This window comes from Triturus cristatus, chromosome 7, assembly GCF_964204655.1.
Source record: "Triturus cristatus chromosome 7, aTriCri1.1, whole genome shotgun sequence".
Lineage (NCBI taxonomy): Eukaryota > Metazoa > Chordata > Amphibia > Caudata > Salamandridae > Triturus > Triturus cristatus.
In genome coordinates, this window is record NC_140590.1 from 1,112,452,612 (window position 1) to 1,112,524,700 (window position 72,089).

Consider the following 72,089-nt stretch of genomic DNA (forward strand, 5'->3'; position numbering starts at 1 on the left):
TTTGATACCCTAAACATCAATCACTCTGTTTAAAACACATTTCAAATGAGGTTTGTTGATACCCTGTCCCTTGAAGATGCTGGAATCACATTTATAGACTTCTAAGTGAATGTGGGGGGATGCATCTGTCATAATCCACTACCAATCCAATAGGATATGTCCACACAGCAAAAATGAATGGGGGCACAAAGAATCAACCATCGGCAATTTTATTTAAAAAAACTGAACTAAATATACTTGCTAATCCGAAACTACACTAACCTAACTTGTACTAATATTAAACTACACTTAACTAACTAGCTTACCTACGACTATACACATAACAACATATATATCAACCCATCACCCCCCTTACGGCACATCTGGGATGGCACGAAGACACTTTAACCAATACATACTAAACAAATATATAGTATTTTGTTTTTTATAAAAAGAACTATTAACAAGTCCAAAAACACATGTAAAGCAAGGTATTACCATGGTTAACTATAACGTCACTTCAACACTAGTTTTTTTAAAGAATTTCTATGGTTTCTTTTACATTCCTAAGTTTCCCAATTTCCACAGCACTGTATTGGGTGCAGGGCATGGCCAGTTGCCAGACCCTGCCTCCAATGCACCACAGGCACCTAACCCCTACACACATGTCATTCAGCTTTAGGCTGGGGTGGCACAAAGCTGGGTGCCCAACCCTGTGCGGGTGATCAACCCCTACTTCACTAGGCCTTCAGGCATGTGAGTAGTGTGGAGTTGGGTATAGGGCTTGGCCTGTATTAAGAACCTGCTTCCAACCCCTGCATGCTGCCAACACACCCAGTGTGGGCCAACCCTCCACTGTTTGTTTCTCTTTGGTCCCACATAACCTCTCAGTATTCTCACATCATTTTGCTGTACGGTTGTGAATGTTTGTGAGGGGGTAATGCAGAGTACCACAAGAGTAAAAGGAACAAATGATGGACGGAATGCTGAACAATGCAAACATTCACCCCCAGTCACAAAGATCTGGATTTAATTCATTGTTCTTTTGCTCATAACGTCTTCCCAGTTTGGACCCAGCCATATACAAATCAATCTTGACCCTGTTCCTCACGAGCTGCCAAACCAGGCCGACCCTGGACTTATACCAGGCATCCAGGGACTGGTTTCAGAGCATCACCCTCATCAGCCAGGCTAGCTTGAATCCATTGGCACAGTGAGCACGGAACCCACGTCTGGGCATACCCTTCCTACTTAGGGCAACACAGCTGTAATACCTACAAATTATCACGTTAATTAAAATTAATTTTAAAAATACACAGTTCTCCCCACACTGATGTAAAAATAGGTAGAAAATTATAAATATATTTCCCTACGTATTACCACTTTTATAAAGTGATAATAGGTAGGAAACAACATTAAACCATACAGAGCTATAATGTCCTAACCCAGAACACTTCAAAAGTGTGCTGAAAATGACATGGCTGCCTGTTATGTTTTGTAAACACAGCCATTAGCCGATCAGGTACCTTTTTATCTGCACATGTCAAAGTATACCACAAAGCTACCATGATATACCACTCACAATATATTACTAAGTATTTTAACATTTATAACTTTAACACTAACACTATTTACACTCACTGCCAAAAATTAGCATTTACACATCATAGTCTGTATTCCTGGCTCATAACACATGCATTCATCTGGCACTTTGCTACATGTGTTTCACGTACCTCACTTCACTGTACGCCACTCCAGTCTATACCACTCCACTCTAAACTGAAACACTCTACACCCCTCCACTGTATGTCACTCCTCTAAATGCCACTCCAACCTTTGCTAATCCACACAAGCAGGACTTGCATTTAAGAGCAGTAGGGCACTGAGGACTGGTTGGGGGGGTATCTGACAGACGACCTTGAGGGAAAATTAAAAAACGAATTAAGTTTCTGTTGTTATCTGTCAAAATTCTCTCCCTATGCTGTGAGACTATAAAAAGTAAAAAATCTACGAAAATTTGTAAACTTGCAGGGAGAACTGTGTAATAGCCAGGAATGATAATCTTTTGGCTGCATGTGAGCAGCAAAGTTTTTAGTTGGCTTGGCTACCTGGCTTTTCAAACATTGGCTGCCAGCAAAATGGCTAACATATTTTGATAAAAAAAGACTGTAGCCAAAGTGGAGTAATGTATTCTGGTTGTATTTTTCCTAACGAAATACAATAGGAGGGACGTATCTGGCATCTTAAACATGTAATATTTTTTCTTGCTGCACAGACCACCTTGTGCAGGAAGAAAAAATGCTGAGAGCACCAGCGGAGCAGATGCGGGAGCTGGAGTCGAAGGGGGGGCTCCCATCTGTAGCAGGGATGGGGTAAGTCACATTTCTTGCTTATTGATAATTAGTAATATACTCACTGCAAGAATGTTGACTATAGAACAACCCACTTTAGCAGATACAGCAGGAGTTGAGTAGTTAATGGTCTCTCCTATTTGCAACTCAGCAGACAAAGCTTCATTATGAACTTTAACAATGATGGGTTGATGGAAAAGGGAAAAACAAATGGAAGGAGAAAGGATGGGTGAAATGTATGTAATATGGGTAAAATGTTGCATAGGTGAAAGGATGCATATAGATGGGTGATTGGATGCATGGGTGCGTGAAGGATGGATGAAAGGTTATATGGGGTAAAGGATGCCTGCCTGAGAGGGGGTGAAAGGATATGGGGGAAAGGATGCCAGCCTGGGTGGATGAAAGAAATGCTTGGGTGGGTTAAAGGCAAAGCAGGATAGGTGTATGGGTAAAAGGATGCATGGGTGGGTATATGGATGTTGGTGAAAGGTTCTTTGAGAGCCATGTTTGGAAGGATGGATATATATGGATGGATTATTTTCAATGGTGAAAGGCTAGATGAGAGAATGTAAAGCTTAAATGGTGTGTGTCAAAGTCAAGGCTGAAGATTAATAATACTAGAAGAACAATGCAAAGATGAATGAGATAATTGCTTGACTTTTGCTGATAGGATACTACGAGCTAAAGCTATATCCCATTCCTTAATCATTCCATGTACTGCAGTACATCAATTTTCCATTGTCTACTTATGGCAAAGACAAGCAAAGTACAACTAACGAGTACTAATAGGGTGCTAGCTGAGCTGGTATGCCGCCATTAAGACATTTAGCACAACAAGAGAGAGAATACTTGTACTCCACAGTCCATAATGCATTCCTCATTAATGAGTGGTCATTTCTTTTTATTTTTCTACACAGAGTATCTGTTTAGTTGTTACTAGGAAACCCTTCAAAAGAAAAGTAAACAGTTTTTTTTTAAATGGCGTGCTGTGATTATTCTGCATTAATTCCTTTCAGACAGTTAGTGCCATTGCCATTAGCCTCTAGTCTTATCTGCGGCATGTGTGAGTAGTGGCTTTGACTCCAATCACATCAAATCAAATGGCCTTAAGGGACCATCAATGTACTGCTACTGTACCACCTGTCCCAGTTCCTACTCTGCTGCCCCCTCCGACCACATATTCCAACACCACATCCTGTTGAAGCTGGCAAAGATCGAAACCAGTGAGACCCAGATGGAGTTGCACCTCAGAAAGCTCATGCCCGCCATCTGTAGTCCACAATTCTGCCCCATTTTTGTATTTGTTTTGGTGAGTGGGAGATTTTGGGGGTGGAGAGGGTGGGAATGTGAGATTTTGGACTGGGATAGTTTGGAGTGGCATTTCTCTGTTGCTAAATTTACAGTTTGGTCAGAGAATTGTTGGGGACAAGGGATTTGTTTGGGGAGAGTGGTGGGCCAGTTGTGGGTGGTGGAAGGTGTGGGTTTTATTACATTGTTAGGGTAATCATTATTTATTGTACATTATTTATGCCTCAAATATGTTTTGTGGTGTATTACTTTGGACTGCTGCCTTTTAGCACAGCTTGTTTTTAAAATTTGCTGGTAGTGTATTACAATTAGCTATGCAGTACCCTTGTCCTACTACTCTCCTAGTCTCTACAGTCTGCAACTATATTGGCCACTAAGATGGTGGGGGTGCCATGACCTATATTGCCTACAACTTAGTAGTAGAACAACACACTATATTTGTCTTACTGAATAATTGAAGCAAGGGCCTCGCTGTTTTCCAAGGTGCCATTATGGTGGTGGTAGGAGCACACTAGCCCAATAACAGTGAAGGAATCAGAAGCACGGCCCCCTTCCCACCTACTGTAGTATTAATTGGAAAGATTATTCATTGCAGGCAACTAAATTGAAATAAAAACTGAGTTAAAGGTTTTTTTACGTTACTATTATATCAAAGCTTTACAAACAATTGAGACCAGATTACTACACAACCAATTATACATGATAGTGAAAATATAAGTCTAGAGCGGACAAAGGTTAAGTAGTTATCCAACACAATGGCTGAATAATGATGTTGACAAATGCTGTTCTTCAATTTCTAAAATATCAATCACATTTTATGTGTGGGTGGGTAAATGGGGGCCGTGTGGGATATTGTTTCAGTAATTTAATTGAAGATCCTGCAGTTACTGTTGCTCTCACTACATCCACACCACCAAGTATGTGATCAAATAATGGAGTAAATTATGAAGTCACACCTCAACAAACCACACAGCCCAGGGGAAGAGGGTTATGGTTTGATGAATGGATGAGAAAGGGGATTTGGGGAAATATGTGACAAAGACAAATACTACACAAAGACAATATTCACCAGGGCAATGAGCAACCAACCATGATCAAATTGTTGCGGGAGAAAACAGAGGAACGACTATGGCACAGGTAAATTAAATGCATTGCAAACAGTCCATTAGCCCCAGAGAGACTCAATTTATAGTATATTATTATATATCTAATGTTCTTTCAGCTACGTTTAAAAAAAAGTCAATACAAATGATGTAGGAGAGAAAGAAAACAACACCCACAGTTCTAAAAAATGACTATTAAAAGAAAAAATACTATATTGCCAAATTGGGCTGTGCAGATACATTCTTCTTGGAGTGTCTGTCAATCTTAGGTGCCTGGATGAAGTTGTACGGTAAGGTAAGCATGAGTGTTATGGCGCTTTTACCTTTTCTTCAGGAGAAGAAAAGGCCTGTGGATTGTAAAACAGAAATTATATTGTAGAATCAAGGAGAAAGACAGAAAGTTTTTGTCATGAGGAGTGTACCAAGAAGGTTTAGAGGCAGAGCAAGAGTCCTTTGCAATCATTCATTTTGTGACTAATGAGCGATAAATTAAGTGAGAGAAATTTCAATAACCAACAATCACAGACAAATGGCTGCATGTATCGGGCTGAACAAATTCATCCCTGTCATGGTCATCATCATAGCATTTAGCCTGGCGTATGCATAATGTGATTATGTGACATCCACACATGTCTGTCTCATGTTGCGTACAACAATAGCCCCCCACTCAACAAAATAGTTTCACATTTGAGCCAGCCAACACACACACTCATCAGCATTAATTTCCCAAATCAAGCAATCAACACACCTCTTACAAGTTTACAGAATTGCGTAGGCCTCTGAGAGTCATCACCATGCTGGTTTCCATGAAGTTGATGATAGTCGAGCCCTGAGCTCTTCCATCATCCACCTGACTCTGAGTAACAAATATGTCCTACTCCATACCGATTTCTGACCCAAATGAAGGATATCGACCTGTTGTGCCATGCTGTTGATGAACAACATGAGAAACATTGAGTTATTTTTTTGTGTTGACTAAATTTGAGTTTCTTAGCTAAACGGCTTGGTCAGGTTTTTGAGGAGTGTGAACTACAAAACTAAGCAGTGTGGACCTGGCAAACAAATCTTTACTAAGTGGCAAAAGGGAATGAAAAAAAATCACCTTCAAGAAAAAAATGATCCCCTATGAGGCTACCAACATTGTAAATCATCACAAACACAATCAAGCTTACAAATTATAGGTAAACACCTAAACTCACTATGTCACCATATGAATCATCTCAATGACGTTCACGGTAGCCAGATGCTTTACCGGGCTCCGTGATCACGCATAGATTCTAAAAACGATTTTAATACTGAATTGTGTATTTTAGCTGTACTCTGCCTGTTAACCCCCTTTTTTGTTGTGCAGGTCGATTTTATGTGTATATACTTACTGGTCTCTCAGTTGCGCATTTGCTCTGATCTGTCTCGTGGCTGGCGATCATAGCGCTGCCCGGGACCTGACTTTGGCCGCCATCTTGGGTGAGGAGCCTGTAGTGGAACCGAGGCGAGCGGACTAGCGCTCGGCCCCTCCCGCCCTCAGCCCTACAAAAGCTTTCCTTGCACCTTAGTTCATTGATAGACGTTCACGGTAGCCAGATGCTTTACCGGGCTCCGTGATCACGCATAGATTCTAAAAACGATTTTAATACTGAATTGTGTATTTTAGCTGTACTCTGCCTGTCAACCCCCTTTTTTGTTGTGCAGGTCGATTTTATGTGTATATACTTACTGGGCTCTCAGTTGCACATTTGCTCTGATCTGTCTCGTGGCTGGTGATCATAGCGCTGCCCGGGACCTGACTTTGGCCGCCATCTTGGGTGAGGAGCCTGTAGTGGAACCGAGGCGAGCGGACTAGCGCTCGGCCCCTCCCGCCCTCAGCCCTACAAAAGCTTTCCTTGCACCTTAGTTCATTGATAGACGTTCACGGTAGCCAGATGCTTTACCGGGCTCCGTGATCACGCATAGATTCTAAAAACGATTTTAATACTGAATTGTGTATTTTAGCTGTACTCTGCCTGTTAACCCCCTTTTTTGTTGTGCAGGTCGATTTTATGTGTATATACTTACTGGGCTCTCAGTTGCGCATTTGCTCTGATCTGTCTCGTGGCTGGCGATCATAGCGCTGCCCGGGACCTGACTTTGGCCGCCATCTTGGGTGAGGAGCCTGTAGTGGAACCGAGGCGAGCGGACTAGCGCTCGGCCCCTCCCGCCCTCAGCCCTATAAAATGGCCCCCCTTCTCCGGAAGCGCAGCGGACGAGCGCAGCGGGCGCGACGTAGGCGCGCCGGAGTTGCGCCTGAGTTAAGCCCGTCTGCGCCCGTCCGCGGCCTGCCGGGCCCAGGGCCCTGGAATGCTGCTCCCGGATCCACTTTCTCAGCTGTCTCACTTAGAGCGCTGCAGCATCCTCCTTGCGCCCTCTCTTCTATAACCTGGGATCGCCTAGTGTCTTTTGGCATCTCGGCTGATACGCCTTCACCTCGACTCACACATCAGGCTCTGTGCGCCACGTCCCCGCCTGAGTCCTGCATCCGTATACTCTATCTCAATACACGCTCCCTCCCTCAACATCATTCCGATATATTCCTTCTCCTGACAGCTGAGAACCCTGATGTCCTGCTGCTCACCGAGACCTGGCTGTCTGATTCCTCCCTCCCTGATATTCTGGCAGCCTTGCCCCCTAGCTATTATATGTTGAATGCTAACCGGCCTACAGCCCACCGTGGCGGAGGAGTGGCAGCAATTATTCGCAAAGATCTTAAATTTATTGCGTCTTCCTCGCTTTGCCTCCCTGAGGTTGAGAATCTCGTCATCAGCCTCGCTTCTGAGGCTGGAGCCCTGACTCTCATTGTTCTGTACCGCCCCCCTACATCCATGCCTCTGTTTTCTGCAGCTCTCAGTGAACAGCTTGCTGCTCTGCTGACTGCTTCCTCTCGCATCGCCATGTTTGGCGATTTTAATTACTGGTATGACCAGGCTAAAGCCGGCCCCCATGCTTCTGAATTGTTCGAGACACTCCTCAGCTTAAATCTGACCCAGCATGTCACCACTCCCACTCATATTGGGGGTCACATCTTGGATCACATCTGGACGTTGGGGGTATCACTCTCTGGCCCGATTGTTTCTCCATGTGTCTGGTCAGATCACTCGTTGATCGAGTCCTCCATTTTGGTGAAGGGCTTGGCTAGACTCCCGCCTTTAGAGGGCGGGACTGCCAGGAAATGGAATGCGCTTGACTTCCCTGCTTTTCTTTCATTTCTTGCTGAGACTCAACCCCCTCCCAGTGACAGCTCAGACATTAATGCTCTGGATGCCAATATTACCAACTGGCTTACAATGGCTAGCGACCAATTTGCCCCCCTCTCTCGGTTTCCCCGCTCCCGACACAGTAATTCTCATAAATGGTTCAATTCAGCTCTGAAATCTCAACATCTCGAGCTACGTCAAGCGGAGCGTAGGTGGAGATGCAATTATCTGAGCGTCGACAGGGAGGTGTACGTCCTTGCACGTAAGGAATATAAAAAAGCCATTACCACCACTCAGGCTGCTTTTGTCTCTAAGAGAATACTAACTGCCCCTAATAAATCTAAAGAGATATTCAAGGTTCTGGCCGAATTGACATCTGATGCGAGGACACTCCCCAACCAGGCCCCCTCTGCTGAGTCATGCAATGCCTAGAACTCTTTCTTCATCGATAAGATCTCGGCAATCAAAAACTCTATTCCTTATTCTCCCTCTACGGCTATTGTCGCAGCCCCCTCTATTAACACTTCTACCTTGACTTGTTTTCCGACCCTTGATCCCGACTCCTTAGCCAAATTGGCCACGCGCGTGAAATCTGGCTCCCCCAAGGATTGCTGCCCCCCTACTGTGTTCCGCGAGATCTGTCGCACCTTCCCGCATAGTGTCTTATCCCTACTTAATGCTTCCCTCAGCTCCGGAATAGTTCCTAGGTCGTTCAAGGAGGCTATCCTAGTGCCTCTGTTGAAAAAGCCTGGCGCGGACCCTGGGGTCCTCGCAAACTACCGGCCTATTTCCCTCCTGCCCTACCTGTCTAAGATCTTGGAGGCACATGTCACCGTCTGCCTCTCGCAATTCATTGAGGAATCCAACTTTCTAGAATCAAATCAAGCCGGCTTTAGACCTATCCACTCCACCGAGACGGTCATCCTTGCCGTGATGGATAACCTCAGAAGCAATGCTGACAGAGGCTCCCCCCAGGCACTGGTCCTTCTGGATTTGTCGGCAGCATTCGACACGGTGGATCATGCCATCTTACTCCACCGTGTCGAGTCAGCTGGAATCCGTGGGGTCGCTCTGACCTGGGTCAGGTCTTTCCTTGAGGGAAGATCTCAAGCTGTCAAACTGGGCCCCTTTAGAGCCACCAGCGCTCCGTCACTTTGCGGCGTCCCCCAAGGTTCTTCTCTGTCTCCTCTCCTTTTTAATCTGTATCTCCAACCCCTTATCCACTCCCTGGGTAAGTGGGACGTCACCGTGTTTAACTACGCGGATGACTTACAAATTGTTTTTCCCCTTACTTCCCCTGATGCTATTATCAACTTCCAGGCAGTCATGATACACATCCAGCATTGGATGAATCAAAACCAACTAAAGCTCAATCCTGGGAAAACGGAGCTCCTCCTTCCTGGGAGGAGCGCCTCCCTCTGGGGCCCTCAATTCTGGCCCTCTGAGCTCGGCCCTTCGCCTCTCCCAGCTGACCGTGTAAAGAGTCTGGGGGTCATTATCGACTCTGAGCTCAATCTCAAGGCCCAGGTGAGCGCCGTAACTTCCACTTGTATGTTTCAGCTCTACAGAATACGGAAAGTTGCCCACCTTTTGACCCCGGAAGCCTTACTACAGGTCATAATAGCACTGGTGATGTCCCGTCTGGATTTCTCCAATTCCCTTTACCTCGGCCTCCCAAAATCCTTGCTGTCCAGGCTACAGCTTATTCAAAACCAGGCCGCTAGACTCGCCTTCAAGATTCCAAGATGGCAGTCGGCTAGACCTTTGCTCCATCAATTACACTGGCTGCCTATCAGTGAAAGAATAGCTTTCAAGGTCTGCTGCCTGGTTTTCAAAGCCCAGACTGGTTCCTCTCCGGCTTTTGTGAAGTCCTTGGTTACTTCTTACTGTCCCTCTCGTACCCTGAGGTCTACTCATCTCCAGCTTCTGGTTACCCCTCGCGTCAAATTTTCTAGGTTAGGCGGACGCAGCTTCTCCCACCTGGCACCTAAGTTGTGGAATTCTCTCCCACTTTCCCTTAAGACTGAGTCTTGTCTTCTGCCTTTCAGGAAATCTCTGAAAACTCTGCTCTTTTCACATCCCCGTTAAGTTTCTCCTGCTCTGCCTTGGGAGTCTATCAGCGCCAGGAAACCTATGGTGACAGTGCGCTCAATAAATTCCCCTTAACATTAACATTAACATTAACAACACACACAAATAACAACCATTCTCATGTCACTCATTGGTGTATTAGTTACATGTTCCAGTTCAATCATAGTGGTATATTGCGGATCCTCTTTTATTCATGAAACACACATTGGCCAGTCTTTTAATTAAAATGACCAATGGCAGACCTGATAGGGGATTAAAGAAAGGAAAGGCATGGGATGGAGGCAGGCATTTCCTCTCTAATGTCTGTGAAGAGAATGGGGGAGCCTTCGTCACTGTACACTGATCCAACTCCGATTCGGCCATACAAGTTGTAGGAGAGTAGGGTCTGCTTTCTATGTTCACCCCCACTTTTTGCTTTTGCTCTACTGGTTTTCGACTTAGATGTGGCTGTGGGCCTGCTGATCAGACCCACAGCCCTGCTGTTCTCTCTCTAAATTAATACTATGTACTTTAGGTGCATAACCCATTTGGATAGGATCACCTTATTGGGCCCTGTACAGTGTACCCTAGGTACCCAGGGCATAGGTGTACCCTAGGCCTACCAGGGGCTGCAGCATGTATTATGCCACCCCTGGCCTGGCCTTCCATTTTGACACAACTGGCTGATCACTCAGCTGGGGCAAGGTCGTGTAATCACCCCTTGCTTAGGTGTAGTATTCCTATACCTAGCCTACATATAGACACATGTGTACCTATCAGTCACTCCTATGGCAGGCCTTAACAATCCTGGAGGCAGAGTGCTTGGTAACATGTGAGATGGTGCTCTAGCATGAGCTGAGCCTGTCTGCAGCTTTCGGAACCATGTCCTTATAGCTGTTCTATGATATAGCCTACCATATACTCTTAAAGTGCCTTATAATCTTAGACGGTTATGGTAACTATGGTTTGGCTTTATCGAAACATGTCGTGTAAGGTGTCTAACACTGTGGAATAATACCCCCATACCATTTCTGGACATGAGGATATTATTCCCCCCTTCTAGAGGGAAAGACATGTTAAAATCATACTTCACTGTTAGCCTCTGACCAAAGCCTCAGCATCACAAAATGGATGCTGCTGCCACGACACAAGTCTGACCTCCTGCAGCTGGGATTGATCCCAGCCAGGGAGGCCTGGACAATAGGTTTCCTGCTTGGGGAGGTGCTAGCACCTCCCCAGACAGCCTTTAGTGTATTGGGGCAGGGTGGGCTGAAAGGAATGAGACATGCCTGGGGCACACAAGGTGTTCCTTGCATAGTCCAGTTCAAACCGGTGCTGGGGCACTCCAGCCCCAGCTCTGGCGCAAAACTGGACAAAGGGAAGTGGGTGTAACCACCTCCTCCCAGGTCCCACCCATAAGGCGTGACCTAGCAGGTATCCCAGCCCCCCAGATTAGTATAAGAGTGGGAGTTGGGCCTCAAGACTTTAGATTATCCTGAACCTGCAAACTTGAACAGAAACTCTGGACCTTCGACATTCGACGAAAGAAGAAGACTGAAGAATCTCCCTTGTAGCCAAGGAGTGGCTACCCTGTGCAAACAGGCACCATCAAGAGACTACCCTTTGCTTTGTGAACGTTCTACGAGGAACCGACTGCAGAGCCCGACCAGAGCCTTGACTCTCAGACTTTTCCGACCCTCATCCACATCTGCAGCAGAGCTGAGATCCGTGGAGGCGACGAGCGACGTGGGACCGGCTACCTGGAAAAAGTGGCTAGTAACTTAAAGCGCAGCTTCTGAGGTACCCTCGAAGTTGTGCACCGGGGATTGAGAAGCCCCAACCCCAAGCACCATCTGCACCGAAGATCAGCCCCCCACACTCCACGAGTCCTGCGTGGGGCCCTTCAGCATTTTCCTGCTTGCCGCGCCTGTCCGGTTGCTTGCCCGCTGGCTAGTGGCCTCTGTGACGACGCACCCTGAAATCTTCTGCGCTGGTTTGGCTCCTCCAGACTGGCTCCCGCTTCTCTGCAAAGAAGAAGCACCCCAGACCTTCCTGGTCTGCACCAGAAGCAAGTCCTCCGTTCTTCGTGGGTTCCGCTTGCCAAGGCTTGGTGAGTCCTAGTCCAACTTCGACGCCGCCGACAGCAAGAGCCTTCGTGGGACAGCTCGCCTCCTGGTCCTGGTCGTCCTCGACGCTTCCTGGTCCTCCTGGCTGCAGCGACAAGCTTCACCTTCACCTGCAAATCTTCACGACATCGTCTGGTTCCTTCCTGGTTCCACGTGGTCACTGGCTAGTGACCTTGACTCTGTCCCCTCTGCTTGCAGGTCTCCTCTCTTCTTGATCCCAGCCTTGGGATCCACCGGACACTCTTCACTGACTGCCTGTCAGCATCTTTCTTCAGGCATCCATAGGAGTCGACGACGAAACCCGACGCAACTTCAACCCTATGCACCCGCAGCCTGTGGGCTAGGTAACTTGGGTACTCCGGTGCTCATCAGGATAGTGCCTATCCTAGTGTCTAAGTTTCAAGTCTCAACTTCCTAGCTACTCCGGAAGTGTCCTAAATCTATCTATTTCTAAACTGTACTATTGCTAGTGACTTTTACGCATTACGCGTGGGTGTTTCCACTCTGCACACGAATCCCGTGGGCCTCCCACTTCCTAACCTTTGGTAGTATAGTGTAGCCCCAGCGATTCCCTAGGCCTAGGCCTATTCTATTTCCGTGACAGTGGTTCTTATACCACTTATTTAGTATATGGTTTGCGTGCCCCTAGGGCCTAACTGTATTACTTACCTGTGTGACTTACTGTATGCATTAATAAGACTGTGTTGTACTTACCTCTAATCTCATAAAGAGTGCTGAGGGTTTGCTTAGAATAAATACACTTTATTTTATATATATATCTGTTGTGGTGTCCTTTCATTTGGTATTCAAGGGATTATATATGGTATCACAGCTGGCTTGCCATTCAGAGTTTAGCCTAAGACTGCTCTTGTCCATGCTACCACTAGGATAGCTGGTCTATAAGGTTGACTTTACAACCAATCACCATAAGGGTATTTGGACTGATATAAGGTGTACACTATAACTAGTGACATCATACATCAGGCCAACTTCTCACATTGGTGAGCAGCGGTTGGGATCTGAGCTTGCTGTTGTAATACCATTGTAATCTTGAGATACTAAATTGAAAGATCACACAGATATTGTCTAGGTACATATAACATAGTTTATTATACTTAAGTCCTACTGGACTTAGTAGTTGTAGGTTGAAGGGAGTAACACACCCTGACTACAACTACTAGAGAGGTTTAGTAGAAACAACTAGTGTAGGTAGGTGCACACACCACACCCTCACTAGATCATGCCTCTGGGAGGAGATCAAGTAGATGCTCTCTCAGGAGGGGCAGGTCTGCAGAAGACCCCCTCTAGGTATGATACCTTAACATTCCAGGAGATGAGACATTTGTGTACCTCCAGAGGAATAAAACAGGGTGCAAACCCTACCCTCCTTCAGTTAAGACAGCTCCTAGAGGAGTATGATACTCTTAGGGCCTCTCAGGCAGATACCCTAGGTACAGAGGAGGGTCTACCCACCACAGAGGAGTCAGATGGGGCTTCAGATGGGGAGGTAGGCAGCCAGGGCCAAGTAAGGAGACTTAGCCAGGCTAACCTAAGTTTACATGGGAGTTTGCATGGGGTCCCCCCATACAAACCCCCAAGTAGGCTTTCACAGAGAAGCAGGAGGGACAGATCCCCTTCAAGGGAATCCATCCACTCCCATGTCTCTAGCATCTCTAATGCTTCCTCTCACAGGGGAATGACTTCACCTGAGAGAAAGGAGCATGAAGCCAGAATGAGGGAGGCTAATCTGAGGATTCAGAGGGAAGAATTTGCCCTTGCCAAAGAGAAGCTTGCACTGGCTAGAGAGCAAAAGTTAAGTGGGTCAGAACCCACTGGTGGCAGCAACATTCCTAGAGATAGAGACAGGCACTATGATAATAGAAACCTGAGCAAGATTGTCCCTCCCTACAAGTGTGGGGATGACATCCACAAATGGATAACTGCTTTGGAGAGAGCTTGCAAAGTACAGCAGGTACCCCAAAGTCAGTGGGCAGCTATCTTGTGGCTCTCCTTCTCTGAGAAAGGAAGAGACAAGCTCCTCACAGTTAGTGATGAGGATGCAGATAATTACACTGTCCTGAAGAGTGCTCTGATTGATGGGTTTGGCCTAACCACTGAACAATACAGGTTGTTGTTCAGGGATACCCAGAAGACACAGACTCAGGACTGGACTGACTTTGTAGATTGTGCCACTAAGGCTCTGGAAGGCTGGCTAATGGGAAGTAAGGTTAAGGACTATACAGGATTGTATAATTTGATCATGAGAGAACAAATACTTAACAACTGTCAAAACCAGCTATTGCATCAACACCTGATTGATTCTGATCTGACTTCTCCCCAAGAATTGGGAAAGAAGGCAGATAGATGGGTCAGGACTAGAGTTAAGCAGAAAAACCAGAACCAGGGCGGTGATCAGAAAAAGGCAGACCAGAAGGGTAATGATCAGAAACAAAAAGACCAGAAGTCTTCACCAGGCCCCCAAAAGGCTCAGGGGGAGGGTGGTCCCAAAAAGGATAAAAAGAAAGAAGGCCAAAAGAAACCATGGTGCAACTATTGTAAGTCCAACTCACATTGGTTTAGTGAGTGCACCAAAAAGGATAAGCCCCCAGCCACCATTGCCCCTAAGGCAACTGTACCCCCTAGTTCAGCTGTAAGTGGTGGTTCCCAGCCAAAGGGTGTAGTAGGGTTAACCCTGGGAACTGAGGAGGATTCTGGCCTAGTCAGAGTACCTACTCAGGCTGTTCTGATCTGTGATGGGGACTTAGCTTTGTCCTCTACTGTAGGCCCCAGTAACCTGGGCAAGTACAGACAGACTCCTTTTATCAACCAAAGAATGGCTCAGGCCTACAGGGACACTGGGGCTAGTGTCACAATTGTGACACCTGCTTTTGTGGACCCTGGACAGATCATACTAGGTGAGAATTACCTAGTGACCAACGCTAGCAATGCCACTACCTCCCATGGTGTGGCTATTGTTAACTTCTCCTGGGGAGGGGTAACTGGCCTCAAGAAAGTTGTTGTTAGTTCAGACCTTCCTGTAGAGTGTTTACTGGGCAATGATCTTGAAACTTCAGTTTGGTCTGAAGTGGAGTATAGGACCCATGCAGAAATGCTGGGGATAGATGCACATGTCCTTGCTGTGACCAGGTCACAGGCCAAAAAGTGCAACACTGAACAAGTGCTGGATCCTGAAACTATGGACCAGTCACAACCCAAGAGAAAGAGCAGTAGGGTTAAGGCTGTGCCTTCCCCCCTGCCTCAGGTGGTGGATCAGCCCTCCCAGGAGGATGATTCTGAGAGCCCTGAAGGAACTGTCCTAGAAGAACTTGAACCTGATCAGGTTGAGTTTCTTGGGACAGGGGGACCTTCAAGGGCAGATCTGAGGCAGGCTCAATTAGACTGCCCCTCTCTTGAACCCCTCAGACAGCTGGCTGCTGCTGAGGCTGCAGGGAATGCTCAAGGTACCCATAGAGTGTATTGGGATGAAGGGCTACTGTACTCAGAGGCTAGAAACCCCAAGCCTGGTGCATCCAGGAGGTTGGTCATACCACTGAAGTTCAGAGGCTTCCTTCTCACCTTGGCCCATGATATTCCCCTTGCAGGACATTTAGGCCAGAACAAGACTTGGGACAGGCTTGTCCCTCACTTTCACTGGCCCCATATGTCAGAAGATACCAAGGAGTTTTGTCGCTCCTGCGTCACCTGCCAAGCCAGTGGCAAATCAGGTGGCACCACAAAGGCCCCCCTTATACCACTACCTGTGGTGGGGGTTCCCTTTGAAAGAGTGGGCATAGATATTGTAGGACCAATGGACCCACAAACAGCATCTGGGCACAGATTCATACTGGTGATAGTGGACCATGCCACCAGGTACCCAAAAGCAATTCCCCTGAGGACCACAACAGCTCCTGTTGTGGCAAGGGCCCTGCTTGGAGTATTCTCCAGAGTGGGCTTTCCAAAGGAGGTCATTTCTGACAGAGGTGCCAACTTCATGTCAGGATACTTGACTGCAATGTGGAAGGAGTGTGGTGTTAACTATATGTTCACCACACCCTATCACCCACAGTGCAATGGGCTTGTTGAGAGATTCAACAAGACCCTAAAGGGAATGATAAAAGGATTACCAGATAAGCTTAGGCGAAGATGGGACATCCTTTTACCCTGCCTTCTGTTTGCTTACAGAGAGGTCCCACATAAGGGGGTTGGCTACAGCCCTTTTGAGCTTTTGTTTGGGCATCCTGTAAGAGGACCCCTGTGTTTGGTGAAGGAAGGATGGGAGAGACCTCTCAGACAACCCAAACTAGACATAGTGGATTATGTACTTGGTCTCCGCTCCAGGATGGCAGAGTATATGAAGAAGGCTTCTAAAAACCTTGAGGCAAGCCAAGAACTCCAAAAAGCTTGGCATGACCAAAAGGCTGTACTGACTGTTTACCAGCCAGGACAGAAAGTGTGGGTGTTGGAGCCAGTGGCCCCAGCAGCACTCCAAGACAAATGGTCTGGACCCCACACTATTGTTGAGAAAAAGGGAGAAGTCACCTACTTGGTGGACCTTGGGACTCCCAGAAGCCCCCACAGGGTGCTTCATGTCAACAGATTGAAGGCATATGTTGACAGGGCAGACATGGGGCTACTCATGGCTACAGATGAGGGGCAGGAGGAAGAGAGTGACCCTCTCCCAGACCTGTTGACTCAGAACCCTGATGATGGCTCAGTTGATGGTGTGGTCTTTTCTGACAGCCTCACTGTCCATCAGCAACAGGACTGCAGACAGGTTCTGCAATCCTACAGACATATGTTCTCTCTGACCCCAAGTCAGACAAACTGGTGCACCCATGAGGTGGACACTGGTGACAGTCTGCCTGTGAAGAGTAAAATCTACAGGCAACCTGACCATGTCAGGGACTGCATAAAAGTTGAGGTACAAAAGATGTTGGAGCTGGGAGTCATTGAACCTTCAGAGAGCCCTTGGGCTAGTCCTGTAGTTCTTGTGCCAAAACCTCACACCCAGGGTGGTAAGAGAGAGATGAGGTTTTGCGTAGACTACAGAGGTCTCAATGCTGTCACTAGGACAGATGCCCACCCAATACCTAGGGCAGATGAGCTCATTGACAGACTGGCAGCTGCTAAGTTTTTGAGCACATTTGACCTAACAGCAGGCTACTGGCAAATCAGACTAGCTGAGAGTGCAAAGGCCAAAACTGCTTTCTCGACCCCAGGAGGACATTATCAATTTGTGGTAATGCCCTTTGGTTTGAAGAATGCACCTGCCACTTTCCAAAGGTTGGTGAATCAAGTCCTTACTGGGTTGGATGATTATTGTGCAGCTTATCTTGATGATATTGCTGTCTTTAGCTCCACCTGGGAGGATCACCTGGTCCACCTGAGGAATGTTTTAGAGGCCCTGCAAAAGGCAGGCCTCACTATCAAGGCCACTAAGTGCCAGATAGGGCAGAGCAAGGTTGTATACCTGGGCCACCTAGTTGGTGGGGGTCAGGTTCAACCACTGGAGAGCAAGATCCAGACCATAAAGGACTGGGCTCCTCCAACTACCCAGACTCAGGTCAGAGCTTTCTTGGGCCTGACTGGGTACTACAGAAAGTTTGTTAAGAACTATGGGTCCATAGTGACACCACTTAATGACTTGACCTCCAAGAAGATGCCAAAGAAAGTTCAGTGGACAGTAAGCTGTCAAAAAGCATTTGATGACCTGAAGCAGGCCATGTGCAGTGCACCTATTCTGAAAAGTCCAGACTACTCCAAAGAGTTCATTGTCCAGACAGATGCTTCTGAGTTAGGTGTGGGAGCTGTTCTTTCACAACTGAATGTAGATGGTCAAGACCAGCCCATTGCTTTTATAAGTAGAAGGCTGACCCCTAGAGAGAAACGTTGGTCAGCTATTGAGAGGGAGGCCTTTGCTGTGGTTTGGGCCCTGAAGAAGCTGAGGCCATACTTGTTTGGCACTCACTTCAAGATTCAGACAGACCATAAGCCCCTCTTGTGGCTAAATCAGATGAAGGGTGAAAATCCCAAACTTCTTAGGTGGTCCATTTCCCTACAGGGGATGGACTTCACAGTGGAACATAGACCTGGGACTGACCATGCCAATGCAGATGGACTCTCCAGATATTTCCACTTAGAACATGAAGACTCAACTGGTCAAGGTTAGTTTAATGTCCCTAAGTTTGGGGGGGGGTTGTGTAGGAGAGTAGGGTCTGCTTTCTATGTTCACCCCCACTTTTTGCTTTTGCTCTACTGGTTTTCGACTTAGATGTGGCTGTGGGCCTGCTGATCAGACCCACAGCCCTGCTGTTCTCTCTCTAAATTAATACTATGTACTTTAGGTGCATAACCCATTTGGATAGGATCACCTTATTGGGCCCTGTACAGTGTACCCTAGGTACCCAGGGCATAGGTGTACCCTAGGCCTACCAGGGGCTGCAGCATGTATTATGCCACCCCTGGCCTGGCCTTCCATTTTGACACAACTGGCTGATCACTCAGCTGGGGCAAGGTTGTGTAATCACCCCTTGCTTAGGTGTAGTATTCCTATACCTAGCCTACATATAGACACATGTGTACCTATCAGTCACTCCTATGGCAGGCCTTAACAATCCTGGAGGCAGAGTGCTTGGTAACATGTGAGATGGTGCTCTAGCATGAGCTGAGCCTGTCTGCAGCTTTCGGAACCATGTCCTTATAGCTGTTCTATGATATAGCCTACCATATACTCTTAAAGTGCCTTATAATCTTAGACGGTTATGGTAACTATGGTTTGGCTTTATCGAAACATGTCGTGTAAGGTGTCTAGCACTGTGGAATAATACCCCCATACCATTTCTGGACATGAGGATATTATTCCCCCCTTCTAGAGGGAAAGACATGTTAAAATCATACTTCACTGTTAGCCTCTGACCAAAGCCTCAGCATCACAAAATGGATGCTCCTGCCACGACACAAGTCTGACCTCCTGCAGCTGGGAGTGATCCCAGCCAGCGAGGCCTGGACAATAGGTTTCCTGCTTGGGGAGGTGCTAGCACCTCCCCAGACAGCCTTTAGTGTATTGGGGCAGGGTGGGCTGAAAGGAATGAGACATGCCTGGGGCACACAAGGTGTTCCTTGCATAGTCCAGTTCAAACCGGTGCTGGGGCACTCCAGCCCCAGCTCTGGCGCGAAACTGGACAAAGGGAAGTGGGTGTAACCACCCCCTCCCAGGTCCCACCCATAAGGCGTGACCTAGCAGGTATCCCAGCCCCCCAGATTAGTATAAGAGTGGGAGTTGGGCCTCAAGACTTTAGATTATCCTGAACCTGCAAACTTGAACAGAAACTCTGGACCTTCGACATTCGACGAAAGAAGAAGACTGAAGAATCTCCCTTGTAGCCAAGGAGTGGCTACCCTGTGCAAACAGGCACCATCAAGAGACTACCCTTTGCTTTGTGAACGTTCTACGAGGAACCGACTGCAGAGCCCGACCAGAGCCTTGACTCTCAGACTTCTCCGACCCTCATCCACATCTGCAGCAGAGCTGAGATCCGTGGAGGCGACGAGCAACGTGGGACCGGCTACCTGGAAAAAGTGGCTAGTAACTTAAAGTGCAGCTTCTGAGGTACCCTCGAAGTTGTGCACCGGGGATTGAGAAGCCCCAACCCCAAGCACCATCTGCACCGAAGATCAGCCCCCCACACTCCACGAGTCCTGCGTGGGGCCCTTCAGCATTTTCCTGCTTGCCGCGCCTGTCCGGTTGCTTGCCCGCTGGCTAGTGGCCTCTGTGACAACGCACCCTGAAATCTTCTGTGCTGGTTTGGCTCCTCCAGACTGGCTCCCGCTTCTCTGCAAAGAAGAAGCACCCCAGACCTTCCTGGTCTGCACCAGAAGCAAGTCCTCCGTTCTTCGTGGGTTCCGCTTGCCAAGGCTTGGTGAGTCCTAGTCCAACTTCGACGCCGCCGACAGCAAGAGCCTTCGTGGGACAGCTCGCCTCCTGGTCTTGGTCGTCCTCGACACTTCCTGGTCCTCCTGGCTGCAGCGACAAGCTTCACCTTCACCTGCAAATCTTCACGACATCGTCTGGTTCCTTCCTGGTTCCACGTGGTCACTGGATAGTGACCTTGACTCTGTCCCCTCTGCTTGCAGGTCTCCTCTCTTCTTGATCCCAGCCTTGGGATCCACCGGACACTCTTCACTGACTGCCTGTCAGCATCTTTCTTCAGGCATCCATAGGAGTCGACGACGAAACCCGACGCAACTTCAACCCTATGCACCCGCAGCCTGTGGGCTAGGTAACTTGGGTACTCCGGTGCTCATCAGGATAGTGACTATCCTAGTGTCTAAGTTTCAAGTCTCAACTTCCTAGCTACTCCGGAAGTGTCCTAAATCTATCTATTTCTAAACTGTACTATTGCTAGTGACTTTTACGCATTACGCGTGAGTGTTTCCACTCTGCATACGAATCCCGTGGGCCTCCCACTTCCTAACCTTTGGTAGTATAGTGTAGCCCCAGCGATTCCCTAGGCCTAGGCCTATTCTATTTCCGTGACAGTGGTTCTTATACCACTTACTTAGTATATGGTTTGCGTGGCCCCTAGGGCCTAACTGTATTACTTACCTGTGTGACTTACTGTATGCATTAATAAGACTGTGTTGTACTTACCTCTAATCTCATAAAGAGTGCTGAGGGTTTGCTTAGAATAAATACACTTTATTTTATATATATATCTGTTGTGGTGTCCTTTCATTTGGTATTCAAGGGATTATATATGGTATCACAGCTGGCTTCACATGCCATTCAGAGTTTAGCCTAAGACTGCTCTTGTCCATGCTACCACTAGGATAGCTGGTCTATAAGGTTGACTTTACAACCAATCACCATAAGGGTATTTGGACTGATATAAGGTGTACACTATAACTAGTGACATCATACATCAGGCCAACTTCTCACACAAGTGCCTAAAATGGTCGGGCTGCATTAGTCAGTCAGACATAAACAAATAAAATAATTTAACACTACCTTAGCTATATCCTTTTTTTCATTTTTTTGTTTCAAAGCAGATCGGCGATAGAAAGTTCTTTGGTGTCCCAGGCCTACTCAGTAGTCAGGGAAGTAGATTTTGTCCTCAAATTCAGAGGGTTTGCTCCGCTAACAAACTACCATGATCTGAGTCTGACCAAAAAACCCTCATCCTCCTCCTGTCGTACTTCAGGTATGGTGTCATTCAGTAGTATAAAGTGCTGATTCATTTTGATTATGGTTATTCTCTCCATTTTTGGGGTGAGAGACCTGTTCTTCTCGCTTTAACAACTTCAGCAGCTGCATTGAACACATGTTCAGCAGACACAGTGGCTACAGCGCAAGCCAGATACTTTAGTGCCAGCCTCCTGAGCACTGGATATTGGTGCCTCTTCCTATACCAATGCACCAATGAGTTTTGAGCCATATAGACCTGTTGGGTCATCCAGTTAGGCTTGGACTATTCTATCAATAGTCATTGGTGCTCCACCTCACTCAACATCTTCTGTTTTCACCTCTGAACTAGACTTAAGCCCTTCCCTTAGAAACCAATCAATTGCAGATTTTGGGGCTCCTGTTCCTGATATTGTTAATGTTGTTCTTGTTGTTGGGATTGACTGCTGTGAGCCAACAGCACTGGCCTCAGGCTCTATGGAAGTTGAAGTTTGTACCCCAGAACTTCTGCCCAAGAGTGTACCTCTAAGTCCCAACCATTCTTTTTCTAGGTCGCTTGCTTGCTCAGCAATCCTTGTCTTCTACTTTGAAAGATCCCTATCTGAAAAAGGAATGAAAGTGGCTAGTAATTGCTTGTACCATGGATCAAGAATTGTGGCACAAATGTAATCTTTGGATGACACAATGGTGCCGATTACGATCCGGTAAAAACCGGGTACGAACCGTCGGTCGGAGCGTTTTCCCCGTCCGACTCGTACCCGGTCGTAAAACTTTACAAACATGGAATTACGATTCGCACGGAAACACCATTTCCGTACGAATCGTAAAAAACACCGACCGACGAAAATGTACATACGAATGTGATCCGGGAATGCTGCGACGTCACGTCGGGACGCTTTCAGGCAGCGTTTCACGACCCAGGAATTACGATTCGAACCGACAGCATTCCGGACGGCAATATTTTCACGGCACCCAAAAAGTGCCGCAAAAGCGAAGTACGGCGCGAATCGACCAGAGTAGGTGGCCCGGTACGCACCGTACCCCCCCCAGCCCCCGTAGGTACGCGCCGACCCCCCCCCAGCCCCCGTAGGTACGCGCCGACCCCCCCCCAGCCCCCGTAGGTATGCGCCGAACCCCCCCAGCACCCGTAGGTACGCGCCGACCCCCCCAGCCCCCGTAGGTATGCGCCGACCCCCCCCAGCTCCCGTAGGTACGCGCCGACCCCCCCCAGCCCCCATAGGTACGCGCAAAACCCCCCCCCCCAGCCCCCGTAGGTACGCGCCGACCCCCCCCAGCCCCCGTAGGTACGCGCCGAACCCCCCTGTATGTACACCCGTGTACGTGTCGAACCCCCCTGTGTACGTTCGAGTCGAACCCCCCCATGTACGTTCGAGTCGTACCCCCACCCGTGTATGTACGGTGCCTACCCCCCGTGTACGTTCGAGTCGAACCCCCCCGTGTACGTTCGAGTCGAACCCCCCCGTGTACGTTCGAGTCGTACCCCCACCTGTGTACGTTCAAGTCGAACCCCCCCGTGTATGTTCGAGTCGAACCCCCCCGTGTACGTTCGAGTCGAACCCCCCCGTGTACGTTCGAGTCGAACCCCCCGTGTACGTTCGAGTCGAACCCCCCCATGTACGTTCGAGTCGAACCCCCCCGTGTACGTTCGAGTCGAACCCCCCGTGTACGTTCGAGTCGTACCCCCACCCGTGTACGTTCGAGTCGAACCCCCCCGTGTACATTCGAGTCGAACCCCCCGTGTACGTTCGAGTCGAACCCCCCCGTGTACGTTCGAGTCGAACCCCCCCGTGTATGTTCGAGTCGTACCCCCCGTGTACGTTCGAGTCGAACCCCCCGTGTACGTTCGAGTCGAACCCCCCCGTGTACGTTCGAGTCGTACCCCCCCCGTGTACGCGCTGGGGGTACGCACCGTACATACACGGGTGGGGGTACGACTCGAACGTACACGGGGGGGTTCGACTCGAACGTACACGGGGGGTTCGACTCGAACGTACACGGGGGGGTTCGACTCGAACATACACGGGGGGGTTCGACTCGAACGTACACGGGGGGGTACGCACCGTATATACACGGGTGGGGGTACGACTCGAACGTACACGGGGGGTTCGACTCGAACGTACACGGGGGGGTTCGACTAGAACGTACACGGGGGGGTACGACTCGAACGTACACGGGGAGGTTCGACTCGAACGTACACGGGGGGGTTCGACTCGAACGTACACGGGGGGTATGCACCATACATGCACGGGTGGGGGTACGACTCGAACGTACACGGGGGGTTCGACTCGAACGTACATGGGGGGTTCGACTCGAACGTACACGGGGGGGTACGACTCGAACGTACACGGGGGGTACGCACCGTACATACACGGGTGGGGGTACGACTCGAACGTACACGGGGGGGTTCGACTCGAACGTACACGGGGGGGTTCGACTCGAACGTACACGGGGGGTACGCACCGTACATACATGGGTGGGGGTACGACTCGAACGTACATGGGGGGGTTCAACTCGAACGTACACGGGGGGTTCGACTCGAACGTACACGGGGGCGTACGACTCGAACGTACACGGGGGGGTTCGACTCGAACGTACACGGGGGGTACGACTCGAACGTACACGGGTGGTTCGACTCGAACGTACACGGGGGGGTTCGACTCGAACGTACACGGGGGGTTCGACTCGAACGTACACGGGGGTTCGACACGTACACGGGTGTACATACAGGGGGGTTCGGCACGTACCTACGGGGGCGGGGGGGGGTCGGCGCGTACCTACGGGGCTGGGGGGGGTCGGCGCGTACCTATGGGGGCTGGGGGGGGTCGACGCGTACCTACAGGGGCTGGGGGGGGGGTCGGCGCGTACCTACGGGGGCTGGGGGGGGGTCGGCGCGTACCTATGGGGGCTGGGGAGGGGGTCGGCACGTACCTACGGGGGCTGGGGGGGGTCGGCGCGTATGCGGGCACGTCTCCATGGTTGCTATGGGAGTTCGGTGCGGACGGTGATTTTTCCATCCGGTTGTAACCTCGGACGCACGGGATGGATCGTGATTCCTCGGTCGGACTTCACCTTTCACGTTTGTATGGTGAATCGTACGAGGACGTGTCGGACACATTTTCCGACCCGAGGACGTGTGGGGAATGATTCCCAATGCGGTTCGTATGGACTTTTTACCATGCGAATCGTGATTGCCAGTTCGTACGGCACTTGTACGATTCGTACGGTAAAAAGACCGGATACGAGTCGCACGGGGATATTTTTTACCGGATCGTGATCTTCACCAATGTCTCTATGTAGCCTTGTATAAACAGGCATTTGAAGGGTTTAGCTCTCCACCAACTCATGCACATCTTTTTTTCACCCATACTTGCGTAAAATTTAAGACACCACCTTTAGCTGTTCTTGTAGCATATGCAACAACGGGATAGCTTGGGCCATGGAACAATCCTCCTTGCTGACTTTCTGCATGAAAACCTCAAAAGGAAGCAGCTTCTCTGTCAGGCGTTAGACTAGGCCCCATTGATCCATCTACATGGTCATGCCTTTCATAGCTGCATCCTCTCTTTGTATTCAATATTCACTGATCTGTCTGTACTGCTCAAACAGATGTTGCAACAAGTCGAGTTCCAATGTGCTGACACCTCCTGTATGCGCGGTTTAACTGGCATTTTATTATCATGCTGAATGATCCTTAATTGCTTTCGGGCATAAAAAGAATGGCTGAAATGAGTGCAGATTCTTCTTCACTTAGTCCTTAAGTTGCTGACTTGGTCTTCGTTTTTGAGAAAGTCCTGTAATATAATGTTGATGCAGTGCAGTACATACAGGACTCTGAAATATTTACCATCTGACATGGCCTTAAACTATATTACTGCCATTGTCTATGGCAACAAATCCAATGTTATGTCCTCTGTGCCGCAGCAATATAAAGACCTTGATGTTATAGTCATCCAAGATATCTGGAGCTGTATCAGATTTCTTCATGGTGCACATGGCTGCTGTTGTATGCTTCTGATTGCCTCTAAAAATGTCAGCAGTGTCAATATCTGCAAATATAATTTTTCTATCTCCATGTGCAGTGGCTTGACAACTGGTCCACATATCTGTTGTCCAGTGGATAGTGTGAACAGCCCTCTGCTGATAACCTTGTCCAATCAATTCCAGCACATCGTAATGTAGCATTGTAACATCGACTCTGGCAAAATAGGTCTAGCTCAGAACCTTCCATTTCGGACATATGGCCACCACAAATTCTAGAAAACTCACTCTTCAACAAAAGAAAAACAGAGGAGGTCCAATGCTATCATTTTAGCCACCTTCCAGTTGCACAAAGATGCCATTGGATGGTTGTTTTCGCACTGACCCTCCTGCCAAAACTTGCCAGCAATAGTTGCCTGTATTTTCTTCTTTTCTGGTGCCACTGACACATGTGACTTCTTGAGAGAAGAAAGTGGTAGTCTCAATGTGCATCTCAGCGTGGCAGTCACTATATGCTGTTGCCGTGGTGTCCCAACCTGACTCAGAGTATTGTGCCATTGCGATGCTGCTGATGTGTGCAATACTACTTTACTGCAGGTGACAGGGCTGATTTGCATAATCAAAATATCCTTCTATTCTTCATCTTCACCTTCTGCCGGGATCGGAGCAGATTCAGATTCCCTGCTCTCACCACCTTCACTAACACCACTTACATTTTTTTGGCTATGGTACGCCTCCCAGCAGATTGTATGGTGTTTTTTCAAATGGGTTGTGAGGACTTCGGTACCATAGTTTCTACTAAGCGTACCTCGACTAGCACTTGCCTTGCAAATTGAGCATATGGCAAGGCTCACCTCCTTTTTAATAATCATATAGAAGTCCCAAACTTGGGGGCTCCACTTTCCGGCACTGGTGCCATTGCCAATGTCCAAAGAAGTGGTGGTAGGTGGATGTTTCAACATTTGTCTCCTTGCACTGCCCACTTCTACTGAGATGGTTGTGGGGTGTGTAGGTCACAGTGCCTTTACAAATATAAAAGCTGGCAGTGGTGGTATCTGTGCCCCATCCCTCAAAGCACGTTGATCTGGGGGTAACATCGGTATCCTCTGGGGATGGGAAAAATCCATGATGACTAGGCTGTTGACATCCTCCTCTTCTTCATCCATAACTATAGGACTTTTAGGAGCTTCCTTTTCCCTAGCCTCTCCTGGTTTGTCTCAGACTGAGGTGGGATCCATGTGGAGTCTTGATCATCAGAGGTGGGGCTTGGAGAATAAGATGGTGGAGTACCCTACCGTTTTCTTGCTAGAGATATGGAAGGCAATAGATATCCTGAAAGAGGGGCTTCTTCTACTTCCTAAGTATGAAGCTCAATTTTATGAAGTGCTCCTGCTTTGGGAAGACCTGCAATTGCTGGCTATTGCTGTTGTTGTCCACTTAGCTCAGTTTCTGGCAACGATCAGGTACTATTTTGCAAAAGAGATAAATCTAAGTCAACGCCACTACTCGTCGGCATTGCCATGTTTACAGTGGCTGCCTCTGTGACAGACAGGGGCTTGGGCCTAGGTTGGGGTGGGGCCGTTGAGACAGGAGGACTTCTCCCAGTGTTCTCCTTGGAGCCCTGTGCGACAGGCATACGTTTGCTGAAAAGGTTCAGGCAGGCACCCCAGTGATTGAAATCAGGCTTCTTCTCCTTCCCACTGGCTACTTTCTTGGCAACAGCTTTCTTTGGGGCCATTTTGAAGCTGTCCATTGGCAGTGGCCCTTATCTTCTCTAGCTGAAGAGATGTCTGTGTTTTGTGGTCACACGTCAATTGCACAGTGCTTCTGCCTGGCAATGCTGTGGGTGATGTCTCTTCTCATGTTCACCTAGAAGCAAACAAGCAAGTAGAACATCAGATAAACGTGGCATTGTTGCAGTTAGAATTAGCAGTGCAAAGAATATAATTTAGTGTGGTTAATTAAGTTATAAATAATTACCAACAATACAGTGTATACACACTATCCATTCAAAAGTAAAACAAACCACACCAACATTAAATTTAATTTACAATCAGGAAGGAAAAGTAAGAGCAACAACAGATAGATGTAATAGTTCTCTATATGTGCATCCAGTTGCCACTTAGAGAGGTACAAGTAACAATCGAATAATAATTAGAAAATGAATGCTTTTGTGAAGCTATGCACCTATGGCAAACGGGTGTTTAATAATGTAGGTTGAGAAATTGCGAAAAAGAACATTTTTTAAAATAACAAAAAATGTTAAACAAATTAACAAAAAAATATAAATTAGTTGAAAAAAATAATGTAAAAAGTTATCAAAAATATACAAATTAAAAAAATATAATTGGGATGTACTAGGGGACTATCATGAGAATCCCATTAGGATTTGGGAAGCAAGGAGTGGTACAGGTAAAAAATGCAAAATAACATATAGTAACAGTATAAAACCCTGTTTATACAGCACATTTAGTATGAATATTGAGAAAGTAGGCCTCAGGCATATTATTAAACTGATATCAGGGAAAAGTAAAAAAAATGAGCACAAACAAAAAGGCTAAGCCTCCAGAACCCAAGTCCATGATGGTTACACAAAATGGCCACATAATCAAATAGCAAGCAAGGAGGCATGGCCACAACAAAGAACACATTCAGACCGATGAAAAAAGCACACTGACTGGCTACACAAAAAGGTCACCAACGACATGGTCAAACAGCAAGTAAGGAGGCATGGCCACAACAAAGAACACATTCAGACCGATGAAAAAAGCACACTGACAGGCTACACAAAAAGATCACCAACGACATGGTCAAACAGCAAGTAAGGTGGCATGGCCACAACAATGAACACATGCAGGCCTATGGCACAAGCATGCTGGCTACATAAAATGGTTAGCAACCACATGGTCAAACATCAAGCAAGGAAGCATGCCCATAACAAAGAACACATGCAGGCCTATAGTGAAAGCATACTTGCTGTCTACGCATAATGGCCACCAACCACATTCTCAAACAGCAAGCAAGGAGGCATGACCACAACAAAGAACACACGCTGACCTATGGCAAAAGCACACTGTCAGCCTTAACAAAATGGCCACCAGCCACATGGTCAAACAAGCAAGAGGCATGGATAACTCAGAACACATTCAGGCATATGGGCGCTGACTATACAATATAGACCGTGGTCACATGGCATAGGGTACAAAGACAAATGGTGGCTTATGGCAAACACACACTCACACTGGCCAGACAAAGAAGGCATTGTTAACAGAGGAAAAAACTATAAATGAACTGGGCTATAACATTTTACAACACACAACCTCCAAAGGCAAAGGCACGGGCGGAAACCAAAACTGTTGCACTTACCTCGGAGACCGAGTACCCTTGGCACCTGCCCGGTGGAGCTGTCCTATGCAGCTATTGAGGAGTCTGGATCCCTTGGCCATCACCTACCCAGCTGGACATCGGTCATTGTTTTTCACGGTTCTTCTTGGTTCATCTATCTTTCACACTGACTGCTTGTTTCCCCCTGATGGACTTTCCCCCTCCTGCCTGCCTTGACTCTATCAGCATTCTCCTCCTCAGTTTTGCTTTCCCTCTCTCTGTTCCGCCACGCACAAGCAATGCATCAACTCAAAAAACATAAAATACCCTCAAAAAATAATTTTAATCCAATGCCATCTATGGCCTAAATGATGATTCGAATCAACATGTACCATAGAAAGAGTTGTCTCATGTTCCCATGACTAGTACTGGGCCTCCTAGCTGGAAGGCCCTTTGGCAGACTAGGCCACATAGTGAATTAAATGTAAGTTGACATTTTATTAAAAAACATGGAGAAAATATACCAAACTGTGCAACATTTTTCTTTTACAAAAGAAGAAAAATTACATAAATAAAATACCTAGGTACCTACTGAAACTGCAGGCCGCACACCAGAATACTTTTTGAAAATCAAATAAAAGTACAAATAAATCCTACTGCATGCCCTAAAACACCCTTAGACAACAGTTTTTGACCTTACTTATGAGATCACTAAAACAAAGTCCTCAAATCCAATGGTGTATATATGCAGTCGACAATGAGAGTAATCCTTCCAGGTCTAAATCCAAATAAGAAGTGACCAGGAGGTGGAGAGAACACTGGGAGGATCCTGCTAGATGGGAACAGGTAGTAGGAGTCTCTGGGGCACTTTGTTCCTCTTGGGAAAATAATAAAATAATAAATTGGCTCCTCACACAAAAAACCAACGTGAACGATCTACTTGAGAAGTTAAACTCTAAGTTGTCTTCTTGAGGAGATTTATCTGCTTCTCGAGGAGAGAATCATCTCCAGGGTGCAGCTGTCGTCACTAGCTCTCAATCTTGCTTGCCTATTTATTTATTTATGGTTTTTATAGAGCACAACACTCATTCCATGGGATATCACGGCGCTATATACCAAAGAAACTACCGCTGACGTGTGCTGAGATCATTGAGGGTTGGGGAAGAGATAGGTTTTTAATTTTCTTCGAAACTGGAGATAGTTAGTGGTATGTCTTAGGTCAGAAGGTAGTTCGTTCCATCTTTTTGCCGCTAGATATGAAAAGGAGCGACCACCTGTTCTGACTTTGTAGATACGTTTCGTTTTAGCCAGGGCTAATTGGCAGGAGCGTAAGTTCCTGTTGGGTACATAGAATTACATTTTTCCATGAAGAATTGAGGGGCCGATCTTGTGGAAGGTCCGATAGGCATGGTTAAGCAGCTTAAAAGCAGCTCGCTGACGCATCGGAAGCCAATGAAGTTTGATTAGGCATTCTGATGCTGAGTCGCGATAGCCTTCATTGCAGATGAGTTTAGCCGCCAGATTCTGCAGAACCTGTAGACGGGAGAATAGGAATTCGTTCATCCCTACGAACAGCGCATTGCCATAGTCCAGACGACTAACCAATAGGGCCTGTGTCACTGAACGTCTGCAACCTAGGGGTATCCAGGGAAATATCCTAGCAAGGAGTTTTAGTATGGCAAAGCCCTTGCCAAAAAGGGATCGAACGTGGTCTTTCATGGATAGTGTGTCGTCCATGATAATACCTAGGTTCCTAGCATGTTGTTTAGGAATGGGGGCCACTCCCAATGAGGGTGGCCACCAGGTATCATCCCACATACGTTTGGCGCCTCCGAACAAAACAATCTCTGTTTTGCCTGCATTCAGCTTGAAACAGTGATCGTGCATCCATCGTGCCATTTCAGAGAGACAGTCGTGTAAATTGCTTTTGCAGGTTTCTGGTCTCTCATCCATCGTCACCATCAACTGCGTATCATCCGCATAAGAGCAGATTCCAATACCCCACTTCCTTCCAATGTCCGCAAGAGATGATATATAGACATTGAAAGGGGTGGGGCTCAGTGAGGCACCCTGAGGAACCCCGCAGTCGATGGGATTGGGCCTTGAGTGGAATTGGCCCATGTGTACTGCCTGGGTGCGGTTGCTCAGGAAAGAATGTATCCATTTCAACGCTGTGGATTGGACTCCTTTATTCTGAAGTATGTTCAGCAGACACTTGTGTGATACCGTGTCAAACGCCGCTGACAGATCCAGCAGTATCAGTGCTACTGTTCCACCTTGATCGGTGGAGGATCTGATACTGTCTGATACTGCCAGCAGCGTTGTCTCGGTACTGTTATTGGCTCTAAAGCCGGTCTGGGAAATATCTAGAAGGGAATTGTCTTCCAGGTATTTAGTCAGTTGCTTATTTACCAATTTCTACAAGGCCTTGGAGAGGTAGGGGAGCTGGGAAATTGGTCTGTAGTTTTCAGGATTGAAAATATCGGACCCAGCTTTTTTCAATAGTGGGGTCACGGAGGCGTGCTTCCAGACAGCGGGAAAAGTAGCAGTGGTAAGTGATTTGTTAAAGAGTCGAGTGATCACAGGGCAAAGTGTAGACGCGATTTCTGCGAACACAAAGTGAGGACAAGGATCTGAGGGTGATCCTGATTTGACCGTGTTTAAGACTGCTAGAACCTCAGCTTCTGAGAATGGTGCAAAGCTGGTTAGCCGAGGTGTGTTTCCTGGGTCTGGTAAGACTATAGATGTTTCTGGAGACATCATGATTTTGGATGAGTTATCTGAGTTATTATGGGTGTATTGAGGGGTAAAGGAAGAGTATATTTTCTTAATTTTTTCAGAAAAGAAAGTATTGATACGCTCACAAACCTCAGCCGAGGGAGCGAGGGTTTGTGAAGTGCTAGGTGGTTTACTAAGCTCCTTCACTATCCTAAACAACTCTTTCGCTGAGTTGCTATTTTCTTGGATGCGCTTGGTAAAGTAATCCTTTTTTGTGTTTTTAATTGCAAGAATATACTGCTTTCGTCTGTGAACGTAGGTTAGTCTTGTTTCATTATCTTTAGATTGTCTCCATAAGTGTTCCGTTTTTTGGCATTCCTTTTTGAGGTTTTTTAAATAAGGGGTATACCATTTCTCTGTTGAAGGTTTTTTTCTGGATTCCCGTATTGGGGCTAATTTATTTAAGGTTTGTGATATTTCGACCTCCAGTAGGGCAGCATCATCGCAAACAGATGAATTTTCCGATGCGTTGACATTGGCCACTTGGAAGTGTTTCTCAAAGCTGGATTCATTAATTAGCTTCCCGGCTCGTTTGGAAATGTAAGAAACAGCCTTAGGTTTCAGAGGTTTAGCGAGAAGGCCCAGTGAAAAGGTAATGAGGAAATGATCTGTCCAGGGCAGAGGTTTAATCTCTCTTATGCTGGTGGATTCAAAATTAGTGTATGACCAGCTGTGTGAGTGGGGCCCACTACCCACTGTTTAAGATTGAGAATACCCATGTCGTATTCAAACTGGGAGACGACCGGGGAGTCAGTATTTTCGTAATGGATATTAAAGTCGCCAATTATTAAATAATTTTTGTGTGTCAAACAGAGTGGCGATAGTTGATTCAGTAGTTTGGCACCGAGAGTAGCTTGTTGTCCGGGAGGGTTGTAAATAACGGCACCAGCTAAGATGGTAAAACCCTCGTGAAGTACTTTAAAGGGCAAGATCTGATGTTCAATGTGGGCAGTTATTGGTTCCACTAGGCATATTAGTTGTTCCCTGAATATCACAGCAACCCCCCCACCTCTTTTCCCAAGTCTGTCTTGTGAGATGATTTTATAATTGGGGGGGAGGGCATTTGCTAAATCTGGGACATTAGCTTCGGATAACCAGGTCTCAGTAATGAAAACTAGGTCCGGGGCTTTTGCTATAAGTAGATCCCAGATATCCAGGGCATGCTTGGGTAGAGATCTAGCGTTAAAATACAAACAATTCAGAGTCGTATGGTTTTTGTCATGATTAGCGTGGTTTCTAGATGAAGTTGGACCCATGCTGGACCAACGACAGGCACGGCAAGAAAATGGTCCATACGAAAGTCCTGGCCCCATTTTAGTACATAGGTGTGATTTTATGCCCTTGCTACTGTCATGGAAGGCTAGCAAATCGCTACGAGAGTAGCGAATGGGTATGGACGCTGCTGGATCCGGACCGACAGGGGGGTAGCCCCTAGTCCCGGTCGGTCGTGGACGGGCGCAGACGGGCTTGCCTTTGGCGCGCCTTCGGCGCGCCAGCGGCGCGCCCGCTGCGCACGTCCGCTGCGCGTCCGGCCCAGGCACATATTTTATAAGGGGAGGGAGGGGGCGTGTCCTCGTGGCAGTGGGCGTTGCCTCACTGTCTGCGTGATTGGCGGCACGGGGATGGTTACACCCGCAGCAGCGTTCCAATCAGCTGTACTGTGAGAACGGCAAGTTCGATTTCAGGGGAGTGCGCAAGGTAAGGCTACACACAGATAAAATTTACACAAGTAAAACAATTTGGCACACTAACAGTTTTTAGCAGCAATACAAATCTCTCAACAACGCGCAAAGCTCCCGGCTTCCGCCTCAGGAGCTGTCTTTGGTATTTAGCGAGCTGGGATTCTAGCCTACATCACAAAAGAAGCACCAGAAGTTGCTGACATGGCCTAAAGCTCAGCTAGTGGCTGCACAATCTCGCAGAAGCTCATGGGTGGCTAGAAAATCTTGTGGTAATTCCTGAGTACCTGGCAAGTCTTGTCGCACTCACTGCACATGTGCAAAATGACATTAGGAATGCATTAACAGAAATAAACTCCTTGCGTATCTGCAACTCCACATTTGCCGCTAGTGGAGCAGAGTATTATGCTTAGGTCTAGTCCTATTACTGCCAGTTCAAGTGATAAGGGAAGTAATTTTAAAATTTTAACACGTGCTGGGCACTGGTGAAATGAGTTTCCCAGCTACATGTGGCTTCACTGAAGATAGGGTTTTTTGGTATCAAACATCTCGAATTGGTAAACCCACATTGATTCCAGCAATGGATTTACCAATAGATGTAACCAGAGGGCACCTCAGAGGTGCCTCCTGAAAACCTACCAGCCTCTGGTGTGCTTCCTGACTGGATTTTGCAAGCGTGCCACCCAAGACACTATTCAATTTTATTTCAATTTTATTTTATTATGTTTTGGCTCTCAAAAGAGGGCCACATAGAAGTTTACAATGATAAAAGCAGAAGACAAGTACATATCAAGATTATGACATTTAAGAAACATATTTAAGTACAAAAATAACATACAATGACAGATCTACAGCAGGAAGCAATGTCAAACATCTCCCGAGGCATGTTAATAAATAGCTAAAAAACCTTTAAAAAAGTTAAAAATATAGAAACAGAACATTTCATTAGGAGGCCAATAAAGTGCTTGGAGAAAGCCGTTCAAAGTGGAAATGCCCAGACGGATACAAATAGGTTTTAACCATCTGAGACGCAATATACGGAGCGCAGGGCAGATCAATAAAACATGCATACAATCCTGGGTACTCAATTTACATAAATTGCACATGGGAGAAGAACCGTACCATTTGGATAAAAGTAGATTTAAAGGTACTAGGTCGTAACGTAAAAGAAACCAGAATCTACGAATACCATGCGGCAAGTTCCATGTGACATAGGGTTGGGCCAACTTCATCACATAAGAATTAAGGAGAAGGTCTACATCCCTTTTTTCACAGATTAACTTCTTATCAGACTGAAAACATAGTTCCCACGAGGCCTGTTTTAATACGAGTTTTAACTGTAAGGGAGAATACAAAAACAAGGTGTTTTCATCTAATTTTAGAAGGGTTACGGCTTTTCTAAAATTCCTTACAAGTTGTGAAAACTCTTTAAAATTACCCAGTAATTCACTTCTGAGGAGAGCTCTCATCGTCCCTAGTTCAGATCTAGCCAGGCAGGCCACCAATTTAACTAGGGCACATAGTCCCTGTACCCAACTGCTCCTGAGACCGAAATCGAGCCTACAAGCGGCCAAAGAGCACGCAGTATTTAGAGAAGATAGAGATCTTAAGAGTTTCCCCTCAATCTTATGGCAAAAGTCGCAATATTTCACCTCTATAAGTTCTATACCATACAGTATCGTTGCGGGGATTTTAGACCTGTACACCTCCAGTAAACACGAAAAGTGCCTTTTCCCCGTAGCCTGATAGAGGGAGTTTAAACCTTTGCCATGGGCGAGGGCTTTGCGTGAACTATGCTCAATATGGGGCCTCTCACTCAAGTTAGCCGTGATAATTTTCCCCAGGAAGGTATAGGAGTTAACAACCTCCAGTTTTTGGCCGCCGATATACCATCCAAAATTTACAGATCGGCACTTCTTCTTACCGGCTATGCACATAACTTTACTTTTAGATATATTAATCTTCATGCAATGGGCAGCAGCAAAAACATGAAGGGCATGTAGCCGATTTGTAAGTCCTTTAGGAGTCAAGTCTAGAATAAGGACGTCATCGGCATACATCAAGCAGGATATTGGGGTCCCCCCCATCACCGGAGCAATACCCTCACTGGCAGACAAGGCGGCGGGTAGGTCTACAGTATATAAGGAGAACAAAAGGGGAGCCAATAAACAGCCTTGTTTAAGGCCATTCAAGGACGCAATTTGGTGGGAGAGCCCCCTTTCGCCCCCTTGCAAGACACTACACCAAGTCTCTGTATGGAGAGTCCGAACAAGCTCCAATAGATAAGCTGGAACACCAAGAGCTGCCAATTTTCTCCACAGCGTTCTACGATCTACTTTATCGAACGCTGTGGAGAAATCAATAAAAGCCGTATACACCACCCCCCCTCTCACCTGCACGTATTTATCAGTAACCACATGGAGAGCGGTGAGGTTATCTAGAGTACCATGCCCCCTACGGAAGCCAGTTTGTTCAAGAGGCAAGATATTATTCTCCTCGACCCAGTCGGAGAGGAAATTTAAAAGACATTTCGCAAAGACCTTTCCGATAGAGTCGAGGAGGGCTATCAAACGATAATTGCTGGGGCTATCCCTGGTTCCCTTCTTAAAAATAGGGACCAAGATACTTCCCCTCCAGGAGGCAGGTACCGTTTTAGACAAGAAACAGGCTTTAAACAATGGATACAGGATTTTACTCCACCTTAAAGGATCCTGCTTCAGGAATGTCATAGGAAGTTCGTCAGGACCCATTGCCCCAGAGGCACGCATGTTTTTTATAGCCATCTCAATTGCTTCCTCTGTGGGATAATTAATGAGTCCTTCGGGCGTTGCATCTAGGACAATATCTTCACCTGTAATACCATTCCCTGCATAGAGGTCCCGAATATAAGTGATCCATACCTCTTCAGCTATAGGGATGGGGCAAGGGCTTATTCTAGTACCACATCCCTTCCCAATTATTGCCCAAAATTCTCTAATCCTACCATGAACAACTGATTCCCTCAAGTTGATCCAAACTGTATCTTCCTTCTCCTTTTTTATTTTCGCCTTTAGTCTGCATCTCTTTCTTTTTAGTCTAGAAATTTCTTTTTCTCGTTCCATAACTCTATCTAGATATTGCTCACGGACTAGTTTATTTATTTCCTTGTTCAGGATGCGTAGTATACTAGGCACCACTACCCCTTTTCTAGGGCGGGAAGTCTTTTTTACATGTAAAATAATGTTTCGCATGAGTTTTTTCAAAATTAACTATTTCTAGACCACGCCACTCATTTAATTCTATTAAAGTTTCACATAATATATCCTGGACCCCATTAATGGCAGAAGGATTCCAAAAGCACCTTCCCGTGGAAGCGTGGAAAGCAGCATCACTGCCGTTAAGGGACCATGGCGCAGTGGGCATGGGATTTAAAGAAATAGTTATGAGCATTACACTATGGTCGCTCAGAGATGTAGGAATAATCTTAAAATCCTGAATACACGGAAACAAGCCATAATCCGAGATTGCATAATCCAAGATAGAAGACCCAAAAGGAGACTTATGTGTAAATTTGGCAGGCACATCGGACGGGAATCTCCCATTTAATATAAGTCCCTCTACGGCCGCTAGTTCTTTTAGCAGAATCTTCCCTCTTTTGTTAGTCACTAACTTATCTGGGAAGAGGGGTTGGGGAACAAAATGCGCCTCTTCTTTAGATTTATTTCTAAAAAGTATCAGACTAGCATTGGAAATTTTGCAGTTCAGATCTCCTACGAGAATGATTTCCGGAGGGGATGGAACATTTTTAATTTGATCAATATATCGAAATACCTGCTTCAATATGAGATTAAAACGCTCTTCTGGAGGAATATACACATTAAGAATAACAATGGGTGACTTTTTAAAATTACTAAACAGATTTGCTATTGTTATAGCGTGAAAAAATTTACTTGGGTCGGTGTAATGGGAAAATCTCCACTGCAATTTATTTGATAATAGACAAGCGATTCCCCCCCTAGCGTGACCTTTCTTGGAAGGGGCAGCTGGCACTTCCAAAACATAGAAATCCTTCGAAACGTCCAGCATATTAATACACCAGGTTTCCTGTATACAAATCACATTTGCTCCTAAAGAGAATAAAAGGTCAAATTTCTCTGGGCTACTATGAATCCCTGCCGCATTCCAAGAAATAATTTTCAATGGGGTGTTAAAGATGGTGAAACAATTTGGGGTTATCTGTGGTCTTAGTAGATAAAGCACTGTGCAGCCAATTCCACCGATTGTTATCCTCTATGAAGGAGGAATTCTGAGGCAGAGGGAGTGGCTTTACCTGAGAGACCGAACGTTTCCCCTTAGAGACCCAAATCTTCAGGTCTCTAAGAGGGGAGGCTACCCCATTTTGTTTATCGCCCTTTAGTGCCATCCCAAGGGAAGGGTTGGAATTACCAAAGTTAAAAATAGGGAGAACATCAATACCTGTGCGTTGAAAATTCTCAGCTTGCTGTAATATCAAATTTACAATGATAGGTGAATAAAATTTAACCCTTATACTCAAAACCCTGTCTCCACCAGACAAAGAGACTAGCTCAATGTCCCTAGATTGAATAGGGTGAAGACTTTCAATCTGGCTAAAACGCTTAAGTAGCCATGCTCTGTTTAGGGGTATATCTGCATCAAATAAAGGTAAAAAGTCTAACACAAGAGTGTCCACATGAGCCTTTGAGTTTTTTGGATGGCGCGCAGGAAGAGAGCGGTCTCCAATCTCTGGGGCAGGAGAGAAAGAAGAGGCCAAAGGGTTAAGGGGCCCAAGTTGATATAGGATTGGGGCTCTTGTCGCAGTCGATGGAGAGGAACTCGGAAGAGGGCCCTCCATTTGCGGCAAAACTTCCAGAGACATTGGTGGGCAAAATTCACTTTCCACCTTTAAAGACGTAGAAGTTGGATCCAAGTCTATTTCTTCGTTCTCCGATGCAACTAGAGAGTGTTGGAAGATTATCCGTCGTTGTCTTTTCTTCCTGTATTTTCGGATTGGTTTCCTTTTATTCCCTTTATTCTTTCTATGTTTACCGTTTTTTACCTTTACCTCTTGTTTATCTTCAGAAAGTTCTTTTTTATTTTCAGACATGAAGATTGGGAATAAATCTTGAACCACTTTAGAACCGGAAATAGATTTGTTTTCTTCCTCAATCTCTAGAACAAAGTTCTTAACACAATTGGGCACTGCGGTTAAAGGCTGAACTGTAGTATGAATTTCATGAACTATTGCTGCAGCCTTTATGCCAGTATCCACTATGGGCGCATTTATTTTCCCCTTTGGAGAACTGGGTTCAGCCTTGGAGGGGGAAACACTCCTCGTATCTGGTGATTTTTGTAACAATGTCTTCAGTATTTGGGTAACTGAATCCAGGATACAATCCGAGCTGCCTACAAATTTCCCCAGGAGAAGTAGAATGGAGGCTAATAATTGTTCCAAAGCAATCATGGATTCTGATATCGGTTTATCACTAGCTTCAGCTGGACGACAAATACCAGAAAGATTGAGACCCGAGCTCCTGGAAACATTTAACAGATCAGACATGTCCTGTCCGTTTAACGAAGGGGTACTACTATATAACATTAGCCCAGAGGGAGTAGCACCCCCAGAAGGCTTAATAGGATCCAGAGTCTCCAAATTAGCTGTATTTACATAGCGGCCGCAAAGTTCAAGATCAATGGATAACGGTGAGGAATCCCCACCTAACCTGTCATTCAAAGTACGAGCTTGAGGCATAGGTGGTTGATTCTCTAGTTTTCCTTCAGATACAAGAACTCCGAGATTACTCTCCCCCTCCCCTTCAGGATGTACAGGGCAGGCATTCACCACTGCTGCTGTTTGCGGTGGCGCGGTCAGCAAGGATGAGGACAAAGAGTTTGTAACAGCTTGAGTAAGATCCTCCTGAACTGCGGAGCGGAGAGCTTCCTTTACAGCAGAATTAGACTTCTTATCCATAGGAATGTCCCATAGCTCAAAGAGTTGGCATTGACCCTTCAACGGGGGATTATTCACAGATTTATTTCTTGTGCGGATGGTATCTATTTTAGCACCAGGTTTTCCTCCCACTAACCTTCCTGAACGGAGTTTTTTAGACATCTTCTGCAGACTTTTCCCACAAATCGATGTTATACAAGTAATTTACCTCCAGAAGAAAAAGTCACAAAATAGTACAATGTTCATAGGAGAATAAATATAGTTCTGGAGATGCAGCAGTAACTAACCGGTAGTAGATAGCAAGGAAGCGACTTAATAATTTCACAGAATGTTCCTTCCTCTAACTGCCAGACGTATATAATATGAACAGCGACAAGGACAATGAAAGTAACAGGGCCCAGCCCAGCCTACCTCAGCCACTGAGGGCCACAGAGGGCCCGCCCTTTGCCCGGGCTTAGCCCCGGGCGCTCCCGCGACGTGGATGTCAGACTGGATTTATGGCGCCTCCGGGCGCGTAATGCGACGTGCGCGCCGCTAAGCCCCCTGGGAGTAGTAGTCCTCCCCTCGGCTGCCGGTCCGATGGTAGTGCGGCAGCGGGAGGACTACGGGGCTTTAGGAGCAAGTGGCAAGCAGGTAGGGTTTACAGGCAGCAACAGCAGGTCCTCGGGGTCCGCAAACAGTCACACCCGCTCCACCCTCGGGGTCCGCAAACAGTCACACCCGCTCCACCGATGTCAGACTGGATTAATGGCGCCTCCGAGCGCGTAATGCGACGTGCGCGCTGCTAAGCCCCCTGGGAGTAGTAGTCCTCCCCTCGGCTGCCGGTCCGATGGTAGTGCGGTAGCGGGAGGACTACGGGGCTTAAGGAGCAAGTGGCAAGCAGGTAGGGCTTACAGGCAGCAACAGCAGGTCCTCGGGGTCCGCAAACTTTACACCATTACACTCTTGTGTGCTGTGCGCTTTCCGGCGCCTTCTCCGAGAACAAAGCTCCGGCGCCGATCCCTCCGTGAGCTCGGAGGAGGAGGAAGAAAGACAGCCCCAGCAAGGCCGGAAAGCGCTAAGGAGGCGTGGCTCTGGCGTATCAGAAATCACGAGGCAGCACTAAAAAAATTTCACACAAGGAATTTTTGTAGCGTTGGCAAAAAGGGGTCGATGCCTTGAAACGACTTCATCAAAACTCCCAAGACACTATTTTGACATCCTAGGGTGAGAGCCTATGCTCTCAGGAGACCCAGAACAAAGGCCTGCCCCCTGAAGAGGATGTCATACCCCCTCCCACAGGATGACCCGCTGATTAGCCTTCTTAGGTTGGCAAACTTCAAAGAGTTGCCACCTTTGGAATGAAAATCTGTTTTCCCTCACAGGAGAAGACGCTGACACTCCTTGTCCAGTGCCACCTTTGGCACCTGAACAGGAGTAAATATAGCTAGTCAGCTAGGCATGCCACCCCCAGGCTAGTACTGCCCAAAGGTAGTCTAAACTTATGTGGGAATAATTTTTCAGAAATAGCTATCTTTGTGATGCATACTTAGGAAATATGGGACAGGGTTATGTTGGGGACGTAGTGAACCCAAGGGTCAGCAGCCCATTGGTTACGCCCCTGAATCTAGTATTTATTGGTGCCCCTGTCAAAAGAGAAACAGATCCTGATGACCTAAGAAGAGAGCGGACACAGAAGAGGCACAAAAGCAGAGATGATAGAAGAAGCTGCTGACCGGGTACCAGCCCCGTTGACCTGTCATGCACCTCTCATTACAAACTGTACCAAAGTCGACTTGTCCTGCATCTGTTGATTCCAGAAACTTGGTAGGACTGCCTTCCTTCAATAAAGTGCCAAGACCTCCCATGGGACTGCGGAAGTGTTCCCTGTATCTTGCAGCAACTCCAAAAGAAAGGACCCTGAGGCAGCTGGTGCAGCTAAGAGTGGTGGGGTGGAGTCAACAGACAATGAGGTCAAATAAAATAAAAAAATAAAACCAGTTATTTTGCGCTTCCTGCAATGCTGACTCAACGATGAGACAAGTGCAAGGTAAGTGTTTTTCTTTTTTTAAATGTATTTTACCTCGTGGTCCTCTATAGAATCCCCTACACCACCCCCTGCCCCACCGCTCTTACTTGCACTGGCCACAGCTGCTCCAAGGGCTCTGGAGATGCCAAAACTTGACTCCTGAAGTCACCACTGCACCCGTCACTCCAAGCCTGAGTCATAGTGGGCCAATGGTGCCAACAAGGTCTCCCAAGCCTCCAGAACCCAAGTCCATCATGGTTTCACCCCTCATGGACCCTCCGACTTCACCTGCAGCCTCTGCAATCAGCCACTCTCTACTGCAACTGTTTCAAGTAAGAAAACCCCAGCACCCAAAAACACCTCTGCACCCATCGTCCCTGGACCGTGGAGAACAGAACCAAAGGTGCCCCTGTGTTCCAAGCATCGCAAGGCCTGAGCCCACCTTTTGGTTCAACTAGACTAGCCTTCCACCCAGAATCTGTATCCTCTTTTTGCAGTGACCAATCTCCATGGAAAACCGTTGGACTCCTGACTCTGTTTTTCACCCTGCATCTGGCTGCCCTCATGCCTCTGGTGGTGTACTGCTGGTGATGCCTTGGACCTTGCAAACCACTCACCTTAACTCCTAGAGCTTGCTCTTGTAAGTCGCAGTACTATAACTGTTTGCAAAACATATTCTTCCTTCCATAGGATAACATTGCAAAACTTGAAAAATTGCACTGTGTCCACATTTTGAACTGAAAATAATTGATAAAATTGATATTTAAAAACGTCGTTGACTCAACAATTATTCTCAGATGCCTAATCTTAAAAAATATATAGATGGCATATATTAAACAGTTGCAAATTATATATTGTATTTAAAAGTTTTGGCATTTTCATATCTTCATTTTATCTCCAGTTTTCTGTAGTTTTGAAAACATCTAGGGTAAATGTATTTGTAGAGGACCAGATCTTGATATCTGTTTATAAGGTCTGTTCTTGATACAATGCCATTAACACCCAAACATCAGCAAGCAGTAATCAACCCACCTTTTGTAGCCTATGACAATACTGTGTTTTAAGCCTTCTTACTGCAATTAGAATCACTTGCATCTACTATAACATCGGATTGTGGTAAAACTATAATTTTGAGCCTATATTTATGGGAGAGCAGTTTTCATATTTTTATCACATTCACCAATTACATGTAATACTTTTCACTGTTCCCTCAGTTTTTGCTACCTATCTTATATGCATTTATATGGTGAATTTAAGGTGTTCATGAGCTCACAAACATATCAAGAAGGTGTTGGAGTCCAAGATATGTTCTTGATATAAGGACAGTGTCTACAGCATAAAGTAATTTTGGTATGGGCTGCCTACTCGCTAGTGGCACATCCTGCCATCCGTGATCAAACATTATTCTAGCTTATTGATTTAAATCTTGAATAAAAATTTCATTAAAATGTAACCTTCCCTTAGACCCTATCAAAGATTAAAGTGCCTAGTGCATTCACCACCCTCAACAACTGCAGCATGGCGCAGTTCACTGCCCATCCGTCGCACTAAACAATGCTAATAGAAATAGTGCCAAGGAAGGAAATGCATGGCTGATAGACAAGCTGAATATCACTTTGGTGGTGTACAATCCAACGAGAACTAGCGTCAAGTAGGAAAAGATGGAGTTAAGGCCCACCTGAATTTCTCTTTTGTGGGAGACAATAAAGACCAAAATAGAGCGGGTTATGCAGGGATAGCAGAAACCAGCAGATGTATCATTAAGGTACATCAGGCTCCTTTCTTTCACAGGTGAGAAGTCCATGAATGTCATTACTGTTTTTGGCACCTACTTTGTTGTCAAATTTCAAAAGCTGATTGGTTTTAGAGCGCTGTGTAAATGTCAATAGCCAATTCCCACACACTGGATCAGTAGGCCACGCAAGGCAAATAAGAGATGTGGATGCAGAGAGCAACACTCCCTCCATCGAGAACTGTACATGCACAGCAAAGAAATATGACTCCATCACTGAGGCAGGCTTAATGTCCATAAAGGAGAAAAAGAAAAGGCAGATTATGCAAAACTAGACATTGTTTATTTAAATCCAGCACTGACAATAACAAGGTTTTATTCTCATCTGCTCCCCTGGGCCCTCAACCCCCATGAGCTGTCAGTCAACCTTGATACGAAAGAAAGGCAACACAAATAACCACAGCAAAAGAAGATCAGAAAAAAAGTAACGGGAAGTAAACTTCAGCAATTACCCATCACCCCCTCCCAATAATGAGCAATATAAAATTTAAATGAAAAAAGCAACAAAGCTTGGTAATTCTGCAAATCTCCCTGGGACAGTGAGTCAATGCTTAACAGCACTCCTCAGAAAAGAAAATGTTGATAGTATATATGTTTCTGATTAACATTTTTACCACACTACCTATCGAAGCACTAACCAGCAGACACGTATACCTAGGAATCCATCATTCTTTTGCTCACCATGACGCCCCAGTTTAGATCTGGCCATATGCAAATCAGTCTTGATCCTGTGACTCATGGGAACAGTCCAGCCCGAACTGCCAAGTCAGGTCCTCCCTGGACCAGAAACAAGCATCCTAGGACCGCTCTCCATGCCTCTGGAATCAAGCTATCCTGGCCGAAGAGGGGTGAAACCCCGAAACCGGTCCTAGGATGCTTTCTTTCCAGTCCAGGGAGGACCTGGCTTGGCAGTTCGGGCTGGACTGCACCCATGAGGCACAGGGCCAATACTGATTTGCATATGGCTGGGTTCAAACTGGACCGGCATGGTGAGTAAAAAAAGATGGATTTAGGCCCAGATCTCTGTATTGGGGTGAATGTATGACAGTGTTCTGAATTCTGTCCATCAACTGTTGTTTTTGCATTTGCTACCTCGAGTGGGAAGGGTATGCCCAGACGTGGGTCCCGTGCTCTCCATGCCACTGGAATCAAGCTATCCTGGCTGAAGAGGGATGAAACCCCAACACCGGTCCTAGGATGCTTGTTTCTGGTCCAGGGAGGACCTGGCTTGGCAGTTTGAGCTGGACTGTTCCCTTGAAGCACAGGATCAAGACTGATTTGCATATGGCCAGGTCTAAACTGGGGTGGCATGGTGAGAAAAAGAATGATGGATTTAACCCAGATCTCTTGACTGGGGGTGAATGTTTTGAATTGTTCTGCATTCCATCCATCAATTGTGTGTCTTTTGCATTAATAGATATAGCAAGATGTTGGACCCATAAAGCGACATTTGACTTAAACAAATCCAGAGGAAAACCATCAGGACCTGGAGTTTTATTACTAGGTAACCCATTGATGGCATCACTGACTTCCTCCCACTGGAAAAAAAGTGTGCTAATATTAACGGGCAACACAGGATTAAGTGTCTCTCATGCAGGGTTTGTAGTGGGAGTTTAATAGATTGCTTCAAATGGACTAACCCAAGCATCAGAAAGAACATGAGATTATAAGGATGACTGCTCATGAGATTTTAAAAATGGGCGATTAGCGATCCAAATCTGTGTACCAACCCTAAAGAAGCTAACACAAAACAGCTTTTCCAAACCTTCTACTGCAGAGTAGATTTGCATACATTAACTGCTGACTTGTACTCGGTGTGACAAGATCCAACTTTAAATTTATCCGTTGCATTCTCTTTTACATGTCCCAATGAGACCTCATGCACTAATGGTCAAACCATCTCTGAGGGCTACAGACTTTGGTTTACTTGTGTCAGTTAAGATGGCCGTGAATTTATAAAAGATAAGCCAACATCCAGACACACTAGACATCTGGGTAACAAGCTTTAAGTAACTTCTCACAAAGTAAGTCTGCTGAAACCCTATCCCGCTTCAATCTATGTCCCTGCTTGAAAGTAGTCTCTGCCCTAAAGGCGATTTTTTAAGGAAATTTGGTCAATGACATCATTTCACATAAGTGATAAGGAGATTATGATTGCTTCAGGTATCCCAGAGAACCTCAACATTGCTAAAGACATTCAGTAGGGTGGTGAGAACAAGAATATAATCAATTACATTGTAATACCCTCTTCCAGTAAAGACAGGTGTGTTTGAATTGCTCCCATCAGCTAAGGATGATTGCTTTAAAAGATAGAGATTAAAATCAATAATTAGAGAAATTATCAGTGCGCCGGTGGAATATGTTTCGAATGCATGCTGTAAGGTCAGGCCACATCAAACAAGTGCTCCTTTTTCCAAGGACAGATGGAGCAGGGGTGGAGATTAAGATTGCCCACCAACATTAGTGGTATAAAAGCAATCGCAAGAGCAATGTTCTTCTTTAGAAACTGGTTCCTGAGCAAACATTAAAATCAGAGCCTTGGGAACTATAAGCATTAGAGAAGTTAACAACTAACAGCCTGTGCAAATTAGAAAAAAGGTAATAACACCGCAGCTAGATTTTATTGAGTACTCCTTCACTCTCATAACATTGCAATTGAGTCGAAAGACAATCAAAATTAGAAGATCCCCCTTCACCCTACCTCCCCATAAGGAAATTGCCAGCAGAGAGAACAAACTAAACCGATCTAAAACTATTGAAGAACTCCCAAGTTTCCTGCAGGCAAATGGTGTTAAAATTCATCAGGAGAGAGCGCCAACTAGAGTCCTTCATTTTGCCTACTATATTAGCTATGTTCCAGGATAAAACATCCAAAGAATGTTAAATACCATATCCCTAGATTCTATGTCAGTGAGTATAATGATATTGGTGGTGAGTGGCAAGGCCAGTCAATCAATGTCATAGCTGTTAAAGTGGGAACCTCTGGGTGAGCCAGAACCTGGATATTGCTGGCAGCACAAAGCACAGGGATAGATTGAGGTAACAAATCAGGATCTGAACTGTGTTTATTGACAAAATAACCTAAAGGAAGGGTCAGAATACCACCTTCATTGTCCTGACTGACTATTAATTCATACAGCAGTTTACAGGCCATGACAGTTGTTGGACTTGGCCCTTTTTGGCAGGTTCAACCGTGAACTTTTTGCCTTAAGCTCTGACATGGTGGTAGTGATTTCGGCCTCTGGGCACTTTAGCACTGTGGCCCAGTGTAAAGTGTGTGCACGCTCTGAGTGCGTGTGGTGAGATTGGCCTGCCCTCCGATAGGAATGCAAGGTGACTATGTGTGTCCATGGTAATTCCTGGTATGAGAGGAGTGCAGGGGCGAGTTTAGTATGTATGAACTCGTTTGAATAAATGCTGTGCAATGGTGTGTACAGATTTATGGTGACTGGTGGAGACATACCACCTCTAGAAGTTGGCATTTCTGTGTGCTATGTGTCTGCCTGCCTGATGTGAATTTCATGTCCGGATTGTGATTGACAGGAGCTGAGAGGTGTGGGTGGCTCCAGGAGGAGCAGGATGAGTCAGCGCTAGGCTGAATGGGACACATGAGTTGAGAGTAGTGGGAGGTGAAATCCCGTGAATCTGAATAGGACTGTGCCCAGGCTGTACAATGCTGGCTCCGCCCCCTGTGGTGAGTCTGATCACTGAGCCCCCACCTGACAAAGGGTAAGAGGAGCTTCGAAAACAAAGTGCTCCAAAGCCCCTCTAAACCAGTTCTGACTGGTATCCCCAAGCCATGTGCTGTGACACAAAGGGAAGAGTGATATAAATATAGGGGCTGTGTCCCCATGAAAATGTTCAGTGTACTGTACTTCTGCTGTTCCTGCTGGGGCGTGCTGCTGATGGGGCCCGGGGGGGGGCTGCCAGGAGGGCTTGCCTCCCTGGGCCGTGCATGGCCTCTTCACCTAAGGACTGATCCTTTTATCTACAGGACCTTTTGCATGTTCTAGTGCATTGTGAGCGCTTTATTTTCATTATTCCCCCAGCAAAGGAGCACGGGGACTCCGCAGCGATGAGCTGCAATCATTTCCAGAAGGAATCCCAGAGTGGGGATTCCCCCATATGGAGACGGAGAGAAGCGGGTGCCTACCCCGCTTGATACTTACTGAAAACGGCGGGTGCCCACCCCGCCTTATGCTGCCTATTGGCTGGAGCCTACCCCGCATTTGCCCGGAGAAAGAGGAGTCGCCGGGCCGCTGCCGAGCGTGACCCGGAAGTGGAGAGGTGGGCAGGGCTGGCGCCCCAAGCACGTCCGGAGCCTTGCTGGCTCCCAATCAAAGTCCCGGTCCCCCAAGAGAGGGGACGAGGCAAACCATCAGAGAAGTCCTGAGCCCTAGGAGAGGGCCCAGTCAGAGGCGGAAGAACAGTGCAGATGGAGCCTCGCGGGCTCCGCAATGAAGTACCGGGTTCCGAGAGAGGACCCGGGTGAAGGGAGGCAGGTGGCCGAGGCTGACCATTGTAGCACGGGGCTCCCAGGAGTGCAGGGAGAGCCCCGCGGTGGCGGCCACCGGAAAAGAGAAGTCCCGGGTCTCAGGAGGGGGCCCAGGTGAAGAGCAGCAAGACGGACCCAGCGCGAAGGAGCCGGAGAGCGGGTAAGTTACCGCTCTTCATGTTGACGCCTCTGTGTGAAGAATCTGAGCAGCCCCAGCTGGCAGCGGGCCGCTCCACTGTTGAGGGAGCATTTCAGTTCCTTTTTGGGGCATGTTTTGTTTTAGGAGCCAGCGTGCTCCAACGCTTGGGGGCAAGTTCTTTTCAGGGCATCAAAGGGCCCCAGAGGGCCCCGTGTTTATGGGGGCAGATCGAGGCGCATTGTCGGTGCCTGGGCGGTCCCGCCAGAGCGCGGACCACCCCAACGATGGTGGAATATGTTGTAGTGCTACATGCTGTCCAGAGGGCACAGAGGTGCCGGGCCCCCCTCCTTTATGCAAAGTGCCACAAATTGGGCACAAATGAGAGAGAGTCCCTGAGAGGGACCACAGTCACAGTGAGTGTCAGTGAGTTTCACAGCTGCCCAGCAATTTTTGGGCAGCTGCTACCTTTAGGTTTGCGCAGTGGCACACTTTTGATTCAACTGCTAGGCAGAAGCCCTGACATTCTGGACACAGGGCGTTTCAGCCCCTTTGGAGATGGCCAGTTGGCCAGGGGGACGGGGAGGTTTGTAGGGCACCAGGCCCAAAAATAATTTATGCCTCTACTATGCTCTTGCTTAGGAGACTATGTGCTAATGTGATTTATGTGGTGCTAGGAAATGTGATTCATGTACTATGATTTATGCACCCTGTTTTATGCATAATGCGTTTATGTGTGAGGTTATTGTCCAGTGCTTTTAGACTCATGAGGATATTGCATAATATGTTTATGCCAGTGAGATTATTTCTAATGTGAGTTATACTTAGGAGGTTAGGGTCTAATGCATTTAGACTTATGAGAGGATTGCATAATGTGTTTATGCTGGTGAGGTTGGCACAGAATGTATTTCACGCCTAAATGGGATACTCTGCATAATGTGGTTTATGTTACAGGCTGATGCTAAGTACAGTGATTACCAGTGGTTACTGGTTGTACGTTTATGAGATGTATTACTTTTACTAAGTTTGTTTTGTGATGGTTCTGACAGTGGTCCAGTGGGCCCTGTCAGGTGTAGATAATCCCTTGTAAATATGTCCTAGTGTCATGTGGAACCATGTATATTATGTGTTTACTATTCTAATGTGTTATGAGAATACAAAGGCTATTTTTTACATAACCTTATGTGGAGTTCCTCTTGTAGTGTACCTGAGATGTTTTTGCTCTGTGTGTGCACAGATGCTTTACACATTGCCACCGGGATAAGCCTGACTGCTTGTGCCAAGCTACCAAGGGGGTGAGCAGCGGTTATCTTTGGCGTGTAACTCCCTCGCCCTGACTGGAGTGGTGGTCTATGCCTGGCTTTGCAGCAAGCCTTAGCCACCCAGAGATCCCATTTCAAACAACGGTGCTGTTAAATTAACTATAATTTGATCACCTTAAAAGTTTTTAGGGGCTTTGCACACCCATACGACACTCCTAACTATGTTGATAGCGCTAAACGGAAGACAATTATGTCCCAACCTCCCATCAACCCATTGAATAACCGTGCTAAGCATGGAAAAAAGATGTTCTGAGGTATAACCCTTAACAGAACCCTTTACCAAAAAAAAACCCAAAAGGGGTGGCAGCTAGTAGTGAATCAAGTAAGTTAGAGTGCGGCCACAGGCAAGCTACTGGTCTCCCTTCAACAGATCCCATGGTCCTAACAATAGAAAGATCACCCGAAGGAGGCACAAAAGACCATTTTTTACCTGAAGAATTGACAGGATTATGAATAACAGCAAGATCATTGGGCCCTGATTTAGCAATATTAATGTTGTATCAAAATACTGTGGTCAGAACTGCCGACCTGAGGCCGGGCGGTTCCTTTCTGTAAAGGTGTTTCATCCACCTGACATCGTAATAACTCCCAACATATTAGAGCCTTTGTGCAGGCACTTTGAGTCACTTGGAGCAGCAGCGGACTTGTGCTTTTCCATGATTGGATAAAACAAAAAGCAGGACCAAGAGATGAGACCCAGTTCAGTCTCAGCTGGGTATGGATGGACACAGTACAGCACGCAGCATGTTTTGCAGGCGGCCCATGCTTATGACTGCTTACGGAAATTATCAATGCAATGAGGCAGCCATCGGCTCCTACTGCTCACAAGGGCTTCCATGTGACGTATTCCTGGCAGGACACCACAAAAACCTGATGTCTCCCCTGTATATCACACTGATGAGGCACCCCCGTCCCTGGTCTAAATCCAAATAAAAGCCAATTCAAAGATAGTTTTGTTTAATATTTTGATGTCCTAATGACAAAAGTTAATACATGCAATTTTACAAGTTGCTCCCTTCATTCATTGTTACAATAATTTCAAGACTTTTTGTAATGATATATTGAAATGAAAGTCAGTCAGTCAGTCAAGAATGCTTTATTTGGCAACTTAATGTCATAAAAGAACACAGTACATTCAAAATTACATTTCATTTATAAAAATAAGTCTGTCATAGTATTAACTTGGTGGCCAGCTCATAAAAATCCAGACATAAAAAGGAAGCTTTGTAAACAGGGATCAGTGTGCAAATATGCAAGCAGAATTAAAGTGCATAAAATCTTAGCGAAGCATACAGTACATATTTTATGTGAAGTGCAGAATGCAGTCAGATAAACTCATATTAAAAGTAACACATATTCGTCCTCATGATTAAGGAATTTAAAATACGGAAGAACAAAATATATTAAAACATAAGTCTACAAACGCATCATTTTTTAACATCCATATAGGGAACCAAGGCGTATACTACCTACAAATAAAAACATTTGATAAAATACTGAATACGATAGAAACATTTCAGGAACTAAGATGATCTTAAAAATGTGAGCACATTTGAGCCTCCTAATAGAAACATACTAGACACCATATAATCAAGTTAAAAAGATCATTTGTTTCCTACGCCTAATGGCCCCAATTAGGAAACTAGCCTTCCAAAACAAACCATGGGAGAAGCTAGCATCTGAAGATACAATAGGGCTGGCCTAACTTGTGCAAAATTGCAGTTTCTAAGCAGTGGTAAGACACATTTTTTACGTAGGGGGGCATAGTTATCACAGAAGAAGACAAAATGGATCATGTCCTGTTCGGGGTTTCAAGGTGGCGGGTTTCGAGAAACCCAGAGGGACAGATAGGAGCCAATGTGCCATCTGCAGATGGAATATTGTTAAAATAAAACGATGGAAAGGTTTACCAACACTTAATAAATAGGGCTGGACTTGGTTGTTGAAAGATAATGTAGCGTACCGTCTTACAGATGGTTTTTGCAGCTCCTCTTCTTCGCTCAAACCCTGAAGCTTAGAAAAAAACTGTAGTCTTATGTTTTTAATAGCAGCTTTGACCATGGGCTTGGGGCTTAAAAATAAGTCAGGACGACCTAACCAGGCTGTCAAAATCCTTTAGGTATCTAAACCAGGGAATATGTTTGGCTCTATCTAGTGCCAAACAATCAGTGATTATTATTTGATTTAAGTTAGTAGTAGGACTTGCCCAGATTCTCATCCATATCATCAAAGGAGCCCCTGCAATCTGATCTGTAATGTATCCCATCCCTAGTTCCTCGTGTGTTATGTAGGAGGCGGTAGAAAATGAACTGCCAAAACCTTACATAAAAATGTATTTTCCTCCTGTTGAATGCCCCTCCCCTCTATGTATCCCCAAATGTCGCTGCCATAAGTGGCCATTGGGATGCATTTTTCTTTATATATTTTCATCGGGCCGCAATAGGTTTAACCCCACTTTTTTTGCAAAATTTAAAGTGGCCCCTGTCGTTCTTGCAAGAATATTCTTTTTTTGCACAATTTGTGGGCACCATGACACATTTTCATCAACGAATAAGTAGGGGAATGTTGAGACCTTTTTAAGCTCCATACCCTTACAATATATGTTTTTTTTCTTTTTTTGGGACTTTTCAGGGCCAATGGACATGGTGTGTGATTTTTTTAAAATTTATGGAGAAATCTAGGGAATCCATAAAAACTATAAAAGCATTTAAAAGAGATTGGAGTCCCATTGCCGTTCTTGCTAAAATAACAGTATTGTCTGCATATAATAATGCAGGAATCATCTTGTTGCCAAATCTAGGGATATCTCTACAGTTAGCTATTAAGGAGTCTCCCAATTTACTTATGTATAGTGTGAATAAGAGAGGGGCCAGGATGCAACCTTGGCATACCCCTCTTTTCACATCCCAGGTCGATGTTAGATCCCCATTACGATTATACCTAGCAACTGCAGATATATTGAAATGATTAGTCCAAGGTGAAGTCTCATATAGTAGATACATAAAAGATATTATAGGCAATGATTAGATGTGAGTGAAATAGAGCTTTTGTAAGCCTACTTTACTTCTCAGCAATTAGATTCAGATTAGTTCTGGATTATGCTATAATTTATGTGTAGAATTCTGAGCTAAGGATAATTTGAACTCCGTCACATGTAATCCTAAATTTCATGTAGAATTGTTGGAGTGTCAAGGGGGAGCAGCTGGAAAATAGGAACACCCATACAACTACTATAAATTAGATAGAAGGAAGTGAAAATTAAAGTCGGGACAGAGAGGGAATGCAGATACAAAAAAAACCCATGGAAAATGGTAATTCTCTAGCAATTTACCAAAGGTATACCCGCATCTAGACCACTGGTACTGCAGCTCAAATTGGCTCAAACACTATCCAGGAAGTCTTGGAATAAGTCAAGCAACCCACCTGGTCATTCACAATTGTTCATGAGGAGCACACAGAAATCAGTTCAGCCAGTGAATAACACTAAAACCCAAGGACTGTGTCGGGATGTGGTCCCTGTCCCCCTTGAGAAGCCAGCGGACTCACCATTGTCGTCCCCCTCTTCTGCCCTACAGCCCCCGGAGGTCAGAACTAGAACCACTAATTCGGAGACAGACGTAATTCCTGAGCCCTGGCCCTTTAACGATACTGTCTGCTCTTCGTTGGAAGACCCCACCCACTATGACGTGGCTGGTTCGGATTCGCCAGGTCGGAAAGTCGGGGAGGCATACACGGAACTTGAGGAAGACGCGGAGGACAGAGGAGTGAGCGAACGCCGAGCCAGAGACCAACAGATGGAGGAGAAGAGGATAGCGGTTGCTGATCCAGACGACGGACGTTTCCCAGAGGAGCCAGGAGGCTGGAGACACGCAGCGCCCCGCTAGGGACCCGGAGGTTCCCGGCTCCAGCTGGTACGGGAGCGCTTCCTGGGGTCAGGGCGGCGGGTGTTGGAGAGTTCAGGGGACACCTCCTGAAGTAAGCAGACGGTTCATCTGCTACTCAACCCCTGTGTCGGTCTACGGGTGGTGGTCTAGCTCCTTATCCCTTCACATCCTACTTGCTACGGTGCTCCCACACGCCCATTCCCCACCACATTAAAACGTGCCTGAATCTAAGGCTGTTTTATTTTTGTTTTCTTTCATGCCGAACGTCCCGAGTCCCTTCCGGTGAAATCCAGAGGTGGCCACTTCGAAGCGAGGAGGAGGACGTCTGTCGAGGACTCAACCCCAGCCATATACCTAGAGCTCAGCATTTCGGAAGAGAAAGAAGCACCACCTCTGCTATATTATATAAATAAAATAATACTCGCAAGTCACTTCACATCCACCTCTCGTGTGTTCCTTCACCACATCCCGACAGACTGACATCCACAAAAGATAAAAAAAATTATTAAAGTAAAAATAAAAAGACACATAACTTCAGACAATTCCCCATAAAAATCGCAGTGTCTAAAAACTAAAGACAAATATTGAAAATAATTGTAAATTTAAAAAAGTATACATGGTTTTAAACATATCAGATACCCATACACATTTTATTGAAGAAGTATAAACATAAAAGTTGTGTTTACTCAAAAAATTGAATTTCAAATGTATAAATTGTTAATGATTTACAAAGGACTCCGCTCATTTCTGACACTGCTCTCCACCCATTCAAAGAATAATCATAATATAGTGCATGCCTAAACAAACACATGCACGTAGACATACACATATAAGAAAAGAACTGTAGAAGATGCAGGGCACCATAACATCTTGCAGCAAAAACGGAAGATGGCAGAGCTCAGGATGAGCTCTCTAATATGTGCTCTCAGAAGTAATGTTTGTCAGGTGTGTACATTTCCTCAGGCAATGCCTATTTCCCTATTCTTATCAATTTGTAGTTCTACTTAGAGGAGTGGATAGCTCTGCCTATGCCTTCTAAATTTGGCAGACCTTTGCCCAAAAACATCTGTAAAGTGACTACTCATAAATATATGATCTGTTTTCAGTTATATGCATTAACATACTGTGAGAAATTGGATTACTACTTGAGGTGTGTGACTATCCACTTCAAGGAAAATTCACAAGCCTTTTCATAGTGAACCCTTAAAGTCACTAAGTTAACCAGAGCTCAACTCCTCTGAAGCTATGGCCCAGACCAGACAGATTCACCTTAGGGCAATGTGTAAAGTATTTATGAGTAACAAAACAGTGATAAAGCCACAAAGCCCAAACAAAAGAAATCACATCTGAATTGGAAAAATAGAGTTCATTCTAAAAATAAAATGGCAATAATCAAATAAGGGGAAAATAAAGATATTATTTTTTAAATTTAAGTTGCAAATCACAGCAAAAAACAATAAGCGCCACTGAAGGACAACCGTTCACGGTTGGATACACCAACTTGGTTTGACCTGATCAGAGGTTTTCTCCTGGGACTTAGGGCCTGACTAGACGTATGCCGTACTTGTGGTTGGATCAAGGATCCAGCGGGGCTAGCAGTTTGCAACTGGCAAGGATATACTGGAGGTGCTACTGCTGGTACTGCGAAGCATATTCCGAGTTGCCTTTTCATTGCAGTAAACCAGCGATGAAGAGAATGGCAGAGAGGCAACTAAGGTGCTAGATTTGAGCCTGGGGGCATGCAGGGGGCACATGTTGTGCTCCGCTGTAATTGCACCCCAGTTCCTGCATGGTGTGGCATCTATGCTATACTGTGCACGAACATGCTGTAAGTGCTTTTACAGCAGCAGGCTGCATGTTAGGTACCCTGTGAGACTAACAGCCCACACCTGTGAGACAGCTGCAGTACCGCCCCCCCGGATTACACCACTAATCCAGTGGGTGGGCACACTATGGCTTTGGATGTCCTTCTGTGGATAGTGCGGTGACGCACTGCTATAGCACCACCAAAACCATAATCAGACCCTAAGTCCCAAAAATGGAAGTCAAAATCTCTCAGCTGGGCAAGGCAGCAGTCTGTATTTAAGGAAGACTCCACAACACCAGATAGCCATTGGGCGAGGTTGCAGTGAATCAGCGGGATTAGGTAGGAGAAGTTAAAAGCGAGAAAATGTGAATTTCACTCCCAGTAAATCCCTCTTGCTAGAAGGAAATTTCTAAGCGTCTATGCCAGACCAAGACTTTATTTTCGGGCTTATTCTCTTTTTCAGAACTCGGCATCTTCCAGCTAGGTAGGACCAAGGCTTTCTCCCTTACAAAGGTGTCCAAGAGGTGGGAAACCTTCTCACAGAGATCTCACTGAATCGGATTTGCAAAAGTGGAGAGGGTCCTAGTGGATGAAGCCTGTTTCCTTGGCTTGGGGGACCATGGCTTTAGTGGACATCATGGCTGGTTCTTCCTGGTCCTCTGGATGTCTTTAAGTCCAAAAAATATGGGAGTTCCAGGTTTTCAGGGTTGGCACAAAAAGTCCAGCCAAAGGCACAACTAAGGGTTCTATTGTCCTGGAAACAGCAACTTGGGATCAGGACTGACTGCAGCAGAGGCCACCAGCAGGCCCTGAGTCAGGCCCAGTGGGTACTGGTAAGCTGGGAGTTACAATACAACTATCTTCTAGCTTGTTATGTCCCTGTAACTTGAACAGTAGAATAGCCAACTGACCCTTGGAGACTACGTTTTAGTCACGGGTATAACATGGAGCAGGTCCAATCCTTCATGGCTTTTGTTAGGTCGCAGAGAGCTCTACTGCTCTTTTGCTGGTCCAGCAGTGTTCTGGAGAGGGCGCCAGGTGATGTCACAGTTATGACTGGAACTAGCTTGTGGGTGTGGATGACACCTGGCCCCTTACCAACTATAGGGTTAAGGTTTACAGGGCTAACCCTACCCATTTTTCAGCACTTCCTATCTGCCCTATTGTAATCAATCGCACAGTGATCCTTACTTCTAAAATCCAAAATGGTGAAGCTCTTCTACCTTTGTGCAGAACCCGTGTGCCCACCCAAAGTTGTAGCCAGGGTAATGAGCATACCATCCCTTCCTCTGTAGCAAGTCAAGCAGTTCTCCCCCACTGGGAGTGGTGCATGCCTGATTGGGAATGCAAAAGAAGGGGCCTGTCCAGTTGTCATTTGACATCTACTTGTGACAGGGAAGACCCCTTTGAAGTAAATCCTATTCATGGAAACAGTCCAACAGGTCTTCCTGCCAAAAGAACAAAATCACCTTCCCACACCCAGATCTTTGTCTCTGATCTGGAAGCAGTTTTGTGCCCCATTCTGGGCCATTCACCAGCTGGGTGATAGTTAAAAGGCTCTTGTAAATTGGCCTTCAGGAGTTTCAGACAGGTTAAGCCCTTGAGCCCGTCGCTGCATCAGAAATGCTCATGATCTATTAATGGCAGCAGAGCCAGCCTCAGCTCAGCCACTGGGATTATGTTGTCATTTTCCGACAGCCTGTCTGAAAATGACTTTGGGGGGGTCCCTTGCAGTGCCCCCTTCCTCCATGGCCCTCCGCTATGAAGCCTGAGGGGCACCTATGGTGCCCCCCTAAACATGCCTGCCCCACGTTGCAGGCATGTTTACAAACATCTATTTAACAATGCAGCTTGTGCTGCAGGCTTATTCCACCTGCCTCATGAGCTGCTATTGTAGAATGGACGTTTCCAACAGCCCTATGAGTAGATGCATCCTAATTCTGCCGTCGAACTGCTGACCTATGGTTGGATGGTTCCTTTCCGCAATGGTATCAAACATCATAATGAGGCCCTTAATCATTTACTGAAAATAACAACAAAGCGCATATCTCTATCTCTTAATTACGATGAATTTGAGCAGAAATCAAATTATATCAGCTATATGTCCTATCAGAATAAAAATCAATGTAACCTTAACTTCACAAACACCGCCAGCAATAATTCTGAACTCTGTATTTTGCCAAGGATTTTCAGTATCTAATTTGAATTCCACCTCTTTTTTATTCATGCATTTTGGGGCTTTAAAAAAGATAAAAAAAGATTATGAAACTTTCCTTTTGTTGATGATCTTAGAGAATAAGATGTACTCAATTAGAGTAACATTCATAATGTGTATACTAGGGTAAATTACAAACAATGGTTCAGATGTTTATGAGGAGAAAAATGTTCCTCAAAAATGTTAATTTTTGCATAAGCAAAGAAAGTTCCATGTAAATAAAAAGTCTTGTTGTAATGTCAATGCTATTGTCGATCTGAATTGCTATTGATTGTATCATTACTAATATCAAACATGGGAACCTGTGTTATGCAATCAAGTCACAATCTATGAACAAACAGACATGTATACAGGGTATTTCAACAAAATAGTGGCATAAATATTGTGATACAAAAATATTGTGTCAAGAATATGGAGATGTCAGAAAAATGATTGACATGAATATCAAAGATAAAAATTCATTTTGAGTGCTGTCATTAATATTGTTTTAAAACATATCAATGTGGACAATGTTATTGAATGCAATATCATTTGTAAGTGTTAAATAGTATGGAGTTTATTGTAGTGTGTTTGATTTTTTATCACTATAAATTGTTCCTATTTGTGTTTTTACCAAAACAATGCATTAGTTATGTAATTGTTGAAATGTATATTTTTATTTCTATTCATCTTTATACGTATTGATTTTATAACTATTTTTAGAAGCTGGATGTTGGGTTTTTAGGGGAGAAGGGGCAGCAGATTCTTAAAAAGTGGATATTTTAAAGAACATTTGATGTCCATTATTTGCTAATTAATATTTTATACATTTTAATTTGATTTCATAATATTGATATGGTTTTATATATTTTAATTCATAATGAATTAAAATACATATTCTTTCTATTAAATAAAACATAGAACTATGAGACTAATATTTGCAATATATCAATATTTTAAAAATGAAAACAATATAAAAAATTACTTTAATAAAAACAAACATTTGTGCATTTTTAATAAAAACTTTACATTTTAAAATGGTTTTAAAAAATAAATTTATATTGTACACACTTTTGATTTCCTAATTATAATTTTATTTAAACAAATCTTTTTTTAATTTGTTTTATATTTTTCGTTTTTGATTGGTAATTTTGGATCAATATTCCTTTTTTACTTTTATGGTTAAAAGTTTAGGAATGGTAGTAAATATTCAAAAATATATTAATTATTTACCCTTATAACATATTTTTATGTACTAATATACATATATGAATATGGAGGTTTGTAGTCGTAGTTAATGTGTTTTTAGATTACATTTTAGTTTATTTTAAGGTTAAATAATTTTGTGTGAATATGGAGCATTGATTGTGTATACAAGATGTTTAATTTGTATTACCTTGCAGATTTTTTTTTTAGATTGGAGTGGAAAAGGAAAATATCACCTATTTAGCATCTTAGATTGAAATGGGAATAGCAACTGACAGCCTTATAGTATCACTGCAACAAATGTTGGACAGAATGCTGAATGAGTCAAACATCCTACCCCAGTCAAGAAATCTGGGTTAAATCAATTGTTATTTTGCCCTCGACGGCACCCCAGTTTGGACCCAGCCATATGCAAATCAGTCTTGACCCTGTGCCTCATGGGAACAGTCCAGAATGAACTGCTAAGCCAGGTCCTCCCTGGACCAGAAATAAGCATCCAGGGACCGGTTTCGGGGTGTCACCCTTCATCAGCCAGGCTAGCTCAAATCCAGTTGCACAGTGAGTAAGGGACCCACATCTGGGCATACCCATCCCACATAGGGTGAAAAGTTTAACTGCAACAAATGATGGACGGAATGCTGAATGATTCAAATATTCTCCCCCAGTCAACCCAGATCTGTGACTGGGGGGTGAGTGTCTGAAGTTTCAGCACTCTGTCCATCATCTCCTTGTGTTTACTTTGTTCGCCCAAAGTTGGCAGGGTATGCCCAGACATGGGGCCTTGCTCACTTTGCCACTGGATTTAAGCTAGCCTGGCTGATGAAGGCTGTTAGCCTGAAACCGGTCCCAGGATGCTTGTGTCTGGTCCAGGGTTGGCATGGTTTGGCAGTTCGGGCTGAACTGGTCACAAGAGGCACAGGGTCAAGATTTGCATATAGCTGTGTCTCAACTTGGGAGGCGAAGTGAGCTAAAGAACGATGATGGATTCAACCCAGATCTGTGGCTGTGGGTGAGTGTCTGAAAAATTTCAGCGCTCCGTCCATCATTTCCTTGTGTTTGCTTTGTTTGCCCTAAGTTGGTAGGTAATGCCCAGATGTGGGTCCCTTGCACACTTTGCCACTGAATTCAAACTAGCCTGGTAGATGAGGACTGTTAACTCAAAACTAGTCCCAGGATGCTTGTTTCAGTTGCAGGGAAGACATGGTTTGGCAGTTCGGGCTGGACTGTTCCCATGAGGCACAAGGTCAAGACTGATTTGCATATAGCTGTGTCTGAACTGTGGTGGCGAAGTGAGCTAAAGAACGATGATGGATTCAACTCAGATCTGTGACTGGGGGTGAGTGTCTGAAAAGTTTCAACGCTCTGCCCATCATCTCCTTGTGTTTGCTTTGTTCGTCCTAGGTTGGAAGGGTATGCCCAGACGTTTGTCCCTTGATCACTTTGCCACTGGATTCAAGCTAGCCTGGCTGATGAGAGCTGTTAGCCCGAAACCGGTCCCAGGATACTTATTTCCAGTCCACGGAAGACATGGTTTGGAAGTTCAGCCTGGACTGTCCCAATGAGGCACAGGGTCAAGACTGATGTGCATATAGCTGTGTCTGAACTGAGGTGATGAAGTGTGCTAAAGAACAATGAAGGATTCAACCCAGATCTGTGACTAGGGGTGAGAATATGAAAAGGTTCAGCGCTCTGTCCATCATCTCCTTGTATTTGCTTTGTTCCCCATAAGTTGGCAGGGTATGCCCAGACGTAGGTCCCTTGCATACTTTGCCACTGGAATCAAGCTAGCCTGGCTGATGAGGACTGTTAACTCGAAACTAGACCCAGGATGCTTGTTTCTGTTCCAGGAAAGACATGGTTTGGCAGTTCAGGCTGGACTGTTCCCATGAGGCAGAGGGTCAAGAATGATTTGCATATAGCTTTGTCTGAACTGGGGTGGCGAAGTAGGCTAAAGAACGATAATGGATTCAACCCAGATCTGTGACTGGGGGTGAGTGTCTGAAAAGTTTCAGTGCTCCATCCATCATATCCTTGTGTATGCTTTGTTCACCCTAAGTTGGCAGGGTATGCCCAGACGTGGGTCCCTTGCTCACTTTACCACTGATTTCAAGCTACGCTGGCTGATGAGGACTGTTAACCCTAAACTAGTCCAAGGATGCTTGTTTCTGGTCCAGGGAAGACATGGTTTGGCAGTTCGGGCTGGACTGTTCCCATGAGGCACAGGGTCAAGGCTGATTTGCATATAACTTTGTTTGAACTGGGGTGGCGAAGTGAGCTAAAGAACAATGATGGATTTAACCCAGATCTGTGACTGGAGGTGAGTGTCTGAAAAGATTCAGCGCTCCGTCCATCATCTCCTTGTTTTTGCTTTGTTCGCCCTCGGTTGGCCGGGTATGCCCAGACGTGGGTCTCTTGCTCACTTTGCCACTGGATTCAAGCTAGCCGGGCTCATGAGGACAATTAGCCCAAAGCCGGTCCTAGAATGCTTGTGTCCAGTTCAGGGAAGACATGGCTTGGCAGTTTAGGCTGGACTGTTACCACGAGGCACAGTGTCAAGACAGACTTGCAAATAGCTGTGTCTGAACTGGCGTGGCAAAGTGAGCTAAAGAACAATGATGGATTCAAACCAGATCTGTGACAGGGGGCGATTGTCTGAAAAGTTTGAGCGCTCCGTCCATCATCTCCTTGTGTTTGCTTTGTTCACCCTAAGCCTGGCTGATGAGGACTATTAACTCGAAACTAGTCCCAGGATGTTTGTTTCGGTTGCAGGGAAGACATGGTTTGGCAGTTCGGGTTGGACTGTTCCCATGAGGAACAGGGTCAAGACTGATTTGCATATAGCTGTGTCTGAACTGGGTTGGCGAAGTGAGCTAAAGAACGATGATGGATTCAACTCAGATCTGTGACGGGGGGTGAGTGTCTGAAAAGTTTCAACTCTCTGTCTATCTTCTCCTTGTGTTTGCTTTGTTCGCACCAGGTTGGCAGGGTATGCCCAGACGTGGGTCTCTTGCTCACTTTGCCACTGGATTCAAGCTAGCCTGGCTCATGAGGTCAGTTAGCCCGAAACCTGTCCCAGGATGCTTGTTTCCTGTCCCGGGAAGACATGGCTTGGCAGTTAAGGCTGGACTGTTCCCATGAGGCAAAGGGTCAATATTGATTTGCATATAGCTGTGTCCGAACCAGGGTGGCGAAGTGAGCTGAAGAACGATGATGGATTCAACCCAGATTTGTGACTGTGGTGAGTGTCTGAAAATTTTCAGCACTCCATCCATCATCTCCTTGTGTTTGCTTTGTTCGCCCTAAGGTGGCAGGGTATGCCCAGACATGGCTCCCTTGCTCACTTTGCCATTGGAATCAAACAAGTCTGGCTGATGAGGGCTGTTAGCCAGAGACCGGTCCCAGGATTCTTGTTTCTGCTCCAGGGAAGACATGGCTTGGCAGTTCAGGCTGTACTATTCCCAAGAGGCACCGTGTCAAGACTGACTTGCAAATAGCTGTGTCTTAACTGGGATGGCGAAGTGAGCTAAATAACAATTGTAAGAATGGGGGGTCTCTAGTTGGCAGAGGTAGGTACCTTTGACCAAATAGGGACCCTTGCTTCTAAGTCAGGGAAATGGGATTACACTACTGGATAACCCCTACTCACCCCCTTGGTAGCTTGGCACAAGCAGACAGGCTTATCTCAGGGGCAGTGTGTTAAGCATTTGTGAACAAATACAGTAATACAGTGCAAACACTACAGATGGACACCACATAGGTTTTATAAAAATAAGTATTCTTTATATAGACTTAAGACAAGACTACAAACAACAAAAATCCACAATACTGTTCTCAAAATTGACTTAAAGATGGTAGAAGTAACTTAGTTCAAGTTAATGGTAAATGTGACAAAGTTCTCCCAAAAGTACCTGGATGCGTAACGCAAAATAAACAAAAGGCTTGCAGCATTGGAGATGTGTCGGTTCCTTGCTTCGGGGGAGACAATGCGTCGTGCCTCAATGCTTGCATTGAGTAGAGGATGCGTCTTGATCCTTACCGGAGAGGAGGTGATGCGTAGATTCTTGTACTGCGGCCCGGTTGCTATGCGGCAAGATGGTGCCTCGACGCGATGTGAAAATCCAGTGCAGTGGGATAAGATGGCGCCCTTGATGCGACAACATGTAGACGATACGTGCACACCCGGAGGCCGTGCGGCAAACTCTGTAACTTTGGAGCCGTGACAGGCCCTGTGACACGCACGTCCTGTGATGCAACGGCGACCCTTGCGGTGGCGACACGCTTCTCCAGTGATACAAAGGCAAACAGCTGAGACGAAGACACGCTTCTCCGGTGATGCGATGGCAACAGTTGCGGCGGCGACACGCTTCTTCTCGTTGAGTCACACTTCCAGGTCCAGCGACACGTAGGCTTCTGCAGATAGAATTCCCAGCAAGGAAATTCAGAGGGGAGCTTTTGGTGAAGTCTTTGTCCCTGAGACTTCAGCAGGAGGCAAGCACAAGTTCAAGCCCTTGAAGAAATATTCTGCAAGATGATGAAAGTTCTGAAAAAAGTTCCTTCTCCTCTCCTTGGTAATAAAGACACCACTGCAGGCCAACCCAACAACACAGCACACTGGTAGGGGGGCAGTCCAACTCCTACAGCTTCCTTGGTTCTTCTCCTTGGCAGAGGGGTGTCTTGTTATTCCAGAAGTGATCTAAAGTCTTGGGGCCTGGGTCCCCATATTTATTCTCTTTGTTCTCTGAATGCAGAGAGGCCTGGGCCTAGTCCAAACCAGTTCTGGTCAGTCCTGGAGTACTTTGTTGACAAGACTCCTTCTTTACTTTATGGAGGGAAGGCACAGCCCTATTCAGGTCCCAGGTGCAACTCCTCCCACCCATCCGCATGCAGATCTCTCTATTCAGCCCTGTGCTGACTCACCCTGTCTCCTGGAATCCCCCAGCCCCTGTCACTCACAAAACCAGACACACAATACACAACCTAGCAGAGGCACGCTTGGACAGTTAGGCAAAAAAATACCTACTTTTTAAAAGTGGTATTTTCAAACACTAAATTTTAAAACCAACATCACTAAAATATGTATTTTATCATTCTAAGTTCAGGCATAATAAACTCGAATTTCTACCATGTTCCCAGGGTCAGTTAGGATTATAGGATGTTATAATCAAACTGCCCATTCTGGCCTATGGGTATTAGGTAGCCTTGCAATAGTAAAAAACGAAAATGGCTGTAATTCACTATTAGAACATGCCACTCACACCAGGGCATGTCCTACCTTATACTTACAATGCACCCTGCCCTTGGGCCTACCTTAGGGGTGTCTGATATGAGGATAAGGGAAGGTTTAGGGACTAGCATGTGGGTGCACTTGCCAAGTCGACATGGCAGTCAGAGATTGCACACAGGCTCTGCAATGGTAGGGCTGAGACACAGTTTACAAGCTGCTTCTGTGGGTGGCACAACCAGTGTTGCAAGCCCACCAGCAGCATTGGATATACAAGCCCTTGGCACACATGGTGCACTCTACTAGGGTCTGACAAGTAAATCAAATAACCCAATCATGGAGCAGTGGCACAGTGCCCATAGCATCTAAACCAGCAAAACATATAAAAAACAGAGGAGGCAATCAGAAAAAATGGAAGGGAGACTCATTCCAATGGTACCAGGTCTAACAACAATTAAGGATTCAAACCAGATCGGTGAATGGGGTTGAGTGTCTGAAAAGTTTCAGCGCTCCGTCCATCATCTCCTTGTGTTTGCTTTGTTCACCCTAAGTTGGTAGGGTATGCCCATACGTGGGTCCCTTGCTCACTTTGTCACTGGATTCAAGCAAGTCTGGCTGATGAGGTCTGTTAGCCAGAAACTGGTCCCAGGATGCTTGTTTCCAGTCCAGGGAAAAGATGGCTTGGCAGTTCAGGCTGAACTGTTCCCATGAGGCACAGGGTCAAGACTGATTTGCAAATAGTTGTGTCTGAACTGGGGTGGCGAAGTGAAGTAAAGAACGATGATGGATTCAAACCAGATCTGCGACTGGGGGTGAGTGTCTGAAAAGTTTCAGAGCTCCGTCCATCATCTCCTTGTGTTTGCTTTACCCTTTTAGTGTCAGCATCTTCCCCCAGTATGGTAAGATTGGAGTGGTAATAGTAAATGTCACCCCTTTACTTACGTATGCCTACTACCCATCCTAGGGTATTGGCCATCAGCCAGGACTCTTCAGCAATTTCTGTCCTGGGCTTTTTTTTCAATCTTACTCCAGGTGTAACCCATCTCCTTGCAGTTAGTTTCAAGGCCTCAATGCCAGGTGTTTCTAGGTCTTCCTCTTTTCCTTCTCCCTTGAGGGTACCAGGAGAGGGCTTGTCTGGAGGTGTTTTAAGCAGATTTCTTCATCAGCTGGGGATTGGAAAGTCTGCTTTTACAGGTCATTGTTGTTGATTGTGTTTGGCCAGCAGATTTGGATGTTTTTACTCAGAAAGGTGTAGATGAAGGTCTGAACCTTGTTGCTGGTGATCACTGTTGTCATCCAAATTGCTGCTCCATACAGAAGAACCGATTTTACCTTGGTATTAAAAAGCCTGATCTTGGTTGCAGTGATAGGTCCTTGGGTCTCCAGATCTTCTATAGCTGGATGAAGTCAGCCTTTACTTTGTTGATTCTTGCTTTGATGTCGGTGTCTGTGCCATGCTGCCTCTTCCAGTGCATCACCTGCAAGAGTTACTGCAATTGTGCTGGCTGTGTTACCATTTAGGACTTTGTTTTTTCCCCTGTGGATGTTGAGGCCAAGTTGTGCTCATGTGGGTGCCACCCCTTTAGTGTCCAAGAACTTCCCCAAATATGGTTAGATTATAGTGAGGAAAGTAAATGTCACTACTTTAGTGCCTAACTCCTTCCCCAAATTGGTATTGATTGGACTGGGAACTGTGAATATTACCCTTTTGATGTCCAACACATTTCCCAAATTGGTATAGGTTGGAGAGAGAAAAGGAGATGATATCCTTTTCCTGTCCAACATTTTCCCCAAATTGGTTTAGATTGGATTAGGAATAATACATGCTGCTCCTATAGTGTCCAAAACGGTCCCCAAATGAGTTTCAATATAATGGGATTAGTGTTTTTTACCCATTTAGGGCCTCATTATGATGCTCCCTGGAAAGCCTCCTCCCGACAGTCGGAACTTTCCAGACCGTGTCGAAATCCTTCTGACCGCCTAGGTCAGTTTACAATCCACCCAAAAGATTACGATGTTTACGTTCGGAAAGTAAACCACGCAGTTATTCTGAATCAGTCCCGACTGGCTCTCAGAGTATCAGGTTGGAACAACATTGTGCACCTCTACGAACAGGGTTACGGAACGAGCGATTACGATGTCAATCTCCAAAAGCCTTTCCGAGTCAATCTGTCCGACATGAAAAGGCTATTGAAAAGTGACTTTGGGGGCCCCTAGCAGGGCCCCTTTCATCCTGCGGTCTCTGGTTGGGGGCAAGGGGGACCTAAGGGACCCTCCTATAAAACCCTGCACAGTGTGGTTGGCACCGTGGGGTGCGTGCAACAGGGTGCAGGGTTTTTCACACACCCCCCATTTCCCCACAGGAGCCTGTGTTGTCAGGCGAAATACAAGCTCCCATATGAAACAATGGGACTCCGACTGAACAGTGTTCGATCAAATCGTAATTGGTCGGGCGGAACCGCCGACTGCAAGTCGGTCGGTTCTGAATCTGAGATGGTAGTCAACTGCTATTATTTTTTTTTATTTCAAAGACAAATTGATTCTTTGTAGACTATTCTATACATTGTTAGATGTGTCTCCATATTCTTTGATTGAAATGATAGTAAAAGCCTTTTATGGATGTGTGGCGTAAATTTTTACAAATGGTTTGAATCATGGCTTGCTCATAGTTCATTATAATGTTTTGGGGTACGTTAGCCCTGACAGACTTAGGGTGGTCTTCTCCCCAACTTTTTGCTGCTTTTTCTGATCTTGTTTATGCTGGTTTTAGGACTCTGGGTGGTCTACTACTGCTAATAAGTGCAAACATGCTCGTGCTCTCTCTCCTTCCCATGGTAACATTGGTGTATCCACAAATTTAATTTACACAAACGTTCATAGTAAAGTGCAGTACATGTGTCAGGGCCTATAAATGAAATTCTACTTGTGGGCCTGCCCCACTCATTGTGCCATCCACTTAAGAAGCCCTCTAACCATGACTCAGGCCTGCCATCGTAGAGCATGTGCGTCCAGGTTACTCAGCCATTTTGACCTGGCAAGATAAACCTCTTGGCCTAAGCCTTCCTTTTTTTATACACTTAAGTCACCCCAATTTGTTTGTCACTACTGCAAGGCCTATCTCTCCCATAGGTAAACTAAGTATTATCATAATATATATCTTATCAGTGTACTATCCATCTGAGACAATATTGATATTTCGAGTTAAGTGTTTCTGGACTCACAATTTAAAACCACAACTTATGGAGAAATTAGATTTTAGGTTGCAAGACTAAAAATGCCACTTTTTAAAAGTGAGTGTTTGCTTTACTTAAACCACTCTGTGCCTTCTGCCTGTCTCCAATACACATCCTGGGTGGTTGACAGTTGGGCTTTGTGCATTCCCCCTTAGACAGCCACACACAAAGGGCGCTTAGGTGGGTCTGATGGGCCATACACTTCATAATGGCCCATCACCAGGTTGATGGGTTTTACTGGGCTGGAAGGGAGGGTGGAGCAGACACTTGCATCCGAAAGGTATGTGCCTGTCCCCACACAAAGAGCTGCATAACTCCCAGTAGTGAGTCTTGAGCCAGGCCAGGAATGGCAGGGACCTAATGAGTACACTTCTGGACCTGTGATGACTCTGCCAGGGAGAAGAACTGCTGTCCTGCTGAAAGTACTGTGCTGCACTGCTGCTTAGCTGAACATACATTCTAGAGGATGGGCCTCTGAGGGCAACATTCACGGCTGCGTAGTCAGATAAAGAGCATGGTCTAATCCCCACTGTCCAGACTATAGAGGCGATCTCAGGTGAACCAAAAAAATAGTTTAGTCTAGCACAGGTCATGTGTGCACGTGAGTAAACCATGTAAACTCGAGACATTGGGAGTGTGGATCTTCAGATGTCAACTAGGCCCTTGACCATTAACCACCTCACTACCACTGTGGAGAAGGCTCCTATTTGGCCTTGGTGCTGCGCCGATCTATCCATCTCAATATTAGGTACTAAGTTCAAATCTCCTCCCATAAGGACTAGTTCCTGAGAGCCCAACACCTCTGCCACTGCTCTGCGGAGAAAGGGCTCCTGCCCTCATTGGGAGAATATATGGTTCCCATACAGATATTGCAAGAGCCTACTCACAATGTGGACGCTAGAAACCTGCACTTTATTTCAACCCGCTTAGAACCTATTTTACCCCCTAAGATATTGGAAACTAAAGTTTCTATCCCCGTTGCTTTAGAAGGGAGAGATAAGAAGTACTGGTAGGAAAAGGCTTTAGAACTAACCCTCTGCTCATCCTTAGTGTGGAGATGCATTTCCTGTCAACAGCGGACGTGTGCACCAGATTGTTCTAAATGAGAGAGAATAGAGCTTCTCTTTAGTGAGTGGTTGAGGCCTTTAACATTGAGGGAGAGAACCACTAATTGGTGAGTCATTAGAACATCAGATAATGAACAGCTATTTGAACCCCCCTACATCGTGCGACCACCCCGTAGTGTAAAACAATCAGGGCCATATTAGAGAGTCCTAAGCTTAAGTGACAGTTGTAAGGGCTTATGAGATCCAACAAAAAAAAACAGTGAGTCACCCTGTGTGCCAGAACAAACAATAAGGTAAAACATGGAAAATGTTGTTAAAGTCCAAGGTATACAGTCCCAAGGTGTACTTGGGCTGTGGCAAAACATGCCAACATTGGGAGGGACACACTTCTAACAGCAGAGGTTGGGGACCAAACCAAGTATATCCCCATGAAGGCCATTATGATTGGCAAGTTTGGCCTGACACCTGAGAAGTATCACCAAAGGCTCATGATCAGCCAGAAGCTCACCATCCAGTCCTGCGTAGATTTAGTTGATTACTCCAGTAAGGCACTGAATGGCTGGTTGAGGGGCAGCAAAGTGAGTGATTTTAATGGGTTATGACATCACCTTATAAATAATAAGCTGACTGACCCCAGCAAAGTTTACTGGGGAGGGAGACTTCTGGGCTAGCACCAGAGTGTCCAAAACGTATCTGTGGGTGACTCCCACAAGGGTGGAAAGGGTTCATAACATAAGGAAGACAGCAGTGAAAAACTGAAAAATACGGAGTACTCTAAGCCCCAAAAATTAAATAGTGGTAACCAGTCACAGTCTGATCCTAAAAATAAAGGGTCCTTTAGCCATAAGGCAGGAAGGTTTGTTCCTCAATGCACAGAGTGCTTTAAATATGGGCACTGCAAGGGTGATTACAAATGTCCCACAAGGGCACGCCCCCAACTGGTAGGCACACACCTGGGTTGGAGAGTGGAGTACTCAGAAAGGAGGTGATACCAGTTAGCTTGGAGGGACGGACACAGATTACCTTAGTTTCCCTGGGGGATAGAGAAATGTTGCCAAAATACCTCCAAGTATAGCCAGTGGGACATTAATGGAAAACAGGTGGGGGCTCTGCGAGACACAGGAGCCAGCATGACTATTGTCGAATTTCAGCTGGGATCTGGAGAGCAGGTCCCACTGAACACATTCCACCAAGTCATACTCACTGAGAACTGAGAGAGCCATCTAGTGGTGGCTCTGGTTCCCTTTGAATGGGGAGGTCTAAGGCTCCTTGAAAGTTGCTGTGAGCCCTGCCATGCCTGTTGATTGTCTGTTGACCAATGACCTGGAGCACACTGCCTGAAAGCATGTGGAACTCAGGTCTCACTTGGAGATGATGGGAATGCCTGAGTTGGTCTGTATGACCACATGGTCCATGGCTGTCCCGGAGAAGGAGTAAAGCATGTCCGGAGTCTGGAGCAATGGCCCAGACACCTGCCAAGGAGAGAGGCAGGGTGTGGGGGAAAACAAGCCTGTGAAATTACCGCATTGGAGTTTGATGGGGTCCCTGAAGAGGAGGACCCTGAGCCAACTGGGGAGGATATTGCTACCCAGGGTGACCTATCTGGACTTGCTGGCTGGCAAGTTGAGGATGGGCCCACCAGAGATGAATGCTGCAAAGTGCAGAGAGAGTGTCCCACTCTTGAGGGCTTTAGGTAACAGGCCTCAGCCTATGCAGCAGGTGAAGCCTCTGGTGATCACCTAATCTACAGGGAGAATGATCTTCTTTATAGCAAGCCTAAGGTTCATGGTACTGGGGCAGCCCATGTGCTGGTGGTCTCCCAGAGTTACAGACATTCCTACTTGGTCTGGCTCAAGACATAGCCCTAGCCAAACTTTTAGCTCAATACAAGTCCTGCGCCAGGTTTGTCTCCCACTTTTATTGGCTCATAATGAAGACAGCCTCATATACATTCTGCCAGTACAGTGGGAAATCAGAAACAAGCAAAAATCTCCCCTGACCCTACTTTCCTTCATTGACCCCCCTCTGAAAATTTGGGCACTGATATCATTATAGCCTTGGACCCTAAGATAGCCTAGTTTTGGTCAACCAAATCACACTCTACCCAGAAGCAATTCATCTGTGGACAAAGACTGCACCTGTGGTGAATAGAGCTCTGATGGGGATCCTTAACCTTTTTGCGTTTCCCAAAGAGATAGTGTCTGACAGAGGCCCTAGCTATATGTCTGCGTACATGAAGTCTCTGTGGGAAGAGTGTGGTTTAACTTATAAGTTCACCACACCCAATCATTCCCAAAAAACTGACTGGTTGAAGGACTCAACAAGACTTTGAAGTGCATGCGTAGGTGCCTATTTGAGCACAAAGGCATTAGTAGGACATCCTATTGCCATGCCTACGCTTAACCTACAGAGAGGTGCCATAGCAAGGCATTGGGTTCAGTCCCTTTGAATTCCTAATGGCCACGCTGTTAGAGGATCTCTGAGCATTGTAGTGGAGGGGTGGGAGAAAGCTAACGGGGAGACCCCCCTACGAGGTGGTCAGTTATAAGCCGGCCTTCCACAACCAGATGGACTACTTTTGGAAAAAGGCCAAGAGCAATCTCAAAGCCAGCCAGGAAGTAAATAAAAAACAAAGTTATGAACAGAAGGCCCCTCTGGTAGACTTTCAACCTGGCAAGAAGGTATGGGTCATGAAGCCAGTAGAGCCCAGAGCTTTCCAGGACCACTGGACAAGCCTATACAAAGTCAACGAGCGTAATGGGAGACCACCTCATTGGTCGATCTCCAGAGCCCTAGAAACCCCTTAAGGGTGCACCATGTCAACAGATTCAAGCCTCACTTTGAGAGGTCCGAAGTGAGCATGCACCTTGTGGCAGATGAGGGAGTGATGGAAGAGAGTGAACCTCTCCCTGACCTCTTCTCTGCACTGGAACACAATGGGTCAGTGGAGGGTGTTAACATCTTTTACACCCTGTCCCCAGAAGATCAGAGGGACTGCTACCAGGTGATGGGACAGTTTGCCTCACTGTTCTCTCTCACCCATGGACTCAATCATCTGTGCGTCCATGACATTGAAACTGAGGTCAGCCCCCCTCTAAAAAAACCCTTTTACAGGTTATCAGACTGGGTAAAAGCCAGCATCAAGGATGAAGTCTCTAAGATGTTAGCTTTAGGGGTAACTGAGCCCTCTAACAGTGCATGGTCAAGCCCTGTGCTGTTGGTTCCCAAGGTTGCCCCACCAGGTGCCATACCAGAACTCCGGTTCTTTGTGGACTACAGAGTCTTCATCTCAGTCACCAGGGCAGATGCACTCTCTATCCCTCAGGCAGAGGAGCTCATCGATAGCCTGGGCACTGCCAAGTTCCTTAGTATCATTGATTTGGCAACAGGGTGTTGGGAGATTGCTCTCACTGAGGGGGGCAAAGAGAGGTCCACATTTTCAACACCAGGAGGCCACTTCTGCTTTTAGGTGTTGCCCTCCTTTGGATTAAAAAAGTTTCCTGCTAGATTCCAATGCTTCCTTAAGAGGGTCCTTGCTGGCAAGGAGGCCTTTTAATTCACCTATCTAGATAACATTGCTGTTAATAGCGCCAGCTGGGAGTAACAGCGGTCACCTCCAGTCCCTGCAACAGGCATGGCTGACTATCAAGGTGAGTAAGTGACAGATTGGGTAAGGTTCTTTGCTGTATCTGGGATACCTGGTAGGTGGGGGAAAGGTGCCTCCTCTCCAGGCCAAGATTCATGGACATTCTTCCCTAAACATGGCAACATTGGTGTCCACATTTGGCATATTTAATTTACTTACAGGTCCCATAAAGTGCACTACATGTGCACAGGACCTGCAAAATAAATTCTACTATTAATATATATTTATATTAATATTTAGAATGTTGTCTAAGTGCTTGTAGTTAACACCATTCTTTGGGGAGGGGTTGAATTTGTATGATATTAGTTCTATAATTTATTGGATTGAATGGTAAACATTTTGGTGATTTAATATAAATATATTAAATATGTGTGTAAAATGTTTAAGGTTTATAACTAATAATTGTTTATGTAAACTACATGCGGTTATTTAAGGTGACAATACTTTGCTTTGATATTTGTGTTTTTGATATTTGTAAAAATTGATATTTTTAACAATGATATGTGTGTTCTCGGTATCTGTTGTCTTATTAGTTAAGTATAGGAAGTCAATATTTTTGTTAAAGATATTTACTTTCCTATAATTTTGTGTTTAAGTATTGCATGAAGCAATATTATGGTAGTGATCCTGTATGTAGCATTATGGCCAAGAAGGAAGTGCATCATCTGCACTACAAATTATGTGGTGGTTTTTCATAAATACTAAAATAGTTACCTTATGTTTGATAATCTACAATCCATTAACCATTATCACATGGATAAGGGCATTATACAATCATATAGTGTTATTTGTTCAGCCTATGTTATTCAGGGGGCCTATTCAAGTAGTGACATGAAAGAACCAATCTTTTGCAACAAGTTTATTTGAATTCCTACACTTAAATGTGAGGTTTGAGTAATAATGTGATATTGAGTAAAGAGATAGAGCTGGTAAACCGGCATCTCTCCCGGTTCCCTACTAACCATCTTCTTCTTAATGTTCCTGGGACGCAAGCGATCCCAGGTAA